Source organism: Haliotis cracherodii, unplaced genomic scaffold (genome assembly GCF_022045235.1).
Source record: "Haliotis cracherodii isolate W230 unplaced genomic scaffold, xgHalCrac1.p SCAF_5, whole genome shotgun sequence".
Taxonomy (NCBI): domain Eukaryota; kingdom Metazoa; phylum Mollusca; class Gastropoda; order Lepetellida; family Haliotidae; genus Haliotis; species Haliotis cracherodii.
In genome coordinates, this window is record NW_027266308.1 from 65935111 (window position 1) to 66007199 (window position 72089).

Consider the following 72089-nt stretch of genomic DNA (forward strand, 5'->3'; position numbering starts at 1 on the left):
GTTCCCCCAATATCAAATGGTCGGTCACTAATGCTTTAAGTACACCCCATGGCTATATAAATACATCCACAGAGCAAAGTTTATCTCAAGACTTTTCGTTAATCTGTTGTAATGGGTAATATTTCTTTGTGGCTCAGCAGGTCTTAATACTGAACTACTCTTTGTGACAGTAGAAACGCACCTCTATCACGTGTTCATTGTACCCGCCAGGAAGTTTGATCAGCAGTTTAAACCACATCTTTCTCCTTGCTCTGTCAGCCTCACGCGGTGCCATTTCACCCAAAATGGTAGTCTGTGGGACTCACCTTTGCTCGTCGAGACTCGGGTTCGATTCTCCATATGACTACAATATGCGAAGCCTGTTTCCGGTATCTCTTTCCATGATATTGCTGGAATATTGCTTAACGTGGTGTAAAACCCAACTCACCCACTCAGTAAAACAATCAACGCCTACGAAACACCGTGATATGACTAAATGTCTTTTGAAAACGTTGTCGAACAGTTAACTTGAGCATCAAATTCCGGCCACCCGCCCACCCGTTTGCACTGATCCGATTCCTCTCTATGTACTGGGGCGGTGGGGTAGTGTCCAAGTTAAAGCGTTCGTTCATTACGCCGAAGACCCGGGTTCCGTTCCCAATGTGTACAATGTGTGAAGCCCATTTCTTGTGATATTCGTGATATTGCTGGAATATTGCGAAAAGCAGCGTAAAACTATACTCACTCACTCACTACATACTGAACATATCAATATAATAGCCTGTACAATCATGGTTCTCATTCTCTCTGTATTTTGGGGTGGTGGGGTAGCCTTGTGGGTAAAGCATTAGTTCATGACGCCGGAGACCACAGTTCGACTATCCACATGGGTATATTGTGTAAAGCCCATTTCTGGTGTCCCAGCCTTCATATTGCTGGAATATTGCTAAAGGCGGACTGAAACCATACTCACTCACTTACTCACTAAGTATATTGACGATCACAAGCACATAGGCTGCTTGATGATTCTCTTGTTTTATTGACGGTACACAAGATACGTTACGATGTATCAAGCAACTGACCAAACATAGTGAGTTGGAAATCTGACGACAAATAATGAGACATTTTACATGGTTTCTACATGCATGAACGTGCACCCTTTATGGTCTATGCCAAGTATACAACGTGAAACTGACGTGGATGGTCCACGTTCAACCGACAGAATAGAATGTAGCTTTTGTTCATTTGGCGCCAAATGCCTCTTAATAACGTGCATGGCATTCACATATACTGAGATGATATCCCTTGCCACTGTGGTTCGGAGATACGCACATTTTAAATAAAAACTATAATTACCTGTCTGAAGCGTCATTTTCTGTACCGACCATAAGCCAAACAAGTCCAACTGACATATCGATTTCTTATGTAATAGGTTTTACATACACGTAACTAGTAAGATAATGTATTAGTTACCTTGTTTGATAAAGTAGAGGTGGCATATTTTCCGGTTGTTTAAAAAAGCATATCTTTCAAATGCAAAAATAAAATTTAACTACATCTATTTTTACAATGATAGCATTTCAAGCATGTTTACAATACGTTAGGATACATGCATAGCTCGTACGTTGATTTACAGTAAGATGTGCACATTTGTGGAAATGTCCTTGAACTATCAATTACAGGGGTCGGTTGGACCTTGAGACGGTGTGGGGATAGCAATACATTGTAAAATATGATGATTTTAAGACGGACATAACCACAATATATTCCGTAGCTATTAGTTACATATAGACATGAGCAACACGGATATTGTCCTATGATTCAAGAAAAAATACTTTACAACATCCACCAAACAATGCATTTCACAAGATGACTAACAGGAAATCCTGATTACCTTTTTTGATAGCAATCTATATTGGAGTAAGATTCACTGCTGCTCGAATACAACATGTTTACTATGCTGCTTGAATCAGACACAAGCTATATATACTCTCAAAAGATGAATAATTACACATCAACTATTAGGAACCTAAAACCGATTAAACTTATAATTTTACCCTACCGTGCCAGTGGTGCTCATCGGTTGTCTCTTGGTTCACGTTCACAGTATTCACATAACCTGATCGCGGTACTGTTGAAGGTATTTCGTGCTGAGTGCAGTGTAATCTTCAGGCATCTCTTGACGTAGGCATTACGCTTGCACGTATTGAGCTCACCAGCGCAACAGACAAAATGTCTCTTGAGTTTAACATGTCTATACATCAATGATTGCTCTTATTTGTGTTGTCTCTGTGTTGGCCCTGGTAACCCTACTGCTGGCAGTTATGTAATAAGCCGATTGCTATGTCACGTAGAGAGCAAGCAAAGCATTATTCACAGGACTTTCACAAACGGTTCTTAAATATATGTATGTGTGCATAAATCTAAATGTGAAACGGACGAAGCGGTTTCACTGGTCCTTTTTATTTCTAGCTCAGATGGGTAAACCAGTGGAAGGGAACTGGCTGTTTGACAATAATTGAACGATATCAGATGGGTTAGATTTCCTTGATTTAATTTCCCGCTGACTCGTATGCATAACGGACGAGCAAAGGGTGAGTGTAACTTGTGTCCATGGGAGTGCCTGCGTCCTGCCTAAATGTCCTGTCCCCAAATTTCACAAAGATATGTGGAAGTCCCGGATTTCAAAAAGTGCTGTCTCAGTAAAGTTCAGATGACATATGCTTTCATAAAATGAATCTCACCAATGATATGCTGTCTTTAATGACAACTTGATGTCATCCATGTGGAAATGGGACAGTAAATAATTATTTGTCCATAATATTTACGAGAAGTAATGTGTGCACCAAAACACGTACCGATAAACAACGTGATTTAACACTTTTTCAAAGAAACCGGACGAGAAAGATATGGATGGGTTTTTTTTATGAATAAGCTGACAACGTTCTAATTGTGAAGAGCAAAGAGAAAATACAGTAGAAAGAGGGTAAGATTGGGACTAAACAAAAGCATTAAATGAATTAACTTTGACACTTGCTGTTATAAATTGAGTAGAATGAAATCCCGATGGAACTCTTCAAAACTGCAACACCTAGATGTAACCACAACCCGTGAAGATCGGGGGTAGAACAGGTCTTCGGCAACCGATGCTTGCCATAAAATCCGACTATGCTTGTCTTTAGAGGCGACTTAAGGGACCGGGTGTTCATCCTCGCTGACGTGATTGATGCATATCATCGTATACCAGGATCAATTGCGTGGATCGGTGCTCGTGATATCGATTATTCACAGACCGTCGTCCTGCAGCTTGAATATTGCTGAATGCGGCGTTTAATACAACTAAACAAACATACCCGGTACCCTTTTCTTCAATATCGGCATCAATCCTAACTCACTCTCACTCTTACAGATCGCCTCCGTGGTCTAGACGTTAAAAGATGGTACTTGTTATACCCTGCCTGGCGCTCGGCATAAAGGGGCTGGGTGGGTTTGACTAGGCAGCGCTTCCTGGAAGAAGTCCCATTCGCTGCCTGGGATGCGTGTAGAGGGGGCAAGGCCCCTCAGCTGATGATGAGCCTAGCCAGCCTGACTGTGCCAGGATCACCCAAACCCTCTTTGGTGCATTTTATATTTTAATCTGTACATAATAATTATAAAAGCGACAAACCCTTTCCATATTCATAAGAAATATCTGCCAAATGCACAGTCGTTTCCGACTATATCACAATAAAATAGTGATGACACCAGGTGAGAAGGAGGAATGTCTTTATGAATGTCTTTATGCTTAATAAATGCGAATTTTGTGAAATAGTCTAAATATACTGAACAGCATTGAAAACGCACCACCATGAAAATGGATGTATTTTTATCCGGGCTAAAGTCATATGAAATTATATAATTGATTGAGTAATATACGACGTTCTGGACGAAGCATAAAGAACAGCTCGTCAAAACACATTCCTAATTTTTTTGTGAGCGAAATTGCTAAAACGCAACAAATTGCTTGCACATCATGGAAGCGTGTTTTGTTTCACGGGAAGCATGCAGAATAGGGCTATAAAAGACAGACTTTTAAAAGCCACATCACTTGTTGCTGCAGACGTAAAGGGTACTGACACAAGAAATGTCAAAATTAATAGCAGAGGAACGTGAACGTGCCTTGGGCATGCTTCAAGTTGGTACGTCAAGTAGAGTCGTTGCACAACGGTTTCAATGCCATCATTCAACAGTCCTCAGGCTACCGAGCAGATACCAGCAGACAAGAACCACCAGAGCTCGACCACGTCCGGGTCAACATCGTGTAACACCACGTCAGGATCGCCATATTGTTCGTCGGGATCTTCGTGATCGTACACTTCCGGCTACCAGGACTGCAGCAACCGTACAAGGCCGACGGAATTGACCAGTGCTGACACCGTACGTCGACGTCTCCGCTTAGCAGGGCTACGTGCTCGACGTCCATATGTTGGACCCATACTCACTGATCAAAATCGAAATGAACGTCTGCGTTGGGCCAAAAGACATCGTCACTGGAGAATGCGGCAGTGGCATGGTGTGTTGTTCTCTGATGAGTCCCGTTTTCATTTACGGAATGCTGACGGTCGACTGCGAGTGTGGCGTCGACGTGGAGAACGTTACCACAATGACTGCGTTGTACAAACAGATCAATGGGGGGGGGGGGGGGGGTATCATGGTGTGGGGCGGCATCAGTCCTAACCATAAAACAGAGCTCCATGTTTGTCGTGGAAGAGTTAATGCCCTTTACCACAGGAATAACATATTGGCAAATCACGTCATCCCATTCTTTCATCAGCACCAGGATATGCACACCTTCCAGCAAGATAATGCAAAAGCGCACACAGCATGTGTTTCAACACAGTACCGTGCGAACAATAATGTGCCTCTGGACAGCCCTGTCACCCGATCTATCTCTAATTGAACATCTATGGGATTACCTGGGTCAACGCCTCCCACGTCGTCCTCAAATACAGAACCTGAGAGAACTTGAAGATATACTACGTCAGGAGATGAATGCCCCAGAACACTATTCGCAGACTTATTCGATCAATGAGAAGACGTTGCATGGCCTGTGTTGCTGTCAATGGCGGACATACCAGATATTGACTTTTCATTTTAACCCTATGTGTCTGATGACGTAATTGTAATTACTGTGTGGTATTCCTGTTTCCTTTGTCGTCTTTCTTAATAATCCGTCTATGTCTGTTCTAATCAAAATCGATCATTGCTCAAGTTGTTTTTGTAATATTTCAAGATTTATTGCTGGTGCGTTTTCAATGCTGTTCAGTATATATAACCTATAGTTTGATTTGAGTGAATGAGTGAATTAAACATAGTCACATCTGCAATATTTCAGCCGTATCGTGACTATAAAATGTAATGCATTCAGACTATAAATTCCTGTCAACAAAGGACAGTAGATATAATCATAATCACAGAAATAGGTTTAAAGCTAGTTTAGAAACAATACAATTAGTGTGTAATCGTAGTATTTGAGACACATTTGAAGAAAAGCAAACACACATTATGAAACATAATTCTCGTAACAACTACAGCAAACATGTCCTATCACCGACATTCTATTATAGGTGGCATATTAACAGCTGTGAGGATAATGTAAAGCGAAGCAAATATTTTAAGAAATTGTTCTGACTTTACTTATTCAGTTGAGAAGATCTTGGTGGTTGTAAGTATTGTAAGCCTATGTTAAAGTATGGGAGACAAGATCATCTTAGCGCTGAGATCGCGTTGTGCAAGTTGGCCCAGGGAAGGTATCACAATATCAGCCTAATGTGATAAAAACAGAAATGACGTATGTCATAGTCTTTATAACGAGCACGGGTGTGGTGATGGCGGACCACGGATAGGGGTGAATCACACACACACACACACACACACACACACTTTCGCGAAGGATTGGGTTAAACAATTGATTTCAGTTGAAGCTGGGATCACGTTTTAAGTTTTAGATCTAAATCTTAGTCTTTGTCTTAGATTTTCCGCCGAAACGGATTCCACTGAGCGTAAAAAGCAAAAGAAACATGTGAAAAAGTATACATTATTCACACAATTGGCATAAAAAGGTATTAATTTTTTGACGCCACACAGCAGTACTTCTGCCATGCGACGGTGACCTGTCCAGTCACACGTTAGTGCATTTACTGATTTTGTTAAAACAAATAAAAACGATATGTGAATTTGGTACAACGACTGCTGTGTACAAGTGCTTCTTGAAGTGAAATTCGGTTTTACTGTCCAGGCCCAAACATTTCTCTTGTAGTTGCCCCAGCTAATGGACATGCTATTCAGCTTATGATGGAACTCGGGGACTTCAGTCCAACAGCATAAGCATCGACCCAGTTCAAGTAAATATAAAACGCCAATGTTAGCGAATAACCAGTCTTGATATTCCGCCACAACAGATTCCATTTCTCGTATATTTGGTGTATCTTGTGGTAACACATGAAATTGTGAAAATGTACATTCTTGCAAAGTTATCAAGTCTTCTCTCAGTCACCTATTAATAATTACCAACATTGAGTCGTTCATTCCAGTAGTTAGCGATTTAAAATCATTTAACAATCTTGATGTTGATGTTAGCAGACTGTATCCACAGGAGACGGAAACAAACTGCCAAGAAAAACAATCGCATGGTGAGACCATTGCTAAAAGAAAATCAGCCAACAACAAGGATTTTGGCAAATTCGCAGGGGTTGCAATCTTGTAACAAACCAGCTTCCAACGCCTCCTTGTGCACACAGGGTAGATCATTTCCAATTACCTGGTAGATATGTCAACAGGAATGTCAGTTGGATTTGACAGTATGTTCTATTCACAGATGCTTACGACGGTCGTCGACATGACCGATTTTCGAGCTGATCCTGATGAGATCCTTCTTCCGATTTTATACGATAAGGCGATACCAATGGACGATAATACCTTACAACATAATCGACATATCTAATACTTGAAGCCTATACATTTCTGCTGATATAATTAAGATGGGGTTACATATGCCAAGCCCCCATAAGGTCCTTCTTGTGCAGTAGCCTAGTGGTTAAAGCGTTCGCTCGTCACGCCGAAGACGCGGGTTCGATTCCCAACATTGGTACAATGTGTGAAGCCCATTTCTGGTGTCCCCCGCTGTGATATTGCTGGAATATTGCTAAAAGCGGCGTAAAACCATACTCACTCACTTACTCACTCCTTCTTGTGCAACACAGGGTCTAGAAGGTGTGTCTTGGTAGGATTGATCCTGAGATACGTTAACACGGCAAACTGACTCTTCAACACTCTCAGACAGTCCTTGCTCTCTTTGTTTACATCTCCGGTTATTAATGATTTCAATCATAAGGACCACGACTGCCATGGCCACACCCACCCCTGCGCCATAGAATGCGCTCTGCAAGGCTAAAAAGTCCATCCTCTTCGATTTTCTGCTTGGTGGCTCACATTGATGTTTGGGTTTCCATTGATTCCACCACATATGCAGGAGGCCACTTTCAAATATTTTCAATATTCTGCAAAAGTGAATGGAAAGTATACAACATTATCCTCCTCAACACGGATGCGCAAACGTCTATTTGGATACCGGATTAATATTGTTATATTGCCCTCAATCTATTTCTAGGATTTACGCAAATTGTAGCTTTATGGCGATTTAATTAAAACTTTTGAAAAAGGTGAAATATTTGAAATATTTACAAAACATCAAACTGATATTTATGCAAAAACGTATCTATGCGCCTCACGTTACATCATTTAATATGTGTACATCGCTGCAATGTTATGAATATGTGGAAGGCCTTACATCGTTCATTGACTGTATTTAGCCGATATAAGATTCAAATGAATGGATGGGTGCGAAAGAGCATGAAATGAGGCTATTGAAAGTAGTATTGCTGACACAGCTAATCCTTCAATAACAATATGTTGTAAAAGTTGAAGTATCATAGCATGGTAGGTCAGATTAATCTTGATCAGCATAAAAGATGCACTGACATCGTAAATACTTGGATAATGGCTTGTTTTGAGGATGTGTCTTTTATAGGTAAATGAGATGTTATTAGGGAGGAAACTACGAATGTTTCTGAAGTGTCCAAAAATCCTTAATATGAGGATAATTACAAAACAAAAAATGAAAAACTCCTGTACTTACTGTTTGGAGATTAGCTGGGTGTATATACTGTGCTTGGGTAGGCCAACTGCATATTTGCTGTAATGGAAGCTGTCCCTTATCATTTGTAAATCACACCGCCGTGGGTCGTCCCACATCTCCAAAGTAGACTCTTCCGCGAGGTAGACGTACTGGCTCTCGGCCGCTCGGCCCAGGTGCTCGTCGCCCTCTTTACTCAACCAATCAGGGTCGTTGGCCATGTTTACCTCCACATGGTGCCATATTTTCTGATAAACGGATATGTTGGATTCCTGAAAACAGGCCATGGGTTCTGTAAATATCATTAAATATTATCAATAATCTTATGCCTCCCTTTCACAGATCACTACGATTACAGTGCCGCCATTGCCTGTGAAAACTGTTTCCGTTGTGCTAGTAGTTCATGCAGCCACTATAGTAAATATAAATGTTAATGCAAGAGATTAACCAGTCTAGATTATACACCTAAACAGATTCCAAAATAGCTGTGAAAGTTATATGCATGGACAACCAAAAATCAGTGATGACACAAAAAGTGTTCTCGAAAGGGGTGAAGAGAAAGAGAAAGCATACTGAATACATCAGTTGCTAGAGTTTCAGATATGATAACATATGGCAATGTGTTTAGAGAGAAGTCAGTTTGTTTGGTAAATGTGTATGGCCTGCCTTAGTTTCACCTTAGGTTAAGTGTCGGGTGGCTCGTCACGCAAGAAGTCCGGTTTTGGGGTAAAGCCAAACTCACACATATTGCACATGTACTGACCTGAAAAAGAGTGACCCACGATGATCCTCCTAGAAACCCCCATCGGTATGTGTCCTGCTGCGCCATCCCTGCCAGGTTGGAGAAGGGAGGTTTCTCTCGTCCGTCGGTGAGGAAGGCTATGAGATTACCACTGTAGGTAGCCGCCATTATCACCGCGAACATCCACCAGCAGCTGAGCATTGTACGTCCGGACTCTGTGTTGGGGAGATATGCTCCTCCTGAAATAATAGTAATGGCTTTATTAAACATCAATGCACCTGTGTATAAATGTTCTGGTATCTGCATCGAACGTTGCAACAATATAATGAGCTGTCTTCTGATTCTGTCTCATCGGGTGATAATGCATAATTTATGTGGTATCTTTTCTGTTGCTTTATACACCAACGTCAAACGAGATAAACGGTTGCAAACAATTATAATGACAGGTATTCCTTCACGGAGATACCAAGTTTGCATTCTTGTGAAGAATCACAAAACAACGTAGGTTTTCAATTGAACATGTATATTGCAATAATAATTCATCGCTTATGAATTGCATTTTGGAAACTTTGCTGTTGAGACCATGTTGATTTACCGTTCGCCATTAGGGCTCCAAAATGATACCAGAATATATCCCCATAACGGGTCGGCATATCCGTGGGTCTGTCGTCTGTCCACGAATGGACATGTGTCACTTCTTCTATCAGGAAGAGGAAGACAGTGGAGAAGATGAGGGAGACGAGGATACAAATGAGAACCTCATAGCGGAACAGGGAGAGTAGGGTCAACCATTTGTTGGTATTGGGATCTTGTTTTCCGAATATAAGAGCTGAGTTGACGTAGAAGAATGGCAGTGTGACGTCGATGACTTTTGATCTGCTCTTAGTCACAGCCATCGGTGCCACGACCAAATCAACTTCCTGTAAGTGTGAAAACAACTACTTTTACTCCTGAATTAATAAACAAGCTTTAAATGTACACATTAAAGAGGGACAATGTGTCGGTTTCACAGTTGCTCATAATAACTTTAAATGAACTCCAAGTCTGACATCATTTGAAACGTTTTATCACGTTAACCCATAAACATTCATATGGTCTGACAAGCCTCCAGTGGTATAGCGTCCGCCGGAGAGCGGAAGGTCCGAAAGACGTTAAAAGATGGTACTTGTTGTTACCCTGTCTGGCGCTCGTTATTAAGGGGCTAAGACAAGGACTGGTAGGCTAGGAGTTAGAATACTGTGTGTGAGTGAGGTATTCATGTTAAACTGCGGCATGGTATCTCAGTGTGCTAGCACTATAATCGGCATCAGTCAGGACTTTGCACAAGCAATCACACACACACACACGTGCATGCACGTCACTATATAAGTGCAATAATCTTTGACGCGAAGTTAAACCCCATTTCACCTCAACTCACCTAACCACCATTTATATGAACTGCAGTTATTATGACGCCAACGTGATGTGATGTTACTCGTCTGGAAAACAATTGGTACACGCCCAAATTGAAAGGTAACGTTTTACTTCGTAAGGATCAGTAACGATGATAAGAGTATTGACGTATGACGTTGGACCTTATATTTATGCCAGCACACTTAACATACACTTAATGTTACTATGTATTATGACTGTTACCTCATTAGTAAGTAACTTCACCAGGCCCGTCCAACTGCCGTTCAGTACCCGACTCCACTCCCTATCTTCGGGCTCCACGAGGGTGTAGCTGACAAACACACGGATACTTCAGTAACAACCATTCAACAACGAATAGGAAACCTTGGATTTACCTTACATGCTGATACTAGTGTAATGATTAAGTAAAAACAATTTTACACCTCGTAATAGTACACACACACTCACAAAGAGACATTGAAAAAACATTAAACACTGAAAAATTAAACCTGAAGTTGAGTTGTTTGGCCAGTTCCTGCAACAGCTGGATGCAAAGGCCGCCGAACCTGACAGAACCATTCTCCACTCTCTTGATCACAAATGGCGCCCACTGTAGCAATACAAAGAAAATTGTGTTGACACACCTCGCCCGGGCCATTTCATGTTCTTGTCCTGTGATGAATTTCAATAACTGCCTGTTTCCTTTATAAACATTATGAACATGTTGCTGATCATGTTGCTAATGACACATATAATCATAAACACAATGCAATTAACAAAAATAGCTAAGCAGAATTAACATTTGAAACATTGATATTAAAAGTAAGTTTTCAGGGTCCACCTTCAGTACAATTTAAACTAACTGCAAACTCTTACAAATGTGCTCACTTCCGTTCGGTAATACAAAGCTACGATTCACTCCCCAGATGATTGACGTCTTCATATACAACCTATTAAATAGATTTTGCACTGACAGACGGTAATTTACGTCAAAGTAAATATGTAATATGTATGAAATTTGTATACTTCCTGGTTACCAAACCAATTTCCCTTAAGGCAGACCCTTCAAAGTTTTTATATGAGTTACAAGTCTAAAACACGAATGAGATTTTTTAATGCCGCGAACTCTGTTATCCTTGTTTGACGCGACGGAAGCAGTAAACTCGTCCACATCTGTTTACAAGTTTTGACACAATCAGTTTCAGGTTTACTGATGGTGTATGGTGTATATTGGTGCATATTTCATGCTGGCTTACACAGAAAACAGTAGTTGTGCTACACTCTTTCTGTGCCTGCCACACATGTGAGAAAAGCATATTGTTCCTGAATAGAAATAGACAACCCATTCTAATCCAGCGTACACCTATTCGCTTCCCTCATTGTTTTCACTCCAAAGAGTCATAGTAAATAATCATGGTAGAATTGAGATAAAGATGCTGTGTTTCAATTTAGATATCGGTTCCTTTAAATTTGGAAGTGAACGCTTATCGTGAGGTTTTAAATATTCAATTTAGCCCGACAATTCAGTCAGTAACTGACTGGCCTAAGAGAAGGGAATAAGGCTTTAAAGCAAGTCTTAAACAATTGTTCATAAACAGCCTTAAAGACATATACAGAACAGCATCAGGTGTTGATGCACAGGTGTATAAATCAACACATTAACAAACTGTGAAACAGATTATAATGGTATGTAAAGAGAACGGCAGAAAATCAATGATGTTCTCAATATGATCTTCAAGTGCATTGTTTACACTGAAGACCACAGAACAAAGCAACGAAATTATGAAGTGTATTCTAAATACCTCCAGAGTTCCGACAATCAACGTTCGGTTGTGAAATCCATAATTGCTGCCGTGATAGAGCTGATGCTTGAGCTCCATTGTTTCATCTCTCCCAATATAGCCGACGGTTTCAACATGTGTTCCAGTATGGGTTTTACTGAGAATTTGCATCTTGGCTTGAACGTGGCATTCACTTATGGATGTGTTCTGCAAAAATAGATTGTGTCCATTTGAGCTAACGAATGGTGTTTTACACCGTAATCTGATATCAGATATATGTTTTAGCTGATAGTTGGGGTTTTACAGTCATACAATAAACCTGTATTAGCTGTTCAAAGAGGGGTTCACTGGAAAATCAAAGGTGCCCACTGCATTGTATCCTGCGATAACGTTCACCTTATGAGTTGCACCATAATGGGCTGATGTCATGACGCTGTCGCTCCCTTATACTCCAACATATCCTTAGTAACAGTTTTCTGTCTTTACTATCACTCAATTTTAGTTTCTTTAGAATCTTACTCCCACATCAGAATTCTGATTTGTTCACGTTATCTCGATAAAGATAACCCGCCTGAGAGAAGAGGGTAATACATTTCACAGCGGTAAATAAATCACCATGAAGAAAACAGGCTGGACGTGCATTTCTCAGCAGAACAATAAATCTCTCACACCCCGCTACGAGGCAATCTACATACCTTATCAGTGAACCAGTGAAATTGGTGACTTTGAAATGTCAGAATTTTAAGATCTGATTGATTCATGTTATCTTGATAAAATACCAGGTAACCAATCTGAGAAGGCTATACAAATGACTTATGTACTTATTCCAGGACACACACGGAGTTGTGTTGAGGACCATCAAAGTGGTCAGAATGTTACATTTGAAATATGAGACCACTTTCCAATAGAAAGCAATATTCACATTCTCTAAAATAGACTTAACTATTCAAAAAATGAAAGTCAGGAAAACAATTATGAAATGGTCTACAGCAGGCGAGGATGGAAATACGAAGTAATTGAAGAATTTAGAGCAACATGTTGTACAAAGCCTATTGTCACAGAAATACATTCCACGTGGCATATATAGATCCTTCCTAAAACCATAACATCTGAAATATGCTGCAAAATTATAAAGTCTGAATATGTTCCTTAATCATACTGAACGGGATTTACCATTCCTCTTCATAAAAAAATAGCAATGACAAAACAGATTCTCGAACTGCAGAGGTATCACACTGACGTCTGCTATTGGAACACTCTTTGAAAAGTCCATTCTTAATAGAACAGAACTGTGGATTAAGGAAAACGACCTTTACGTTCCAGTTGTGCTAAAGTTTGACTTCCAGAGGACGAATGAGGCCTAAATGGCTGCATGGACACTTCTGGAGTGCATCAAACATTACGTCAACTGTAATTCACATCTTTACACAACGTTCGTGGATAACGTAAAGATTTCTGACCGGATATGGCAAGATGGTTGGTACGCAAAGTATAAACTCAAAGTTCTGGCGATAAAGCATGCATTCATACACTTTATCACGAGCATCTATTGTGTTTCAAGGGTGTTCGTCGGATTTCTTACATATCTAACGTGGTGTTGGGAAGAGAAGCATTATGTCTACATGGCTTTTTCTTGTTTTTCTTGATGACCTGATAAAAGTATTGAGATCTACCACATTTGGTGAAAACATGGCCCATGTGAACATACCTGGACATGACTCATGTCTCTATTCTAGTGAGCTTTACCACTAATGGCATGCAATCTCGTATTGACTCAATCCATGACTTTGCCTAAAAGTGGCGCCTCGTGAAAAGCTCCAACATAGCTGCTCCATGATATGCAGTAAGACACAAAGCAGACACTTAAATCCAATATGCAAACTTGGACAAACTATTGTAAAACAAGTAGAAGAAACAGGAATTTTTGTTCACATCAAATGGAAGCTCCGCATGCCGAGCCAAGTCAGCCTGTGAAAAATCTTCTGCAGCCATGAACTCTCTGTATATGTCTGGAAGCGGGTTATACTTTCAGTTGCTCTTTATGGATGTGAACTATTTATCAACCTCTCAAAATCAGACTGTACTAACCTCTAAAGAGTCCAAAGAGCTTTTGCTAGACGTGTACAAGGTTTACCCAAGAGATCACCGAGAACTTGTATAGGCACACTTGGACTATGGTCAATGAAGACATACATTGATAAATGTAAACTATTGTTTGCCGGACGATTAAATTCAAATCAATGAAACAATTCCAATGGAAACTTGGTAAATATTTTGCATGGAGCTCGCCAAACGACTTTGACTCAGAAATGTTTGACATTATTCAAAAGTACAACCTTAATGATATGATGAAAACCTATGTAGCATGGGGAGAATTAACTGACAAATATCCTTAACGTGAGACAGTGAAGCAGACGCTGTCATCTTACAAAAACCATACGTATCGATCTGCTCTGAGTACAATACCTGAACTGTTTGACTGCTCTCTTATCCATCCAGAATTGATTACACATATATTATGGTATACCGTAGCTGGACAATAACACTGTATTGTCTAAGCAATGTGTTTAAAGTCAGGCCACATATTCGCACAGCTTACCCCAGTTATGCAGTTTTGATAATAGAGCTTACAAATGGGGTTTTACACAGTTCTGAGGTATTGCCCGGAAATATAAGCCTGAATAGAACTTGGGACAGGTATTCATGTAGTGGATGATAAAAGCATAAACTGAGCTTTAATCACTCTGTTTAAACAGTAAATGAGGGTACTGTGGCCATCTGACCCCCATGTGAGTCACCCTATTGAAAACAGATACCTTCCGTATCCATTGCGTTTTGTCAGCTGCCTGGTCCGTCATAAGAATCTTTTCCAAGCTTGACAAATGCTTCGTGATAATCTTCAGGTTCTAAAAAAGAGACAGGAGCGAACACATCATATACGTAATATATGTAATATATATAAATATACGTAATATATGTAATTACAAGGTTATTGATTCTGATGAAAAATTCAATTTGTATTATTGATGTAAATTATTTTGACGGAAAATAAATATCCATATTGCAATGTTCCATAGACATATACAAATTAATTTCTTTTTCCATGAAATTCATTTCCCATTAATAACAATTTAGTAACATAATTGTTCTGTTGAAGGTTTGCGGTCCGAATGGTTAGTCCCTTACACTATACTAAACACCCACACCCCCCAGTTGCTTACCAGTGGTGAATAATACCTTGGGCACGGATTGAACTCCAGGAAAACAACATCATCAGTTTTGAATGGTTCACGATTGTGTGCAATGTCCATGACATTTCCAGTAGAAGGAACCACCAGCCACTGTGAGACCCCAGATCCCCTCGTCACTGATATGTTCGATTCCAGGAAGTGAGCCTGACAATAAACAGTCAAGTACATCATATAACCAAATCTGTACTCCGTTCCCATAACATATCTATTTCTATTCAATGTTCATGCAGTACAGAATTGATTATATCGTCTTCATTAAAATATTGCATGCCCTTACACCTAACTCAAATTCTTGTTCAAAATATCCGAAATACGTAACGAAATAGAATGCATTAATATTCCTTAGGACAGGTGTAATGCTTCAGGAACTATCCATTCCCTTGCACATTGTTGTGAAACTGGAATCTTTCCTGCAGTTGTTGTAAATGGCATAACCATATATGACTATATATAACCAATGATGAACATTTAACTGTTTCGGTTTCAGTTTCCCGGGAAAAACTCTTAGCATTAAGAAAGCTATGTAATGGTTATTGTGGGTCAAACTGAACTGTAAGCATTCCAGCAGTTTTCAGGCAATACCTGATTGAGGAGCTTCTGTGCACACTCAGATGGACACATCACAAGAAGGTTGAGGTCCTTCTCTGGAAGCAGCTGGTATATGCTGGAGAGGTCAATACTTTCTTGTGGCTTATTGGGATCATCTATCATATACAGCAGTAACTTGAGAGAAGCCAGTCTACCTCCAGACAGTGTAGTCAAAACTGTTAATAACGTAATTTGATTGGTATTATATCCGTTTGCTCATATGTTTAATAATGATTTTCTGATGGGATAGTCATTTAGAAGATTAAACATATCTTTGTCCGACTTCATATATTAAAACAGTTGTCAGTATGGTATTGTAATACTTGCAGTGTAAAATGGTTAATATTTTACATCGGACTGAGCGGTATTAGATATACCCCCAAATATCGTACTCCACACGGAGGTCTAATGCAACTGACCATGTCTGCAGATGGGGAATTTCATATGGAGGTAAAAGCTAACTGTCATAGTAACTATAGCACTACGATAGCTTTGTTCAATGGCAATTTAAATACTAATTTGTGTATTAAATCTGTAACTGACTCTTGTGGGTTAAGTTGTAGACCATATCCATAATTGCAAGAAATGTTACTTTAGGAGAATACTATATATTATCTGGCCATGCGCCTTTATCGTTGTCACAGGACTTTGGATAACATGGATTGTTGTATATCCTACCTTCATAGGATGAAGTTATAATAACGGACGTCTTCCACTTCACATGACCGAGTATCACGTTAATGCCTCGAATGACAACCTCCATGGAATCGGGTCTGACAAGGGCATTAAAGTAGGACTGCTTTGTGTTTGTGACGCTGAACACTGATTGAATATATAATGTATGGCTGGAAAGGAAGGCGGGGCAGACCACGGAACAGAGGCTGATGTTAAAGTCATCCCTGCAGCAGGAGGGACTGAAGTGACGCTGACAGGGAGACAGAGATGCTAGGACCACCACATCCCCATGTACTGATCTCACTGAAACTCATGAATACTGTATTGCCGTAACTGTGCAACAAGGAAAAATATACTGATATAACTACATACAGTATTTAAGTTGTCGAATGAGTCATATTTAAACTGAAGTTGTTTATCCTGTTGGATCTTTTTGTGCAGTCCTTAGAAAATAAAGTAAGAACGAACTGAGCGATATTCTAAATAAGTAGCAAATATTACCTGCCTTCGATGCAGCAAATTCTTCCCCAGCAGAGACCAGCCAGTTGGTCACATTTAACTGACTATTGACTGACACATTTCTATGGCACACCACAGGATGTGGGCATTTATCATGCTCCTTGATATTCAGCAAGATATCTGGTAAGAAAAGTATACCGAGTAGATGCTTGAACCTAGTAGAATCATAGACCATTTTACTCATTGAAAACACACAATTAACTGACGCGTTTCTGATATTCCGATAGATCTTTACTACATACCTTCTATTCATCACATTTGACAATGCTATTCAATAAGTAACAACTACTATAATCAACATGTCACTTAATAAATTGTACTAATGGTATTATTAAAACTAGAGGTTTAATTACGGTGAAAGGGTATCATCAGAATAAATCATTAATGTGGATTTGCAACGTGTCAATGTTTTGCCGAATGCTCACACAAATATATGTTTCTTGGGTGCGTGTGTACATTGGTACTTGATAAACATGTTATAACATTACATTATGTCATTACCACTTCGACAAATCTAAATATGCAATACGTGTGAATTAATATAGATATATTTGAAAAAAAAACAGTAGCATAATGAACTGAACTTACCCAGAGACTGTGTCCAAACCTGCGCGGATGTGTACATCACGAAGATGATCAGCTGCAAGGTACACGGCCCTGACATCGCACAGGCGTCTCTTTCCGAGGCTGTGTGTCTGGACAAACTCTGATAACTTCTTTCAAACTGGTCAATTCAAACTGGATGTCGGCTTTTATCCTCAGGCCATTATATGTGTGAAACCCGGATATACGAAAAACAACACCTGTCACAATACACTGTGTTGAGTCGATTAGCATACGTCGGTCTGAATTCCGATTGCTGTTGCAAAGTACGTCATCGACCTATCAACGCCTGTCTTGATTAATACTCATCTCCTGGGCATCGAAAGTCAATGTAACTGCTATTGCTTGCATGGACCCATTTGACAAACATCAAAGCCGACATGATTTCCTGTCAAAATAAAAACACGTTCATGTACACAACTAATGTAAAAGTCCATGCCTTGTGTAATGCACAGACTATAAACATATACCTGATCGCATATTGCAACCTCCAAGTGATGTTCTTCTGTCTGATACCTTCAGGTTGACATCCATTGACAAACCTAATCGACATGTGCAGCGTCCGTTTTCATATCGTATCCGTTTGGAGTGTTAGCACTAGTAACGCTCGTTACCTTACAGCTAGTAAGGTATGACGTGATGACGTGAGTAACCGAGTGTAGACATAGAAATGAACACTGGTGGCGTTGACCATATCACTGTGTCTTGTATTCTTATGTATTAAATCTGGTCCGTCGAGTTGTGAAGACCCCACAGACTTATTGACAAAGTCCTTATCGAAATGACCAAAGGCTCCCTGATCAACTCACAGTCAAATTAAGCGTCATAAGAAAATGTTTTGTTGCTCATATTGAAGGCAAGCGAACTTGCAAAGTTCTTGACAGTTGTAAGCAGCAATCTAATGTGTTCATGGGGCGTGGTTGCTCGGAGATCGCATGGTCAGAAAGGGGGAAAACTAAAGGTTTTAGAAAGTCATAAAAGAAATCAGCCGTGCAATCCAAAAGTACCATGTACAGGATGTTTTTAATAATATTCAAGAAAATATTTAGTAATTCATCCCAAGGTCACGACCCTCATCAATGGGTGGGTATTTGGAAGGATTCTTGTGATGAGGCCGTGAATGAGGCTATGTGTATTACATTGTTGAAATTAACTGACCAGGAACATTGTCGAGGCATTGACATTATAACAGAGAGCAACATTGTTGCTTTGAATTTCGAGACCAATCATGTGTTTATGCCGAAGTAGTTTATAAGAAGGGATGATATGTGTAGCCAGCCACTCGAATAAGCTTGATGAAAATAATGTTGAAATCCATGGTCACGCACATGACAGAATTTATGTGAACAAATATTGATCTGAACATCGTTTAGAAGTATGTGAGGCTGTCCGTATTTTATCTCCATTTCGACTGACACAATATAAAATTTCATTTCATGTCTCAATCTTTCTTGCCCTGTGGAATAATGCGCGCCGATCTAATAAAAGAAATACTACTAGATCTACCATCGCACCTTCATAAAAGAACCAGGTCAACTTTATCTTTCTTCAGTTGTTTATCAAAAATTCGTTTTCGAATCAAAGCGACTAGACCTACATCATAAATTAATTCATAGTCTAGATTCTAGTACCAAGAGTTTAAACTCTTTTTTTTAAATGTCATAGAATAACTTACACAATTATTGAAAGACATTTAAAAAAAAAGTAATATATCTTATTACGTCCGCCCGCTCTCTTGTTAGTTGAGGCTTGAGGGGAGAAACACATACAAAAATATATGGATGGCCTTATGCAAATGACACTTGGCATGCCAATCAACAGGGAATCTTGGTCACTGCATGGGACCCGTCAATTTTAACGGATCGGGTAACTTCGGCATGAGGAACTTTCGGACAAGTGTGACTTTGCCAAAACACATTGCTATTGGGCAATATAAACATGTGACGGAAACGACAAAAACTACTTTCTTAACTTGAAAATATTTTGGACCATTACCAGGGTTTACACGGTCGTTGACATCCAGATTTCAGATGAAGGCAAGACGAACACAAGGAAAAAAACACTGTTGACGTATATATTGTGAGAAATACTATTCATAAACTGCAGATATACCGTACACCACATGATTACGATTGGTGCCGTGATACATTTTATGTTTTTTTTTGTTCAATCACGCTGCTCATCATGACAAACGTATTTCGTTCTCGTCCAGAGAATAGGGCAGAAATATATAATTTGTGTGTTGGACTGTGTTGGATAAATCGTGGACATTCCACAGGATCATTTTATGAAGATGTGAAGACGACATGGCAGGTAGGTTTTGAAACCTAAGACCTAAGCGTTTGTTGAAAAGTCTTGGAATCGTTTGATGGATATTTATTACCATTATAATTTACGTCCTTGTTGTCAAACCGCCAACATGGGTGTGCGTTTACATGACGTCATCCGTGTACGCATTAACCAATGAAATGCCTGTTATCATGACGTCATATTGATTTGTCAGATCACTCTATAAGATCCGCCCACTCAAGAGTGCGGTAGTTCCTACCGCAGACACCCCTTTGAGGAGGAGTGAAAGACTTAGTTTACTATGTGATTGGTAGCGGTCCAGGGTTAAATCATGGTCGGTTATACACTTACAAGATACGTTACGATGTAACTGGCCATACATGGTGAGTTGGAAATCTGACGACAAATAATGACACATTTACATGGTTTCTACATGCATGAACGTGCACCCTTCATGGTCTATTCAAAGCATACAACGTAAAACTGTCGTTGATGGTCCACGTTTAACCGACTGAGTAGAATGTAGCTATTGTTCATTTGGCGCCAGAAATCAGTGTACTCCTTCCGGAACGCTGCCTCTTAATAACTTGCATGGCATTCACATATGCATGACCATATACTGAAATAATATCCCTTGCCACTGTGGTTCGGAGATACGTACAATTAAAATAAAAAACTATAAATACCTGCCTGGATCATAATTTTCTGTAACCGACCATAAGCCAAACAGGTAAAACTGACATATGGATTTCTTATTTATCAGGTTTTACAGACATATATTTTACATATTTGGTGTTAGACACATTCTAACTGGTAAGGTAATGTATAAGTTAACTTTTTTGACAACGTAAACGTGAGATATTTTCCGGTTGTTTGAAAAGCATTTCTTTGAAATGCAAATATAAAGTTTAACTACAATCCATTTTTACAATGATTGCATTTCAGGTATGTTCACAATACGTTAGGATACATACATATTGATTTATAGTAAGATGTACACATTTGTGGAAATGTCCTTGAACGATCAATTACAGGTGTCGGTTTGGTCTTGAGGATGTGTGGGGGTAGCAAAACCTTGTATAAGATGATGATTTCAAGACTTACATAACCACAATATATGCTGTAGCTCTTAGTTAGATATAGACATTAGCAACACAGGGATATATATATATAACGTTTCAACATCCACCATACAATGCATTTCACGAGATGAATAACAGGAAATCCTGATCACCTATTTTGATAGCAAGGTATATTGGAGTAAGATTTACTGCTGCTAGAATACAACATATTTACTATGCTGCTTGAATCAGACAGAAGCCATATAGACTCTCAACAGATGAATTATAACACATCAACTATGAGGAACCTAAAAACGATTTAACTGTTTATTTAGTTTTCTTCAGGTATCTCCAGAAGTAAGCATTACGCTTGCACGTATTGAGTTCACCAGTGCAATAGACTGTCCCTTTAGTTTAACATGTCTATACTTTTGAATGATTGCTCTTATTTGTGTTGCCCCTGCGTTGGCCCTGGTAACCATACTGCTGGCAGTTATGTTCACCTTGACCGATTTCTATGCCAGGTTGAGAGCAAATATTACATCATCCTTCATACTGTTTACAGGCAACGCCTTATTAACTGCACGTTACTGCTTTTGGCAAATCTTTCTTAAATATTTGTATTTGTGCATAAATCTAAATATGAAACAGATGAAGCAGTTTCATTGGTCGCTATTATTTCTAGCTCACATGTGTAAACCAGTTGTCTGACAATAATTGAACAATATCAGATAAGACAGATTTCTTTACTTAATTCCCTTGATTTGATTTTGCAATGACTCGTATGCATAACGGAACAGAAGAGCAAGGAGCTGAGTGTAACTAACATGTATCATAAGCATGGTAGTGCATACGTCCTGCCTAAATGTCGTATAACCAAAGATATGTGGAAGTCCAGGGTTTCAAATATTGCATATGCTTTCAAAAAATAAATCTCTCCAATGATGTGATGTTTTAATGACAACTTGATGTCATCAATGTGGAAATGTGACAGTAAACCATTTTTTGTCCTGATATTACTAAGAAGTAATTTTTGCTCCAAAATGCATACCCATAAACGACAGGATTTAACACTTAGAGTAAGTATTTCAAAGAAAACAGACGAGAAAATGTATGAAGTTTTATGAATATGCTGACAAAGTTCCAACTGTGAAGAACAACGAGAGCAAACATTTGAAACAGATAAAGATTGGGACGAAAGAAAAGCACTGAACGAGTTTACTTTCTCACTTGCTGTTATGAATTGTGGACAATGAAATCCCGTTTGAACTCTTTAAAATTGCAACAAATAGATGTCTTCACATGTAACTGCTGCTATTAATAACTGGCCAATGCCCAGAACAGTGATGATACTTCCTATTTTTAAGAAGGGGAATTTATAATGCTCCCGCTCATTTTCGTCCTCTTCACATATCAGATAATAATGTTATTAATACTTTAATAAATCAATGTTTGTCCAACAAACGTGGAAGATTATATTGTGACTTTATGGATGTTAAAGATTCTTTTAACTCTGTAGAAATTATTTCTTCTTGAAATCACTTAATCTCTCTATGTTGTAAGTGTTTCATTGGATGTTGGATGTGCAAACTTCTGAAGTTTGGCAGGGATCTCAAACGTCTTCCGTTATGTTTTCATTCGTAATTAATGCAATGTAGAGATTTAAGAAGTGATTGGTTGGTTGGTTGGTTGGTTGGTTTGTTGTTTGTTTGTTGTTTAACGCCGCACTCAGCAATATTTCAGCTATATGACGGCGATCGGTAAATAATCGAGTCTGGACCAGACAATCCAGTGATTGATATCATAAGCATGGATCCACGCAATTGGGATCAATGACATGTATCAACCAAGTCAGCGAGCCTGACCACCCGATCCCGTTGGTCGCCTTTTACAACAAGCATAGCCGCCTTTTACGGCAAGCATGGGTTGCTGAAGATCTAGCTACCCCGGAATCTTCACGGGACTCTAAGATGTGAAGGAGCACATGAAGTAACGGACCCGTGAAGATCCGGGTTAGAATAGATCTTCAGCAGGGCATGCTTGCCGAAAAATGCATCAAAATGTGAATATGAAATGTAGATTTTGCAATGAATGTAATGAGACTGTCCAACACATTGTCTGTGTATTTCCAGCTTTGGCACAAACACAGTATCTTTAGCAACATGACGGAGTGGCTCGATCCTTTTATTACCGTCCTCGCAATGCTTGTGGCTTTGACACAGAGGTCCATCCATGGTACGACCCAGAATATGTAGAGGGCGTCATGGAAAATGATAAATACAAAATTCATTGGAATAGGCCTGTATACAGTCTCAGAGTGATCCCGGCCAACAAACCTTATCTTGTCATTTTTTATATATCCAATGCAATCATTTGTATTATTGAATTTTCTGCCCCTTTTGACACTAATGTGATTGACAAGATTCAGGAAAAACATGGCAAATATGCAGACCCTGCTTTGAAATGTCACGCTTGCATCACAAGTACCAAGTTGTCCGAATCCACATTGTTCTCGGTGCCTTAGGTTTGGTACATCCCAATCTGTTGACTGACATTGGGAGTGTCCCCGGGTTTGCTACCTGTAATACAGCCCTGTAATACAGACAATCTAGGTAATGCAGAAGGCTGCAATGTTTGGGAGTCTTCACATTCTCCGAAAAGTTCTGTTTGGGTTTGACTAGGCAGCACTTCCTGGGATAAGTCCCATTCGCTGACTGGGCTGCATATGGAGGGGGCAAAGGCCATGAGCTGACGATGAGCCCAAACCCTCTTGCTGCATTTTTTATTTTATTCATCATCATAATAATAATAATATCCTACTCTTGGCAGTAAATGAAAGCGACAAAACCCTTTCCATGTTCATAAGAAATATCTGCTAACAGCAGAGTCGTTTCCGACTATATCAGGAACATGTATTGATAAATCACTATTGAACAGTGATGATACCAGCAGTTTGCGAAAAGGTAAGAAATCTGTAAACCGAGAAGGCGGTATGTCTTTTTGAGAATGCTTAATACATGCAAAATTGTGAAATAATCTAAATACATAACCTTTGTTTGATTTGAGTGATTGAGTGAAATATGGAGTCACATCGGCAGTATTTCAACCGTATTAACACTAATGCATTTAGACTGTATAAAAACTTGTCAACAAAGGACAGTAAAATAACTATCACAGAAGTATGTTTAAAACGTGTATGGAAACAAAACGATATAACTAATCATAATATACACTATGAAAAAACAAGTTTGAAATGAATGAAAAAAGTATCCAACTGGCTAGATCCCTACCATACCATTAGTGAGTAATCGTTGTATTTGAGACACACTGGAAGAAAACCAAACAAACATTATGAAACATAATTCTATTTTTGGTGGCATATTAACAGCTGTCAGGATAATGTAAAGCGAAGCAAATATCTGAAGAAATTGTTCTGACTTTACTTACCCTGATGAGACGATCTTGGTGTTTGTGGAGATTTTAGGAAAACCACTGCAAACTGCTGTAAAGGAAATCTGTTGTTTCACTGACTGTAAGTCGGAGCTCTTGCCATAGTACGAGGTAGGTTCTCTTGCCAATGGAACTCATAGCGGTCTGTATAACGCCAAACAAATGCGACAAAACATCGACGCCGTCCGAATCCGGGTCTCCATTATTCTCTATTCCCTGCCATATGGTCTGATTATCAATGCGGTTGCAGTCCTAGAAATAGACCTTTGAGAAGCGGATGTACATGTATTGACGGACGATTTCCGTTCCTACTCGCCCAGCAACACTTCGTCAATAGGGATAATTATCCATCGACCAAAGCAATTCAACCATCGAACATCGAACATCTATCAATGTGGCCTCACCGACACAGTGATGAAAAACAGTATTTTTGTCAGTTTGTATTATATTAATGAACGTCGTTTAATACCAAACGACATCTCCAAGATAATTGCACTGATATAGCGATGTGTATGTGTGTGTGTGTGTGTTTAAATGGCTGCTTAAAGCTTGTACTAGTGCGGACTAATGCAATTTTATAGTACTAGCCTACTGAGATACCATCCATCCCGCAGTTTAACATAAATACCTAACTCAGACACAGTGCACTCACTCTGAGCCGACCAGTCCTTGTTTTAGTACCTTAATACCGAGCGCCAGGTAAGGTACAACAAGCACCATCTTTTAAATGCAAGAGAATAAACCAGTCTTGATTATTTGCCGATAACCTACCCGATCTCGATAAATAAAAACCCAGAACTTCACAGATGCTTTCGATGATCGTCGACATGACCAATTTGCGAGCTCCTCCTATTGTTCAGAATCATGGACAATAGGCAGAGTACATAAACAATCGCTCACGTTCAATAACAAGTCATTAGTAGCGTGTGTGACCATCAAATGCCTCAATACACGCAAAAACTCTTCGACGCATATAAAAAGTCAGTCGTCTGATGAGGTCATGTGGGATTTGACGCCATTCTTCTTGGAGGGCCAAGATCAGTTCTTGCCGGTTGAGCTGTCAAGTTTCCGTTAACGATGACCACCGATGTCCTCACCTGCCCACAGATCCCTCCCCACACCATGACACTCCCTCCACCATATGGTGCGACCTCCTGCACGCAACACGCCGCCGTTCGTTCACCCCTTCGGCGGTATACACGTTGTCTTCCATCAGCCCTAAACATACAGAATCGATTTTCGTCAGTGAAGACAACACTCTGCCAGTCACATCGTTGCCAACTTCGTACAGTCCGGGCTCAATTGCAGACGACGATGTTGCGCTGTCAATAGCTGTCCTCTGTATGGTCTAAAAGCCCTGATTCCATGAGCCCTGAGTCTCCTGGCCACTGTCTGTCGACTAACCCTGTGACCTAAGGCATTTGTCGCCGATGACGTCACTGTCAGGAAGCGATTTCGGAGGTGCACGGTACGTAAATACTGGTCATCATGGGGCGCGGTCACCCTGGGTCTGCCTGTTCTTGGCCTGTCAGCGGTCCGCCCTGTCTGTCTGTGACGTTGCATCAAGTTGGTAACGGCAACACGGGAGCAACCGAAGGTTCCTGCAATATGGGCGTGTTCGGCTCCCATCTGTACCATACCCAAGGCTCGTTAACGTTGTTCGACTGTGAGTCATGGCATTTCTTTTGTGTTTTTTTTATCATTGTGGATGTCTGACTTGCCGTTGCAATCGTTTTATACCCTTACCCGCACGTGCATTTGCAGTTGTATGTGGTGCACGTGTTTTTCACTTTTTCGCGTGTCATCTCGCAAACATGTAACAGACGATTAACATTTTCTGCATACACTATTGTTGTATTTAGGTTATGTGTTTTAGATAGACTTCATCGGAAAGAAAATTATACTTTGTCTGAAATGTATATTTTCAGTTGGTAAAGTTTCTTTTGGACGTCAGTTTATATGATAATGGACGTATTTAGATATACATTACTGAAGTCATCCCCATAACTCCACAAAATGTCAATGTTCCAGATGTTTACTGTTTTTAACTGGCTTCTCGGTTGTTGACTTCCCATAATATCGTTGACATGGTACATATATTCTACCCTGTGTAAACACATTAGCATGAGTATATATTAACTCTCACACATGTACTCGGTATTCACCTGAATAGGAGGCAAACTTCAGGCCTGAATAGCCGTTACAAACAATAAAGAAGTAATCCATGAAATATCTTCATGTTCTTCCAACTTTTGACATATAACTTGCATGTTATTGTCTAATTACACAATATGTGTTTCTGATTACTTGAGTTTGTGTTTTTCTGAGAACGACCTTCCTGTAGAATTTGTCTTTGCACACAAACAAAAATAAAATATACTTTGGACACCGTGAGCATTTCTGTTATGAGGTAATTCTTTACGTCCTGCAATTCCAAGCTCAGTTTTCCAGCGCCCGGATTGAATACAGACAACGCGCCATACTGATCCAGGTGAGTTAACCATGTTATTTTTTCCATATTTTTCCTTGATGACTATCTACCAGACGTTTGTAATTTATGCCTCTCTTCACAACGCCAAAGTGATAAACAAGTAGTATTTAATATATATATATTGTATGAAACTGCCTGGCACAAGCAAGTATACCCTTGAGAATTGGAGTTGACCAAACATTTAATACGCTACTAGGCTGAAAACACTGCAAACTTAAGGTCTAAATCACAACTATGGTACCTATATCAAATACATCACCACTGAATAACCATGTGTTGTTTGTCAGTTTTAGCCGCCATCAAACATGGGCATATGCTTGCTATTGTCCTGCAGTTTATATCTTTTCATAACTCTCTTTTACCAACCCTGTTCATCTGGAGTCGTCTTCCATGCTAGTATTTACAGCATGGTGCACAGTGCCTTTATGATATAATCGGAATCGTACAACTGACGCTACTTTCAGCAGATATTTCTTATGAATATGGAAAGGGTTTTGTCGTTGTTATTTATAATAAAATCTGAAAAATACCGAAACGTTGAATTGAAAGAACACGAAGTATGAAATCCATGAACCAATCATGTTGACATTGCTACAACGGTTTCAACGTCACTTAGAGATAGTGTGTATTCATTGCTTAACAATTCCATGACACTCAATCCCTTAAACAATATTCGGAATAAAGAGCTCCGGAATACGGAGTGTTTCGAACAAAACATTTCGTTTTTATAATAATTTATCTGTTCTATTTATCATTCTTTGCATATTTCACTTGTAGAATGTTGCAGTCCACTGTTTACTATTGTTTTAAAAAAACCTTTCAGCTGTGACATCATGACTCATCCCAAATCTTACATTTCTAACTCGTTTAAACATTACAATGTAGGTGACCTCTGAGGCTCCAATGCGCATAACGATATATACAAAGATACAAGAGAGAATATGTCTGTGCAGCGATGAAGGCACCAGAAGGTGGCTTCTATACATTCGCCTGATGACAGTGCCTGTTGTCGGTCTTTGAACTGGTATATGATCTGTTGTGTTTTGTGCTTAAATATTATTGTTGTGTGTGTTCTTACAACATAATTAAGACAAATTTAATATTTACAAAAGATTTTGAAATATACGATTATATTCATCGATGTGGACAGACAAGACATGTAATGCGGGTCATTCAGTATAATGGTCTCTCTGAACCTGTTTATGGATCGCTTTTTCTCAAATACTCAAAGTACTTAAAAAATTCAGAACTTTGCTGAATTTAGGCCGTTTATTTATTGCAGGATATTACAGCGATGGCCCACCTCCCTGAGGAAGGTGGGCTATGTTGAAAGAATGACAAAGACGCAACAGTGGATTTAATGGCCGAGGGTGTGGAGGTTCTAAAGGGCTACCCCAATTTAGCAATGGAATAAATAGTATTTATGTGGCGACTTGAGTCGCCAAACATATTTGTTAATATATAATTAATGGTTAAGGCCCAAATGGCGGAAATGTCACAACCCGACCACAGCTGCGGGTCTAAATGGGAGCGAACGCCGCCAGGCCAAATTTAATTGTTAATATATACTTAATGCTACGGCCCAAATGACGGAAACGACGCAACCCGACCACAGCTGCGGGTCTAAATGGGAGCGAACGCCGCCAGGCCAAATTTAATTGTTAATATATACTTAATGCTACGGCCCAAATGACGGAAACGACGCAACCCGACCAACGCTGCGGGTCTAAATGGGAGCGAACGCCGCCAGGCCCAGCTATGTGGCAACTTGCGTTGCCAAATATAATTGTTACTAGATTCCCGAGTGAAAACCCGGGAAAGACTGGGTTCCAACTGGTAAGAAGGTAACCCAGTCTGGGTTCCCGCTGGAAAGCAGGTAACCGGAAACCCTAATTAGTATATATATCAATATAAATTATGATGATATAGGAGGTAGCCCAGAAGAACCACGCCACTCCACGACTTGTTTTATTCACATTGTCAAGATATGTACAATATTAGAGAGATATATAATTAGATATGTACAATTTGTTGTGCCTGGTACCTGTCATAGACAATAAAATTGATGTACAATGGAAATGAGATAGATGGAGGCAAACAGGGCGGGCGGGTGGGAAAGCGGAGAGCGACAATGCGATGTACCACGGATTGACAGCTGTGCGAAAGTGAAGAGTAGAGACGGTTACGTAATGAAAAAACAGTGATTACGTCACCACGAGATGGTTACGTAACTTCCGAGGACACGCGCGTGCGATGACGTAGCAGGAAGTAAGTAAAATTGTAAACATAAGATGATATACCTGCAATAAAAACATTTAGTCGCTAGTACTAAATGTAATTATTGCAGGATATTACAGCGATGGCCCACCTCCCTGAGGAAGGTGGGCTATGTTGAAAGAATGACAAAGACGCAACAGTGGATTTAATGGCCGAGGGTGTGGAGGTTCTAAAGGGCTACCCCAATTTAGCAATGGAATAAATAGTATTTATGTGGCGACTTGAGTCGCCAAACATATTTGTTAATATATAATTAATGGTTAAGGCCCAAATGGCGGAAATGTCACAACCCGACCACAGCTGCGGGTCTAAATGGGAGCGAACGCCGCCAGGCCAAATTTAATTGTTAATATATACTTAATGCTACGGCCCAAATGACGGAAACGACGCAACCCGACCACAGCTGCGGGTCTAAATGGGAGCGAACGCCGCCAGGCCAAATTTAATTGTTAATATATACTTAATGCTACGGCCCAAATGACGGAAACGACGCAACCCGACCAACGCTGCGGGTCTAAATGGGAGCGAACGCCGCCAGGCCCAGCTATGTGGCAACTTGCGTTGCCAAATATAATTGTTACTAGATTCCCGAGTGAAAACCCGGGAAAGACTGGGTTCCAACTGGTAAGAAGGTAACCCAGTCTGGGTTCCCGCTGGAAAGCAGGTAACCGGAAACCCTAATTAGTATATCAATATAAATTATGATGATATAGGAGGTAGCCCAGAAGAACCACGCCACTTAGCACCAAAGTGCTACCCCACACCCCACGGCCGCGGATGATGATACGCGTGCCCGCCATGATTGCCTCATAAGAAAGATGTCTTACCTTTATATTTACTTACTTGAAAATTTGGACCAAGGCATGATCGATATCCTTTACGAAAGCTACTATCCCTTTACAACTAAGGTGGATTCCCTCCCACTGGAACCAGGACCGGTCAGTGGCCACTATTCTAGGATGGGGGATAAATGAGAACTTAGGAAGGTCGCGGAGACGATTGGCTAACCGCCTATTGAGCTTAGATCTACTCTTTTCCACCTTACGTGGGTCGCGTGCGGAATGCCAATACCTTCGTTGTAGGATACCAGAAAAACAGACATGGGTGTTTGGTAGGTGTGCCTGGATCCGCATGATTGACGTCTCCATATCTATGAGGAGCTGGCTGGTCTTCGTGGAGCCCAAGTCATTGGATCCCAAGTGTATTACGACAGCTGAAGGACTGCGCCGCGTTGCCTCCACCTGAGCGTCGATCACCCTGTCCAGGTCGTTCCACCGCAGTCCGCCCCTTGCCAACCACAAAATCTTTTTGTGGGGCACCAGCTCCGGGCGCTGTGGGGACAGCTGTTGCCTCGCCCTTGTCATAAAGCTTGAGCCCACCATCCAGACTGGAACAAATGTACTATAGTAGCATTTGGCAGTTATTAGTTATTTGCCTTTAGTTCTTGTTAACTAACATGAATAATTATGTCACAGGAAGACGTATATACGACTGATAGCATTCTGACTTCCACCTGCCATATTGCTGGATGAGATGTGGTGGTACCCCATTGATAGCTGCCGTTGTTGCTGCCCCGATTCGGAAAGAGTGGGAAGAATAACTTTCAGTACCTATTGAGCTGAGGGCCAAGGCCTTTTTTAGGACCGCTTGGAACTGATACCTGGTTAGCGGTGAATGGTCAAAGTGGATAAATGCTTGGGCGGGGCCAGATGGGCGTACCTTTAAGTATGCCTTAAGGGCAGCCACTGGGCAGGGTGATTTACCTGGTGTCGGCTCTATACCCACTGAATTGCCGTACCCATGTTGGTCACCTTTGGAGTGTGGAAGGTGGATCGTAGCTTTCTCCGGTTCGCCTGATATACTTACGTTATTGATGGAGCAGCCTGGCTGTGACATCTTAGTTTGAACTAGTTCACTTACTCTAAAGAAGCCAAAGAAGGCTATACAATAGACAGCTCTGAAAAGGCATACCTCGTATGACGAAGAACAAACCTGTGTGAGATTGTTGATGACCACCTTCAACAGATCCAGAGTAATAGGTTTCCTTGTGTCCTGGCGCCCTCTTGACTTGTACATACCTGTTATTAGTTTAGTAACCAGGAAATGATTGGTACAGTCTTCCATACCTTTAAATTTATGGTTGGCGGATATACCAGCGATATATGTTTTTACTGTGTTGGGAGAATGGTTGGTGACTGACAAATGAGCAATAAAGTTTACGACCTGATCTAGGGGGACTGGCCACGTTTCTGGAAGCTGATGCACCAATCTGAACTGCTTCAGCGCGTTGATGCCTGTCCTGTAAGTCGACCAGGTATTTTCAGACAGTGACTGTAGTAGAAGCCTGTCAACTTCTTGCTTCAGATGTGCCATATGTTGTCTGGAACCGGCGTTGGCGCAGGTTCTGCTTCCGGTGCTACTGCCCGGAAACGATTGAACTGAAACCTCGAGAGTGCATCGGCTATAACATTGGAATTAGTTGCAATGTATTTTGACTTAAACAAAATGTTATAGTTAAGACAAAGGAGGATGAGGCGGCGGAGAAGATTCATCACCCGAGGGGCTTTGGTTGATTGCTTGTTGATGATTGCCACCACTGCCTGGTTGTCACAGTAGAACAGTATTTTCTTGTTCATCAGCTGTGTTCCCCATAGTTGAATGGCGCAGACGATGGGAAACAGCTCCAGAAAGGTCATGTCAAGTGTTGTCCCATCCTTAACCCAATGGTCAGGCCATCTACCGCAGAACCATCTGCCCTGAAGGTAGGCCCCAAAACCTATGCTCCCTGCTGCATCTGCGTAAAGCTGAAGGTGAGAGTTGTCCACCCACAGCTTGTCCTGAAATACTGATACACCATTAAAGTTCGTGAGAAATGTAAGCCACATTTGAAGATCCTGTTTTACCCATTCTGTGATTCGAATATGATGGAAAGGTTGCTTACCTTGGCAGAGGAGGTCGATGAGTCTTCGACAGAATGCTCTACCCATTGGGATGGCCCTACACACAAAATTGAGCTTACCAATGAGTGACTGTAATTCTTTCTTTGTTGCCTTAGAGTTTGATGTGGCGAGTATGTGCTGAATTTGGGCTGTGATTTCACTGATCTTACCTTCCGGTATTCTCACCTGCATAGCTAGCGTGTCTATTTCGAGGCCCAGAAATGTAAGTTGAGACACTGGACCTACTGTTTTATCCTGGGCGATGGGAATACCAAGATGAGTTAGCATTTCTAATGCAGACTGCAAATAGGATTGGCATTGTGTTGTGCCCTGCTGTCCCCCCGTCAGAAAGTCATCAAGGTAATGCATAATCGGTATTGCTGGGATACGCTGACTTATGCACCATTGGAGAAATGAGCTGAAGGTCTCAAAAATAGCACATGATATCGAGCATCCAAATGGTAAGCATTTATCAAAGTAAAATTTACCTTCGAATTGGATACCCAGCAGTTCGAAATCATCCGGGTGCACTGGTATAATTCTGAATGCTGACTTGATGTCGAACTTTGCAAGCAGTGCTCCCTTTCCCAAGTGTTGCACCATCTGTACAGCTTCGTCGAACTTGGCATAAGAGACTGAACATGCTTGCGGATCTATGTGGTCATTAATTGACCCTCCTTTTGGATAAGACAGATGATGAATTAGACGGAAATCATCGACTTTCTCACCTTGGCATTGTTGTGATTCTGCCTGTTTCTTTGGGATTAGACCTACAGGGGATACTTGCAAGTTAACAAAGGGGATAGTGCTAAACGGTCCTGCCATTCTGTTAAGATCCAGTTCTTTTTTAAGCTTTTGTCTAACTATGTCCCTCCTATCTTTATGGGTTGCGGATTGTAAATTACCTGCTAGCCGACTATGGCGTGTCCCTTGGAACTCGAGTTGGAAACCAACTGTAAAACCATCGAGCAAATATTGCGCATCCTCTGCGTTTAACTGAGAATAACGACACAACCATGGTGTTAACTTATCTAGTTTGACGGGAGTAGGAGCCAAAGACCTTACCTCTAGTTCCTCTGGTTGACTGCCTTGGGCCATTAAAGCGTGGGCTTGAGCCATTAAAGCGTGAGCTTGAGCTATTGATTGAGAGTGGGGGTCGTGTGACCCCCTGTCCTCGAAAGCAGGTCGACGCCCCGTGAGCTGTTTCGCCGCACTTACTGCATATGTGGGAGTACGCGCAGCTGTACTTTTTACACCCATGAGGTTTGTTGAATGCGTAGCATAGGTTAAGTACAGGGTCTGAAACACTTGAAGCAGTCAGCTGACCGAATGTACCACCTACCTGTTGACGCCCCGACTGCGGGATCATGTATTTTAGCCATAGCTCACCGTCAAGTTTGTCCCATTGTCGTAGAGGGTCTCTAGCCATCCTGTGTCGGAATTGCTGGTCGTATAGACACCAGGCATCCGGTCCACATCTAAGTGCCGCTGAACGGATTGTTTCCATGTACGATAATAGGCTTTGCACTATCCGTAGGCTGAAATGTTTGGCAAGGTATATGTTCATGTAAATATGGAAAGCGGATGTCCAGCTTCCCAGTGTTATTTTCCTCGTTGGCGCTTTGACAGGTTTAAATAGTACCTTACCTGCAGTATCTGTGACCATAGTTAGCGCTTCGCTGTCCTCGGTGCCCGCGTCGTTGGGTAGAAGTGTCCCGATGTCCACATACTCACCTCGCCATACCTTTTCCCTGGTTTGTTGTTTAACGTGTGCATCGATAAACTCTGAGTTGAAGACGAGGGATTCCCCCGACGGACGATTTTCATTGGCTAACGTGTTCGGTAGTGACACGTCACCGTGAGCCTCGATCTGAAAAGGCGGGTTAACCCCACCTGGACCGCACGCATCGAGAGAAAGCGCGGGAATGTCAGCACTGTCGGTGCTACGTTGTTGGCCCAAGTTATTGGCCCCCGATTGCCCCAAGAGCGCCCAGATTTGTTGCAGCTGCTGCGCTACTGATGCGGTTTGATTATTATGCAAAACGTGATCAGTTTGTTTGGGCACGGGCGCAGTGGAAGCCAAAATACCAGATGGTATTGACACACGATTATTTATGGAATATTGTAACTCACCGTCCGCTGTAGCGCTTGGCTCGATGGTGATCCCGTTCACCTCTCTTGGGGGTGGGGTGACAACTCGTGCCTGTTTGGCCCCCCTGGCCAAGCGATGGTTGATGTCGGCTCTTCTTTTCGCGGGCATGATCTATCAGCGGTTTTGATAGGAGTATGACTAAACGTCAGCGAAGCTATAAGATAGGTCTATCGGCGGTTGCGAGAAAGGTATGACTAAACGTCAGCGAATGTAGTATTGAAAGATGAGATAAAACGTAGAAAGCGGAGAGCGACAATGCGATGTACCACGGATTGACAGCTGTGCGAAAGTGAAGAGTAGAGACGGTTACGTAATGAAAAAACAGTGATTACGTCACCACGAGATGGTTACGTAACTTCCGAGGACACGCGCGTGCGATGACGTAGCAGGAAGTAAGTAAAATTGTAAACATAAGATGATATACCTGCAATAAAAACATTTAGTCGCTAGTACTAAATGTAATTATGGCGTTGCTGCTCTTTTCCACAACAACAACAATGTTGTCCTCAGCATCCATGAAGCGTCTTCCAGGTAGGGCAGATTTCATTTGCCGGGCAGGAAATAGTCACGGGGGGCTAAGTCTGGGCTGTTCAGTTAAATCACCCACCCTACAGCCTAGACTTAGCCCCCAGTGACTTTTTCCTGTTCCGGCAAATGAAATCTCCCTTACCTGGAAGACGCTTCCAGGATGACGAGGACATAAAGGCTGTCACAGAGGCGTGGTTAGGGGGGCAATCTGCGGATTTCTATAAAAGTGGTATTAAAAGCTTGAAGGACAAATGGAATAAGTATATTGAGGTGAATGGAGATTATATTGAAAAATAAAAGTGCAAAAGATATTCTGCGACTTGGTCTTATATTGAAGTTGCAAAACTTATTGAACGTCCCTCATATTACATGAACCATAGAGTGGCTGATAAATGTGCAGTTGATTGTCTGAAGATAGCATTAACGTTGTCTCCTCCCTTTTGAAGCTGTTTGTCTAAGCGCCAGACTAAATTTGCCTCTGGTAAATATCTCCCGTACGAAATATAAGGATTATTAATGATTAATTGAATCAAATATAAGTTGTAAGGTATATACACGTAGATTGGCACGTAGATATTTGAATAATAAATACTTCCTGGGTGCAAATGGTGGCGTATTGACTAAAGGGCGACAGTGTGTTAACAGTATCGAGATCAATACTTAAAGGGGGAGGGGTATTGAGATTAGAACTATTTAAAACTGTGAGCCTGATTTTTTCAAAGAAAAACATGTTGCAACAGTGTTATTGTTGTGGCAGGGGGCATGGGTGGCCCAGTCGTCTAAGGTGCCGCGATTCGGTGTGCAGAGTTGCGTCCCTTGGGCACGTCAATTACGTATGATTGTGGGTTCGAATCCCGGTTCGCCCCAATCATGTCTCAGGTTTGTCTGCACCATACCCGTGCTCGTGGGTTTCACCGAAGTGGTAAACATCTGAGACCTGCATCACTTCGGGCTTTCCTCCCACATTTAGCTGACACGCCGTGATATAACTGGAATACTGTTAAAAGTGGCGTTAAACCCAACTCACTCACTCACTATTGTTGTGGCAGGCAAATTCAAGACAACTGTCTGTGGAAGGAATTTCAAAATAATTGATTTGGTTCAAGTGGTGATGATATTTCTGTCTGCACTATGATTGATGTCGAGTGGTAATGATTTTATTCCTCACTCTATATTGGCTATTGTAATTCTTGATCCATGTTTAGAACTGAATGCGAAGCAACGATTAAATGAAGACAGGATTGATTTTTGCATTTGTTTAACTTTTTTCAGTACCACGTGTGATAATGGAGGAGCTCAGTTTGTTGAGTTGATTTGTAGATCTCTTTCGAGATATCTATCTTACAGCCCAAAAAATCACAACCAAGCCCCTTCTCACTAAAGATGATGCCTGACATCTTAAATACAATTTGTTGTCATATTTCCAATAAAAATGCTTTAAACATATCAGGAACAACGCTCGCTGGCATTGCATGATGTGAAAATGTTAATGAAAATATATTGTAATCATATGAAAAAGAAATGGGTTATCAAGGACCATATTATGAAGCAGTCTCGATGAAGAAATTTCCGAACTAAATGAGAGTGCGGTGCTACAAATATTTGATTTAGAAGTTCTTCAAGGTGAGGCCAGTCTAAGAAAGAATATTCTTTGTTTCTAATATAATGACGGGGTAGGGAGATGAGAGTTGTTTCTTTATTTCTGAAGAAGGATACACATCGGTAAAAGTATACTTAATTCTACTTGTCTTCGTGCCCACATTTGGCCGCACATCCTTCGCATCGATATGAAGAGACGGGGCGCGAGGCCATGGTAACCACCGCTCGGTTCCGCTGCATATCTGGTGAAGTACGACTATTTCTAAATAATTGAACTAATATGTCGTGAGTAATAACAAATGTGTGAGCCTCATCTTTTGTCTTTTAACAAGCTTTATGTCAATGGCCCATTCGTGGTGCAAACCTACTGTGTAATTACACTGATGTGCTGACTGGACTGTTATTTGATTGGCAGTAGCTGTAGATGTTGATTAGATACGTAGATAGTAATATCTGTGTACAACATTGTTCTCTATTGAATTATCATGTGAAGGGACTAATGTGGATGTGGTAGAGTTAGAGACGTCCTGTCGCCCTTGTCACAAGTCCAAGACTTGTGTTCATAGTCACATTGTATCTACAGACGAAAACCAATTCTCTTCATTTTACCCGTCCTTTCACCTCACACCTGAGCCAAGGTATACGCATGATTGAATGGCCGGCTACTTTCCTGACTTTAGCCCTAGATTTGGGCACCACCATGGTACCCTTTTCATGAACACCTGGTATCATTCATTTAATTTTCACATCTAATTTGCCCTTTACGCCAAATGGAATCTGTTTCGGCAGAAATGAAAGATTAGTTACTCTGTTGCACAGAGATGGGAGATTTAACACTTACACACGTTTATTAGTAACTTTCAATAGTTATGTTCTTCATTTTAATACCCTTGTTTCACAATATACATGTAGCACTACCCCACAAATCTGTCATACATAGATATCGTGCAGTTTTCAATCTTGTACTGACTTAATCTGATGTCACAGAGAGAACTTATACCCGTTTTCTAGTGATGCTATTATTACTTTATTCCTATTCAATGATACCCAGTTCTCCGTGACGATCCATTACAAGTTAGATTAACAGAATGTGTTTTATCGCCACAGTCAGCCAAAGACCAATGTTGTGCCCTTTGATGACACACTTCTACCAGTTAGAACATCGTGGCTCCTCATTAAATCCGCTCTGTAGATATTCCTGGTGACGAAATATATTCTTACAATATAATCATTTGGGTGATTGGCTACGTAAAGAGAATGACTCTCACACACACACATATGCACACACACATGCACACACACACTGTTGCAAAACGAATATATTTCTGCAGCCGGATCTCAGCTGTTCTTCCCAGCAGATGTCATTCCAATTAAACGTTTTTGAACCTTCATCCAAAAAACATGTACACGTTTTTAGTTGCTTCGAAAAAAACAGTAAATATTCTATCCAGTCACTGAATCTTCTGTTTGAATGATCACTTGATTGTCTGGTTCTTTACAGGCTGACATCGCATGGCAAGAGTACTGGTGTGCGGTGTCAGGCAATAAATACTAGCTTTCTCATGCAAATTGTGTGAATGGTGGGTGCTACCGGTTGGGCAGGACGTTTACCCTTTTCGCGAACACCTGGTGGCATCACTGATTTTCTGTGATGCCACCAGTAACGACGTTTTCTCCTTTGGCCAAATGGAATCTGTTTCGGCGGATTGACGTTTTATGTTTACAGACGCCACCCTGTGTCACATGATCGTGGGACTTTGCTAAATGCTATCATAATATGGTGAACGTTACGAGGTGAAGGAGGTCAGAAACATGATCAAAGTTCATTCGGCACACTGAAGGCCCTGATTAGATTCGCCACATGTGTAATTATGTATAAAAATCCCATCACCAACGCCAAGATGCCTCATGTTATACCCTCTAATCATGACGGCAACTACTCCGTTTGATAATATCAATACATCAGATATGCCAGATCTTATCACTGCAGTTCCCACAGCTGGGATTACAATATTCATTATATTGATAAGGATATTGATGACTACCCTTCGGATCACTTTGACCTACCAAGGTCAAGCAGGGTTTATCTTTTTCATAATGAGTATGGCAAAACGCTTGCTGAACTATGTAGAACATTTGGTATTCATGTTATGGATGGTAGACTGTTTGAAGAGAAGCAAGGTCTGTTTACATGTGTGACCCACAATGGAACAAGTCTTGTTGGTTATATGATTGCCTCCTCCTCCTCACTTTTCCCATATATCTCAAACTTGGGCATTGGTACATATGATGAATCTAACCACTGTCCATTATATTGCTCTTTTAACATCCAGTCTCCTTATGAATAATTTGACAACAGGGACCAGGTAAATAATAACAGCAAGTTTGGCACAGATAGACAATCAAGCTGGATTAAATATGTTTGGAATGAATACACAAGATATCTCTTCCTTACAAGGTTTACTTTATTATATGACACTTTGCATCACAATTTAATTGATGGTATTGGTCATGACATATAAAGAACAGTTTTAGATCTCACAAGATTCTATCAACAAGCAGCTGAACATACTAAGAAAGCTGACAACTATGCAGCTCTTAGAGCTCACAGGGACCAAGGGCAGGCTTTTAGTAATTTTAGATCATTTCGCAATAAGTTCAAAACTGAGTTTAACAAGAAAAAAATGCCTTTTTTGATTCCCAGAAAGAATTACTTGTGGCTCCAAGAAACAATCCTAAATAATTCTGGCAAATTCTGAATCAAGGCAAGTCTCTAGCTGTATTGATAATCTTACAAACAATAAATCTCCAGGACCAGATGGAATCTCAACTGAATTCTTGAAAGCATCAAAACCATACACACTTTCTCTCTTTACATTTACATTTAATAAAATATTCCAGGATAGATTTTTTCCTTATATCTGGGGGAAAAGTATTATTTGTCTTCAAATCTGGTGTGAAGGCTGATACAAACAATTACAGAGGCATATCGCTAATAGACTCTATGTGTAAGATATTCACTTCTATTTTTAACAATCGGTTGACTTTTTTTCCGATATGTATACATGGATAATGCCAACTACAATCACTCATAAAGGATATTATCTATCATACTGTAATATTCTGACTTAATTGATGTCTGGGAGTATTGCTATTGTACATTTACGCCAAATATCTACTCTGCTTTCGTTGCTCCCAATTACATTTCGCTGCGCTATTGTAGTTGTAATATCCGTGTGTAAACAATCAATAACCATTCAGAAATTACCCTTTATGCCAGCGTGATACAGTATCACACAACATGTCAAGAAAGTTCAATTAAGAGAAACCCATACAAATGGCTACACTCGTCCTCACCAGTATATCTAGTAAGGTGAGCTTCTGTACCTCTTATAACATACTTTGCTATACAGGATTTCAGCAACAAGCACACACCCGGCCAGGACAACTCCCGCCCCAACTACATAGGAGAGGATCTGTAAGTCCTGTAGGTGAAATCTGTGTGGTCCTCTCTCCTGTATCCCACACTGGTTCTTAGACTTCCAACGATCATACCAGTAGCGTGGAAGACCTCTTTCATACATGTGGAACACCCTGCAAGAAGATAAAAGAGTGTGTGTAGTGTTACGCTGGGTTAATAATGAATGCGCTTAAACCATTGATCCGTTTAGGACATCTTACCTGACGCAAAACCTGGGGGAAAACTAAACATTCTGAATTAACCACATTCCCCACAATGCACTTTTCCTATCATACCCGACTTTGGCTCTTGTTGTAATGAAATGAGATCTTCGGCTGTAGGTGGTAGCTTTGCATATATTCATAGACCATTTTGCAAGATTCCCTATCAAAGTAAGACACGAGTGTCAAAACCATCTAGGCCCCAGCAAATGGGGTATCTCTCAGGTATTACGGAATCTGCTGTTAGTTGGCCCGAATACCAAATTCGCCCTGATTTACAACTCAAAAATTCGAAAACATTCGTTTCAATCCTGTATTGGTATTCTAGTGTTTTTACTCCATCAAATAACATCTGTTGTCAGCCGAAGCCATTATTCGAACAAGTGTTTCAGTTGACAGATCGATCAATTACCAACTTATTTGATTACGCCTAAAACAACAATCAGAGAACAAGACTATGTCAGCATTGACTTTCAGTGATCCATTCATACAACTTAATTGCTTTTTCGACTTTTACGCCCAAAAGAATCAGTCAGATAACTGAGATTGGTTATTATCCGGCGTCGACGTTCATATTTTCATGTTCTGATACAAACAAATGTTTGAGTCTATCCGACGTTTGTAAGAACCCCGGAAATAATACCAGTCTCGATAACCCCACGGCACAGATTCCATTGGGTGGCAAAATATACACTCTTCAAAATAAAAGAAACGCACAGTTAGTATGTAGTTCACTGAACCTGACTACACAAAAAATCCGGTATATAAGTTGGATATATGTTATTGATGTTGGCGGTCTGATATTCGACAAACGATGCGTCAAAACGCAGCCATTGTCGATTTGCAATGTCTTAAATGGCATTGTTTTCACACTTGTTCAAAAATGTCATGGAAGAAAACAGTAAAGCAAAATGCATGTGCAAATTATGACATTCATAACTCGTGGTAGTGGCTATTAAAAGGCAAGCATTAGCAAATAATTTGTCATTCAATTGTCAACATTTTTCAAGTCCGAAAATGTCTCGAGTCAGCGCTGCCGATCGGAACATCGCCATAGGACGTATCCAAAGAGGCACGCCACTTCCACGTCCACCACAGCACCAGGTAGTCAGTTCAATTCCACTGCAGACCGTCCGGGAACGGTCCGACCAAGAGTTACCACCCATGCACATTATCGCTAAATTCGACTGTTCCACCTACGTTATCGCATAGCCACAGCTACGGAGACTGCATGACGCATCCCTGGTTTGAGGAGGATATCGGACATGACTGTAAGGAACCATCTTCGCGAGGCTAGAATCCGACCCAGAAGACCAGTTATCGTCCCTGTTTTGCAACAGGTCCATCGACAACGACCCTTGCGTTGGTGCCATACCTTACAGCCTTTGAATTTGAGAAACTGGAGACGAGTGTGGTTTAGCGATGAATCACGATTTCTTCTTAATCAGCGAGATGTAAGACAACGTGTTTATCGTCGTCGAAATGAGCATTTTGCCCAACATTGTGTACGTGAATTCGACAAATTCGCTGGCGGTAGTGTCATGGCGTGGGGTGCCATATCCTACACCACGAGATCTGACTTGGTTGTGGTTAAGGGAAATTTGACAGCAAATCGCTACAATCATTCTTTCATTCATTGACCGCCAGAGGGAGGTGTTTCAACAAGACACATCTCCACCGCACATGTCACTATAGACTACCTTCATAATGGCAACATCAACGACTTGCCCTGGCCGTCGAGATCTCCAGATCTCCACCCAATCGGACACCTCTGGGATGAACTCAATCGATGTGTCCATCAACGTCAGAACACGCAGCAGACACTCCCACAGCTGGCCAACGCGTTACAAGCAGAATGGCGCAGAATTCCGCAGGACAGAATTCGTACACTTATCCAGTCAGTGCCGAGGAGATGCAGAGCCGTGATTGCTGCCCGGAGCGGTCACACGAGATACTGAGTTCAGAGCTACCTTGTGGCCGTATGTGACATGACAATGAACAGTTTTCAATGCCGTTGTACAAAGACAGTATGTGACTACAGAGCTCCAAAATTCATTATTTGTATCTATGATATTAAATTAAATATATCGACTTTATTAGGTACAGTTAATTAAATAAAAATCTTCCCTGTGCGTTTCTGTTTTTGAAGAGTGTATGAATGGATCACTTACAACCAGTAATGGCACTAGGTGTTTGCGAAAAAGGGTAAGCACGTCCTGCCCAACCGGTAATACTCAACACTCAAACCATGAAAATGAATGGAGTCCTGATTAAATGTGAAATCGTGAATGTCTAAATATGGAACCAACACTTTGATTTGAATGTGAAGATATCAAAATTGCTTTAAACTCGTTGTTTCTTAGACATGATTGCTCTGCGTTATTTAGGGTCCAACTTGATCCCTAGAGAAGTTTTGATACAGCTTTTGTTAGGTAAGTGCGCCACGTGGGCGTTTTGAGGCATTTTACGACACCATCCGTGTCTCATCTAACTGTCAGGTGGAGATAGATTCCCATCTCCAAATACCGAATTCCCGCCAGCTTCCAACACCCTTCTTGATTCATGAACCGAGGAATTTCTAGGGTCTGTTAGTTCTTTTTCTTAGTGCGGTGTGAGTAAATACTCACTCATTCACATGTCCAGCTGACTTATACCAATCATCTGAATCAATTATGTCATCACTTTGATGTCATATTCAGATGTGCCAAGAGAAAATGATTTCAAATAAATAAATGTTTTGACAAAACAAAAATATGGACAAATATCAGAAAAACAATATTATGCTGCGTCTTTACTTACTCATTTGAGAAGACCTTGGTGTTTGTACTGTTTTTAGGAAGACCCACTGCAAACTGCTGTAAGTAAAACTGTTGTTTCACGAACTGTATGTCACAACTCTTGGCTTGCCATGTTTCATGGTAGGTTTCCTCACCAATGAACGCATAGCGGCCTTCCAGTATTCCACGCAAGTGCTCGTCAATATCGACGCTGTCTGAATCCGGTTCTTCGTCACTGTTGCTCTGTATACCCTGCCATATAGCTTGATAATCGCTGCGGTTCGAGTCCTGGAATTAGACCGTATTTTAATTCTCCACGTTCAAACGTATGAATCATTTTCAGTTAAGGTGACATTAAATACTTTTTCTTCCTAAAACCATACTGCCATTAGAATTTGTATAATTATATTTATATAGTTTTATTTTCTTTGTGTGTGGTTGTTCAGCATCACTGTCAAGGCGCCGCTGTCATGGAAGGGATGGCTGTGTGAAAAGCAAGGCTTTTTACTTTTTTGCTATCCTAGGATGGGATCTGTTTAGGTTATGAGCTGATCGTATTCACATCACTGCTTCTCAACCGTCTTTATTTTATACAGATAGAAATTTCAAATATTAGTTGTAGCATACCTTAACATCGCGTAATATAGTAAATAATTCCACATATAAGATACCCGCTATATTTTAAGTTATCTTTTCTGAAGAAGACAAAACTTACATACATATACTATCAACGTTTGGTTTGTCCCTAAGACCTGAAGATGTGTCCATTCCTCTTTCACTTGCACTGGATTCAAAAGCTATATAACAAACTACATTACTGGAGATGCGTTTTGCAACCATTGCTGTAGCAAAAATGAGCTATGACATCCTTACTAAAGGTGACATGAAAGCCATTGTCCACTGTGACGTCATGACTAGTATGACGTCACGGCACATCTGGGGCGCGTTGCAAGCCACGAATCGCTTAGAGAAAGCAAATTAATTGCTCATCCCGGGGTCTGCAACAGTTTGAAGCGCTTGAAATGGCGGCACAGATGCCGCTTAGTTGCCCTGATGTAATGAATAACGTAATAGAAGAGGCTCGGTGACGAGCTGATGACATTTATGACTATTTTGAAGATGTGGAGCAGACTGAGGATGATGGGGTGTTACCTGCCTTAGCTCATTTCCTCGTTGATCCAGTCAAGACTTCCTTGTCCCTCGATCAAAGTCAGCCGCCATATTGGTTTAGGAACGAAGCGACCCCAGCCAGCGATTGTTTCGCTTACAAGCGGCTGAAAGTTGCGCACTGTTGTAAGGCGAATCGCTGTACATCGCTTGCAAGCGATTGACGCTTTGCAACGCAAACCTTGTCTCTACGCAAACAGCAGTTTTCACATGCTGAGGGAAGGGGTTTCTTCCTGTTCAGAAGTGTTATCTGTTATGTCTCGAGGCGTTCTATCCCGTTTCTAGTATAGTCGATACGTTTGTGGTTGCTTGTAGTAGTACGGACTAAGGCCCAGGTTATAGTGACAGTGACACAACAAGCCGCAATTTTAACTCCGAGATGACCAGTTTTTGTTTTTTTCCAAATGCCTAGCGTCAGGCAGGGTAACAACCAGTATCTTTTGACGGCCGGGGATCGAAACCCCAACCTTCCGCTCTCCGGACAGACTCTCTATCCACTGAGGCGGGCAAACACAAAAGAATATTTTTTATTATACTCAATAGTTTCTTTATATTCACAGAAAGTATTCGAGACAAGTGGAATTAATACCACAATGTTTCTAAAACCTTTGCTTTTTCCATGCTTTAAACCACTGTCCCTCATGAAAAAGTTATTGCAAGAGGCGACGAACGGGATCGCGTGGTCAAGCTCGCTGACTTGGTTTGATAAATGTCATCGTTTCCCAATTGCGTGGGACCCGTGAAGATCCGTGGCAGAATAGGTCTTCAGCAACAAATGCTTGCCGTAAAAGGCGACTAACAGGATCGGGTGGTCATATGGTTGATGCATGTCATAGATCCCAATTGCGTGGATCGATGCTCATGATATCAATCACTGCATTGTCTGGTCCAGACTCGTCTATTTACAGATCGCCGTCATATAGCTGGAATATTGCTGAGTGCGGCGTAAAACAACAAACCAACCAACCCAATTGCGTGGATCGATGCTCATGATATCAATCACTGGATTGTCTGGTCCAGACTCGATTATTGACAGACCGCCATCATATAGCTGGAATATTGCTGAGTGTGGCGTTTAACAACAAACGATCCAACCAACCAACATGACAAAGTTAAGGGAAAACTTCTTTCCGTGATCCAAGCCACACTTGTCATAAGACGTAATGATGATAGATATAAACTGAAGTACAAAAGAAAGTACACACCCCTAAAATATCATATATTACGCATATGGTTGAAAAAGTTGTTACATTTTTGGCGCTATCGTAATGTAATGAACAAAACCATTGAGAGCATATCGCAGAAACGTAACCTTGACATTATGATAGGCAACAAAAGCACACATTGTGAAAATGGCAATTTTCTCCATTTGCACGTGCAATGTGCGTAGAAACAGTATAAAAGGCAGTGGATTCTATCGTTCATTACACATTCAACGAAAAAAACACAAGACAAATGCCACGTTTAACAGCAGCGGAGCGAGAGAGAGCCGTGGGAATGTCCAAAGTGGGGGCGTCGAACAGTCACATCGCAAGGACCCTTGGCTGCACCAGGCAAACCATTATCAGACTCCTTCGTCGTGTCAACCAGACTGGCCAGACATCCGACCGCCCAAGAAGAGGAAGACCGAGAGTGACGACCCTTGCAGAAGACCGGTACATACGCACATTACACCTGCGCAACAGGTTCCTCACCATGGCATCAACAGCGTCGACAGCGTTAGGTCACCACATCAGCAGGAACACAGTCATGAGACGACTACGAGCTGCCGGTATCCGGGCTTATCGACCATTCCGTGGGATGACCTTGACCGCTCAACACCGTATCAGCCGTCTTCGCTGGGCAAGAAGAGTCAGACGCTGGCAACGTCGTGACTGGTCACGAGTCCTCTTTACCGATGAAAGTCGATTCAACCTCTACCATGCTGACGGTAGAGTGAGAGTCTACCGACGTAGAGGCGAGCGACTGGCTGGAGCATGTGTCCAACAAGTTCATCCTTTTGGCGGAGGCAGCGTTATGGTTTGGGGAGGCATTTGCGGCGAACAGAAGACGGATTTGGTCATTCTCCACCAGACCCTGACAGCCCAGAGGTACAGGGACCAAGTGTTACAGCCGGTGGTGACAGCTTAGTTAGTTTCCAACCACACTGACAAGTCAGTTTACAGTTTACTAGTAACATGTTTCTGTGGACCAAGGAAATGTATCTTGCCAGATACTAAAAAAGTTCTACTCATAAGTAATAAAATAATGTCAGTTTTGATATGCAATTCTCCCTTCAAAGACATTTAACATTTGATATACATAAACTGTCTGTTGAAACTATGATGATGCTAATATACAAGTCGCACAAAACAACTAATTCCTATACTGGTACCTAGCCAAACATACATATTTTTTATACGCGTATGCACATGCTTGTACATATATACCTCTACTGGCACATCACACATACAAACAATCATTAGATGGATGTAATGGTTCAAAAATATTTTACATACACAAACAAGTGAACAGATTCTGTAATAGCATGGTTAATATTGGGAGATGTTTAAGCATTTCCATTTTCACAGAATCGAAGGCATATCCTTTGAGGATCAGCTTGTAGTGATTTAAATTCACATAAAAATGATTCATGTGAAATGACCTATCCCGCATGTGTGGCACCTGTTATAAAAATACCATTCATTACTTATATGTGTGTGACAAATTATGCTATTATTAGAAATAATAGGTATTATTATTATACAGCATGGATATTAGTGATTTAAATTCACATAAAAATGATTCATGTGAAATGACCTATCCCGCATGTGTGGCACCTGTTATAAAAATACCATTCATTACTTATTTGTGTGTCCAAATTATGCTATTATTAGAAATAATAGGTATTATTATTATACAGCATGGATATAAGAAAGCTTTATATGGAATTGTTGAAAATTATGTACAGGAAAACATTGAAATAAATCAATCAATACGTGCATTTATCTCAGAATAGATTTAATCAATATGGACTTCTCCTTCATTATCTAATTATAATCAGATGATTACATTATTGCTCAACTGATAGTTTGCAATAGTATAGAATTAGTATTATATTATTAATTATTTTGTATTTGAGCATCATTTAGATAAGCCAATGAAAAAAATATATGTTTAAAACACATGTAGTAGAACATATTGCAATAGTTAAGACCCGAAAAGAAGTTATGTGTAGGATCCTCAAAATGGTATCCACAAGAGCAGGTTGTAGAATCATGTTGGTGTTTGTTGTTTAACTCTGCACTCAGCCATATTCCAGCTAAATGACGGTGGTCTGTAAATAATCAAGTCTGGACCAGACTATCCAGTGATTGACATCATGAGCATCCATCCACACAATTGGGATACAATGACATGGATCAACCAAGTCAGCGAGCCTGATCAGCCGATCCATTAAGTTATCTCTTACAACTAGCATAGGTTGATCATGTTGATGGGGACTAACTTCAACCTGGAATCCCCATGTGAGTATGTATGCGGCTGTTAGCTTTGTTTGATGTTTAACGCCACACTCAGCAATATCGCAGCTATGTGGCAGGAATCAAACCTGCATGGGTCTTCAGCACGAAGTGTGAACGCTTCAACCACTAGGCTACCCCACCACCCAAAATTCCCCCATGATAAAGTTGTCATCATGGTTATTGTTCAGCTAGTTCAAGTGAAAATGTTCATACCCTTAAAATGTTTTATCTTCCACATCACGATGATCTCTGATGCAAAACTTCCCTGTCATTAAAGCTGTTCTTGATTCTTCACATCTGGAAAAATATGTTGAGGCTATTAATCATCTCACAGAGTAAAGGGAGTATATGAAATAAGACAGTGAGTCACATTAGCATACAAATTATCCAGTTAAAGTAAACATATTTCTTCATTATATACATAAGCAAATACTAACATATGATAGACAGGCTACTTGTTATATAAAAATATAATTATATCCTGATACATTTACTTACATGTTGGCTATGAAAGTTAATGTGTCACATGTGACAGGCTTACATGTGGTAAATTACTTTAATACGTGATCATTGTAATATTCACATATTCCTTACCTTAATGTGTCACTTCAGCTGCCAGCATTACCTCAGCTGCAATCTCAATATTTGGCCAATTTTGACGAAATGACCGATCGTTTTCAGTGTATAAGCTGGGCCTCGTCTTTAATATAACTTGGCGCAAGTTGACGACGCGCATAGAGAGCCGGGAACCAGCTTATGTCGTGTTAAACTGGTTCCGGGCTCCCTATGCGCATCGCCAACTTGCGCCAAACAATATTGTGATATTAGAGACGGGGGCCCAGCTTTGTGTTAACCCGGAACAATCCAATTTACCAATATTCCCCTGCGGTCCAGGGCGCCATTTTAGAACATGGACGTAAACAAACCTCGTGTATCGATATACACTGTCATGCTTGATTACGATAAGCTTACCTCGTGTATCGATACATTGTTCTCATTCACCTCCACCACGGAAATGCCGGCCGAAGTTCCTCTGAGCCATCCACAACGCGGAAGTCAACAGTATTTGGAAAGGCGATTGGCAGCAAATGCGGATGCCAGGTACGTAGCAGGGCTTCGTGACCTTATGATTTCCGTGCAGAGATCTTATGGAACGGATTGATTTTGATATTTTCCTGCTCTACATACTTTACCGTAAACGCCAAGGGTCCTTTTTTTAGTATTATGGTCAACTGTTTGTTATGACGACAAGGATTTGCATAAGGGGCGTAATGGATTTGTGGTCAAAACAAGATGATCCAAATTAGATCCGCTTTTTATAGATAATGAAGAAATGTACAAAGATCTAGGAACGATTATTAACTCTAAACTTTTGTGGGATGCTAATACAGACTATAATTTACAATAATGGCCACCAAAGACTTTACTTTTTTTACGCTTAACATATTTTTATAATTACACTGTTATGTCCTTGTTTTGTATAAGCTTCATAACTAAATAATTCAATATTTCATGGAATGACTCTGACCTTGGCGAGGATCTTTTTTGCAACAAGTGATTCCCTATGTAAAGTGTATGTTGAATGACCCAATAATTGTTTGACAGTTGTTAAATATGGGATTATGTTTTATCTCTGAATGTTTGGGATGAAATATTTTAATAAGGACAGTTCTAAGTTGGAAACTCAACTGGGGCCTTTTCAATTGAATTCAATGTACAGCATGTACAGTTTGGATAATTCTGTAATGTGAATGCTACTTATTTTTGCAGAATGTCTGGATGAATGAATGAGTCAGTCATCTGCACAGCATCAATGGAAAAAGGGAAGCAATGAGGAACAAGAGAAGAGTAGCAGTGAGTGGTAAATATTTGAAATTATTCTGTTTGGTTCATCATGTTCATGTAGCTATTCTGCAAATATTTTTTCAGTTTGCTTGTTCTTTATCACCTGTTGGCATGGATGGCCTAATTATCAAAGGCACCACAACTTGCTGTGCATAGTTGCATCTCTTGGGCTTGACAGAAACCAATGGTCGTGGGTTTGAATCGAGGGTAGCATCATACACTTGCTTGTGGGTTTCATCAAAGTGGTAAACATGTAAGACCTGCATCACTTCGGGCTCTCTTCCCATTTCACTCATTTAACACCACATCCAACAATAGTTCAGCTAAATGACAAGGATTATAAATAATCAAATCTCAAATCCCAACTAGGCAAACCAGTGAGTAATGTTATGAGCTCGATCCAGACGCACCGATGATGACTGTTATGGACAACATCCCACGTTATTGGGTACGATTACGAGCGATCAATGAGCCCACTTGCTACCTCATCTATTACTTTGGCTTGTATGGGAAGCATTTTTAAGAGATGTCAGTTAATGATTGTTTCAACTCATCAGCATGGAACAATATATATCTCAAATGTTTGGTATATAACAAAACTCAAAGATGATAAATTAAGTGAATTTGCTGCCTTTTATCTGTAAGTACATGTTGCAACAATTCTTTTCTATTGCTACAATCTTTATACATAATTTTGCAGAAACTGAAGTCCAGCTTGAGATACCCGGATGACTGGTTGACAGTCTGGAAGGACCCTTCCAGATATCAGAAGTGATAGGCAGACAGTGATGAGGAGAATCCTGTTATTTCAATGGGGGCCTACCAAGAAGTTATATCCCAATTGACACTGGGACACACTCACAAAGGCTGGTCTGGCTAATGTGAGAAGACCAACCAATGCCAAGTCGGAGTGGGACCCTTCAAGGACGTTGAAGAAATTATTGTCTTTGGCCATGTGGTAATCACTTGAAAGGAATGATGTTTGCGACTACTTGTCTATAAATGTGGACCCAAACACCAAATAGAATGTTCACAATTCTACTATCACAATGCAACAGGGATAGAGCCGATCTGGCCTCCCCTCATCCTGGTTCCTGTTTTTCCATGGCAATATAGAAGGGAAAGGATATTTGAGGGCAAGTAACTCTGAACTGGTGAGCATGGTCTGCTTATGCTTTCAAGCGAACAGTTATCCCACTCTGTTATGAGTATTGAAGAATAGGAGGAAATTGCATACTGCATCAGGAACCATCATGTGAACAATGTTCAGTGTGTGATATAGGCATATAAATAAAAGAAATTGATAATTTGTTTGTTGTTTATGTTTCTTTAGCCAGGTGTGTAAATGGGGATTTTCCAATATTTTGCCTCAGTTTGATAGCCACAGTTATCGGATGAAACCATGCATTGCTTGGACATCTTTGGAATAACACATTGATCTGCTATGTCAAAGGTCAATGTCATAGCCAGACAAAAAAATTGTTAATGGCCAAACTCTTCCTTAGGGCAGGGATAGAAGTTGGCAACAGGTCATACACTTACTTTTTACCCCCCCCCCCCCCCCGGCATATAATACGGGGTGATATAGCGATCAGCCAGTCTGTCTGTCCATCCGTAATCATTTCCTTTTCCAGGGGAAGGATTCCCAAACCATTCAGTGTATTTGATCGAAACTTGGCAAATCTATCAGGCACATACTGAAGTGGTGCCTTTTGGGATTTTGGGATTTTTCTAAAAAAAAAAATAATTTTTTTTTTATGGAATGACGTTGGACATAGACTCAATTGGGGATGGGGTTCGTTTCCGGGGGGCAGAATTCAAAAACCATTCAGTGTATTTGATCGAAACTTGGCAAAGCTATCAGGCACATACTGAAGTGTTGCCTTTTGATATTTTGGGATTTTTCTAATTTTTATTTTTTTAAATTTTTATGGAATGAAGTTGGACATAGACTCAATTGGGGATGAGGTTCGTTTCTGGGGCAGAATTCGAAAACCATTCAATGTATTTGATCAAAACTTGGCATTCATATGGATGCGACCATGGTGGATCTTTTGTGGATAAACAATGTATGCTTCTTAAAGAACTTTAAACTGTTGACTCATTACATACAGAAATGCACATTTACTAGTGGTTACTTTACAGACATCTGCCGGGGGGTTATGTCATCTTTCTGATGACTCTTGTTCTCTAATGTGCCTTTTCCTGCAGAAGTCTAAATAACTCTTACTCATATAGTTGTATATCATTGTCATATGTTTGTCAATGTTATACTGAATGAAGCAATTTACAATTGTTTTTGAAATAGTCGCAACTGATATTGAAGGTCAGATTAGCTTTCAATGTCTTTCAGTAAAAATGTTCACAGTAACTGAGGAACAGCTCTCTGTAGTGTGATGAAATCTGGTACATGTCACCCTCAGAGTGAGGCATATTGTGTTTCAAACTTAAATGAAGCTGGTATGCTCGTAACAAGTACTTGTACCTTTACAAATAATCATATTATCATCTCACTAGGACCAAAGGCCCAAGTGAGCACACAGTCGATGAGTTTATACTTTCACTCAGAACAATCTGGAAGTCTGAACATGAAATTTAAGGATATCATCATACACGTATTAGAACTGATGTTTGTTCATTAAACAGCTTAACATCTAAAAAGATTGAAAAAATTGTCTTCTCCAAAAGTACATGCCCATAGATCTCAACTTTAAGGGGATATTTACAACTAAAATGACACAGAATGTTACTACAGCTATCTGATATGCCCAGGCTAACATCATTTACCAGGATTGCATCCGGATACCTGCCGGATTCCTTCAGCAATGTTCAATTTTCATGGCTAGTTTCCAATATATATTTAGGTGTTTCACACTTAATTGAACAAAATGCACCCCCAAATTGTGACACGTTTTTGGAAACTCAGAATGAGGTATCCGGTGCCGGATCCTTGGTATCCGGTGCCGGATCCTTGGACACCCAGATTGAGGTATCCGGTGAGGTATCCGCTGCCGGATACCCGGATTCCAGGTGGCATACTTTCAGGTGAGGTGTCCATGCCGGATACCACGGATCTGGTATCCGGCTTGGTATCTGCCACCGGATACCCGGACGCGTTTAGGGTAAGTGTCCGGTGGTATCCGGCAGGTATCCGGATACCGGAAACTGCATTTTTTTTGCTGTGCTGTATCAAATACTCTCAATAATTAATTAATAATACAAATCTGAAGGTATTCAAATGACATATTTAGTACATTTACTACCCCAAAAAAATAAGGGAGCTAAAAATGACAGTGAAGATGTAATGGTGATATCGGGCCTGGAGATCAATATCTGGTGTGAGTAGTATAGGCAATGGTGATTCTACCACAACTCCACTGGAACCAGATTTATACCACAATACCCTGACGGCGGAGGTAATTTTTTATGAAAAACCAGCGATGCGCGCCAAGAATAGTCATGAGACTAAGCTAAATTGTAATGAAAAGGGCTCTGGCTCACCACCACCTGAACCATTTTTGAACCCTATCAATGCTTCTATGATATCATTTTTTTTATAGGTTATGGTGATTCTGACGCAAATCCAGTGGACCCAGATTTATATCCCAATACCTATACTACAGAGGTATTTTTTTATGCAAGAACGACGATGCGATTCAATGATTGTCATTATACTAAACTAAATTGAAATGAGAATATTCTTTATTATGATTACTCACACGCATACCATTATTTTAAACAAAGTGATATTCAACATATTTACGAAGTTCTTAATTCATTTTTCTAGGAGTCCAGACTGTATACTCTTCATCGCCATTTGAAAGAAACAATTGATAATGGTATTTTGATGGTTTGAGATAAATGCTTTGATAGCTTTTTCAAGATCTTCCTTTTTTGGCTTGTAATTCTCCATTATTATAGACGTATGTACGACTTATGTAGCATTCGTCTAAATGAATGTGCAATCCAACGATGTATCCAGGAAACAATCTATTCTTAATCTCCAACCAGTTTTTTGGTTTTGGTACTGAATAATTGACGCGTTTGTAGTCTCCCCTGATCTATTAATTTCTTTCTCGTCCTCACTAATCCCACTGGTCTTACAAGAATTTGATCGAATCTCCTGCTTCATTGCATGGTATTTGGTGAGTTCTGACAACACTAAACGAAACTCCTTCTCGGATATCTTACAATCAGCCAATGCAGTTGAAATATGATCCTCAATGCTATTCAACTTCCTTTCGCCGAGTATACGAAGACTGTAATGTTTTAATGGTTTCTTTTGTAACTTGCGAGAAATATATTTTATTGCTATTCCAGCCAGTCCAGAGACTCCGGCCGCTACTTCCCTGCCAAGTACGGTAGGTGCGGCGATTATATTTGATAATAAACCAACACAGGCTACACCAAGTCCCATGCTAGCTGTTACAAGCGCAGTGTCATCTCCATCGAGGGCATTCACACCTCTATGATACGTTTTATATAATCCAAATCTCAACTCCCTCTCCTTCTCTATTCGATGTTTTACGTCACTTATTTGATGTAAATGAAATCCATCAACGTCAAATATTGTAGTAAGTGAAAGGGCCACCCCACCAACCCAACTTGGACACCCTAGGCCTCAAGGGTTGCAACAGGCGATACTCCTGGATAAATAATTATACTACAATTATTCTACAACGTTGACGTTCGTGTTTTTTTAAACATTTAATTAATAGACCCAGCATTATATAGGCAGCATTTTCTGGCACATCCCCAAACAAGACTTCAATGATAAGTGTAGCACTATTGGGTAAAGTAGACAAGTTACCTAATATATCAATGAATTCAGTAGCCAAATTTAAGATAACAGCTTTTGATGGACGACCCAACAACATATAGCCTGGGCTATCTGGCAGGGGAGTGACTAACACACTCTTTGGTTTTGAGGGGATATAAGCCCCAAGTACGATCCACTATTTATTGTCTTAGTTAAATGATGTCCCTTGCCCGTCATCACATATGGCGGGGGAATGACGATATTTATTAGCCATTCGATTTTTGCTTCGATTAGCCATTCGATTTTTGCTTCGACCATAAACCAGTTATTATCATCGTTGCAAAAAAGATTCTATGAAGTGTTTTTATGGTAAATACTAAGATTGACATCATTTAAATCTCCTAGATTAGGTGCTGGTCCTGTGTATACAACTTTTTTCCACTTCTTTGCATTATCTTGTAAGTGTAAAGCATATAACTTGCCATCAGTACTGGGTTTATCAAATCCTTCTATGTCTCCAAGATCGGAAAGCACAATTGTATTACATTGTCTAAGGTTATGCGTTCCAGGACGAATATCCCATATGTAAAGGTTGATGTTTTAAATCTAATACAGAAATTTTGAGATCTGTAATTATACGCCGCTTTAACTCTTTATATTGTAATATTGAGAAAGATTCTGTTCTGCCGCTATTGTATTTTGCATCTTTGACTAGAATAGCTCTTAACAGAGTTGAAGGACTCTCGAGTTGAATATTATCCGTTGTACTGATCTGATCAAGATGGTTGCATAAACTCTTTATAGGGAACTATATTGGGTAATTTAACTCCATGCACTGTTGTATCGAATGTCATTAACGCAAACAAACACAGGTGAAACAGGAATAGTAAAACCACAGTCATCTTCAAAACCACATGTTTCAAAGCCACAAGTTGTAAAACCATATATTGCCGCTCAAAATCAACACCATATCGTTGAAAACACAGCACTTATAGTAGGTCGAGTCACGTATGGTTGACTCATGATTTGGATAAATAGTCTTTAGCAGATACGTGCAACATCCAGGCAATTGCTACGTTCACTGCCCACAAGTTTTGACTAAGCCAAGTGGCGGTCTTGGCTAATAAATTCAAGAGCCAGGATATAATACTCCCTCTAATACCAGGAAGTGGAGACGCGGCTTTCCCAGCGAGCTTTCCTAGTGCTTCTCGTAATGCCTATAAATGCTTTTTTATTCACTCTTTTACACCATTCGACTTGGGAGGTGTAGGTGTACCAACACCGCCTCCGGTTAACATGAGAGTCAAGGTTGATATACTTAACCACATTGCAGTTAAAATACTGGTTATGGTTATCCCCTGTTCTCTGAACAATGTTTTATTTTTTTCAGCCAGCATAGTATCATCATTGAAGACTTGATCAATTGTTTCTGGAATTCGACTGATTTGTGAACGAGGTTTTGAGTATTGATGATAGCGATGTATACTACTGTTACATGGATCTGTGGAGAACGATGAAATAACGGGAAAACTTACAGTATCAATGTATTACTAAGAAAAATTCAATGAGACTGTGTGGGGTGCTGCTACTGGTGGTAATAGAATCGCAGAAGATAAGGCTGTTGCTGATGCATTGGGTAAGCGATTCTATATTCCGCTCGACTTTGAATTACAAGATAGTCACATGCCCTTCTAACAAGCATCCCTAGGCGATAGGTTAGAATACGAACTCACTTTGAATGACTACGGTAGAGTAATCAAAGCTGCCGATGATGTTCGCTATTCCATTGACAATATCTCACTCGAGTATGATATGATAACAGATCCTGAATTAGCCAGGTAAAAATTCGTAACCAGTATAATGGTTTAGCGTGCTTCGACACCGACAGATTTCCAGGAACAAAAGCGATACAACATGGAATATCAATCTACACCTCCCCGCTAGATCGTTGAAGGGTATTTTAATGTTGTTCAAGGACCCTTTTGACACATTTTCCAGATATACTGAGGCATTCTATAATCCCAAGATTATAAAAGTAGAATTGACTATCGAGGGCGTGCCTAATCAACTATATAGTTAAGTCATGCGCGCATATCAACAGTGGGATGAGATTAAAAAACTCCCTTCTATTAAACGAACCCCAGACGTTAACACGGTCGCAAAAGATCTGTCTCTCAGGGATGTTTCCCTGGCTTACCATACCTTGAAGTATGCACTATGGCTTGACATGCGAACCACAGATGATGACTACACGGTAGTGGCCGGAGAATAGAAAATGCTAGTGAGGGTGTTACTGTACAGATAACAAAGATCACCAAAACGGCTGGTAAATCAAACATATATTTGTACGTTATAATGTATGCGCAACTTCATATACAGAATGGAAGATTTGTGCAAGAGATTTATTAATAATCTTTTACCTAAAGAACTGCACTGAACTATTATCTGCGGGCAAATGGGTTGCAGAAAAACAGCTTTTATTCTAGATATTACAGTCATTATCAGAATGTGGACCATATTATTATTCTGTGTCCGACTATAAACGTTGATAAAACATACCTATCAAGAGCTTCGGAATTGAAAAACTCCGGGGTGCACAAAGTTGATCCAACTGATCGATTACAAGACTGTTGACAAGTATGCCATGAAAAATACAAAGGAGAATCAACCCTTTTCATAATAGCCGACTGCAGTGCGAGTAAAGAACTTACTAAAAGAAAGATATGCTTTCATATTTAGCATTCTCCTGTCAGAATATTGAGCATAGCGTTTTGGTCCTTACTAAAAAATGCAACTCTGTTCTGAAAGATCTCAGAGAGCAGACCAAAGGGGTTGCCCTGTTTCATTGCAAAGACTGAGATTCATTTGTGAAAATGATGTTATTTCTACCAAGCTCGAGCGAGATAAAGTCAGAAAACTGTTAGCAGAAACGAAGCACTGTAAACTTGTACATAAAAATAGACCAACCAGCTGCTTATGCAATTGATTAGCAAATATATAGCAAAGATAGCAAAATATTGCAACTGCTTAGCTCAATATAGCAACTGCATAGCAAAAAATAGCAACTGCTTAGCAAAATATAGTAAAATATAATAAAATAAGGCAAAAATATAGCAAAATATAGCAAATGTGGTTAACTGAACATTAGTGGTGATTAAGTAATAATGTGGTTTGAAATCCTTTTTCTCTTGCCACAGTATATTATTTCGGGCTGTCATATTTCATTATCTTAGAATTAACTGTCAGCTAGTGTATTACATTATGGAATGCCACGAACTTATCAAACAACTGCTCCAAGATGAGCCTGAACTTGTAGTTACAGATCAACATAGAGAAAGACTCGCGGCTTTGGTAGCCAGTGGAAAATTATACCACTGAAAAAATCGATAACATGACCGACAAAGAAATTAAAAAACTGCACGCACAAGTCTATTTTGGGAGCTACCATGCCTAAAACAATAGGTTCTGCTATGGTACAAATACACACAGCTGTAACTAGTACGTTTCTTCCCATCCTGCCAGAAAATCATCTGTATTCTCGCGAATCTCTAGAGAGAGACCCATTTATTGAACATGCTTTAAGCGCAGTAAGCTGTGAGTTTTATCATAGATACGGAATGTTCATAGCGCCCCTTACCACCGCTTTAATAACGACTAAGTATTGTCAATTCAAACATACGTGCACACCTAATAATATAACTGGAGGTTGAAATAACACAAGTGATTGCAGAAACGCCACAAGTGAATGAGAAAACACTGATTGCACAAGTGAATGCGGAAACAAGTGAGAGTGACTAAGAATCCTCGAAAGGTCGCAGCCGGTAAAAGGGGAGAGCTAGTGAGGAAAGCAAAGGCCCACACTGAACATAGTGCACACCCGATTAAAACTTGGGCACCCTATGCAATAGGCGTTATGGCAGTGGTATGGTATGAGAACACACCATCAGTCGAGGTTGAATTAGAGTTAAGAAGTCATGTAATGTTATAAAAGCATGACTACTCCAGTTACAGACAGTAAAATGTTGGTAAACTCAGTGTATTATTCAGCTGTGGTCAGTGGCTTGGCCATTGGATAAGCACGTATATTTAAAATGATTACACTATATTTCAACAGTTATGATATTGGTATGATGGTCCTAGATGTAGGCCTAGCTATGGCTACTAAAGATATGCTAATCAAACAAGGGATTATCCCAGAAGACATAATGAAGTAATTTAACATTTGAATATCTATGATCATAAAAATGGCATCAATTGTGATGATGGTCAGTGTAGCTATTGTTAATGCTCTATCTTTTTCGGGATATTTTTTTTATTTTCTACTATGAGAGAATCAAATGCTAAAGAAATTGAAGAGGAGCAGAAACTGCATAATTAAGCATTAGAACAACTCGAAACATCCCACTCACAATGGTCCAGAAGAAGGACCCAGAGATTATATTTTATTATTGATGAACTTCATAAACAAAACCATTCAATTCAAATGTTTAAGGATGTTGAATCTGCCATGCACGAATACTTCCTTGTTTAGGGAAAGACACTTGATCCAACTGACAAAAGGCCAACAATCACTCAGTTTTATACACCGTCAGATGAACAAAAATACAGAGAGATAGCATTTATAGTGTTGGGTTTGCCCACCGTGGCTATTTTTAGCTACACTATTACACATAAGCCATGAGCAGACAACATTCTATTAATAGCACTGAGTCAGCTAGAAGCTATTGATAGCCATGATGGTTTGGCTGAGTCTTATCAGCTATGACTTGGCAACACACTATTAATAGCCATGACGCCTAGGCAGGGCAGAGACTCAGCTGACTTGCATTTAGACAAATGATATGACAGGTGTATAACAACCATAAATCTGTGTAGATTTACACTGATGGGAAAGCCCATTACATGTGGCAGAAGATGTGTGAAAGACTTTTTGTGGAATTCATGCTAACTGCATTAGACAGGGAAATATAAACTATACATGCTCTGTATGGGAGTCAAAGGTCGTTAGTGCTTATGCTTCTAAGAAACACAGCTTGGATAAGATCAGGAATCAGATTATTTATGCTAGGAAGAGGGATTACATCAACGAGAGGAATAGGTCCGGGGAGAATATGTGTTTAGATATATGAAAAATATCCATTTGGACATTTGACTCAAATTCCATATAATCATTACATCACAATCAGAGAGTTGAAGGCTTTGTCAAAACAATGTGGTCTGCGTGGTTATTCTCTAATAAAGAAAAGCTGAATTGTTTACCTTACTCAGTTTGGAATACCACAAACCCCAGACTGTTAGAGAACTCAAAGCTCAAGCAACAAAAATGTGAGCTGAGAGGTTATTCTCAAATGAGAAAAGCTGAATTGATTGCTTGACTGAATGTTGTTGAACCAGTTGTTGGTAAATATCAAAGGGTGAGGTGAAATGGGGTTTAACGTCGCGTCCAAGATTATTGCACTTATATAGCGACATGCATGTATGTGTGTCTGTTTGTGTGGCTGCTTGTACTAGTACGGACTGATGCCGATTTATAGTGCTAGCTCACTGAGATACAATGCCTCAGTTTAACATGAATATCCCACCCAGACACAGTATACTGACTCCGAGCCGACCAGTCCTTGTTTTAGCCTCTTAATGCCGAGCGCCAGACAGGGTAACAACAAGTACCATCTTTTAAAATCTTTTGGTATGACGCGGCTGGGGATTGAAACCCCGGACCTTCCGCTCTCCTCGCAGACGCTCTACTACTAGACCACCGATGCGTTCAATAAATATCTAAGAGGATAGAAGATGGATATTAATTCGAACATGGATGTTAATGATGTTAAACCCATTGTAGCAAGCAAAACTAATGAGGAGTTAGCTGGTATTTTATACTATTTAAATCATCTAACGGTTAAAATGTCATTGATAGCGCTGAATTTCCCCGAACCTTATTTCTGGAACAACCAAGCTGTTATAACCAATTCTGAGCCTATAAGTGCATCACTAGATATATCAATTCAGCGGATATAAGAAACTTTAGAATGCTTGACTAATAGAGGTTCGGGTTGGGGTGTGGACAGAATTGATACTTTATATTTAGATATAGCAAATTATATGCCTTTGAAAGGCGAATCTTATGTAGATTTACCCTCATATTATAAGAAGAAAAAAGCCATAATTTATGTAAAAAATAAAGGCGATGACTGTTTCAGAATGATGAAAACATCTGTTTTGTTCCCCACAGATTCTAAAATTGCAAATAGACCTTTGAGCTATTCCCAAAATGACAGACTCAACCTTGATGGTATAGACGAACCTACAACAAAAGTGATAAGGCGGAAAACAAAATAATATAGCTATCAATGTTTTTGGACATTCTCCTGAAGGAATTGTTGTACACAGAATAACATATTCCCAGAATCAATTCATTTCTGATCGAAAAAGATGGGAAATATCATTATACGTGGATAAAGAGTTTAAGCAGGTTATTATGGGATCAAACAAAACATGCAGGAAAGAACTAATTCTGCGAAAGATGTCTGCATGGGTACAGCAGACAAGATCTCTTAGAAGCTCAAAAAGAAGACTGCAGAGGTGTTGGGCATACTGCTATCAGGATCGATATATTAAAATTTGAGCATTATTGTAATCAAATGCCAGTGTCATACATAATTTACGCTGACTTCGAAGCACTTATCAAACCAATAGAAAATACCGAGCACAGTACTGAATGTAGGTTTACATATAAAACTCAAGAACATACTCCTTGTGGGTTTGGATATATGGCTGTAGGTATGATGGGAAAACAAATGCGCCCGTGATTTACAGAGGTCACGATGCAGTTGAAAAGTTCCTAGAATATCTAAGAATTGAAGAGAGAAGAATCAGGGAAGATTTAGGGCGTAAGAAACCCATGTGTATGACGAGTGATGATTGGAGGGCCTATAAGAAGTCATCGAGTTGTCATGTTTGTAATAAACCCCTGAATGGGTATTCCGTAAGAGATCATTGCCACGTCACAGGTAATTATCGGGACCTGCGCACAACCAGTGTAAGTTGAAACTAAAAATGAATTCTCAAACAATACCCATCCCACTGGGTTTCATAACCTTAGAGGATATGATTCGCATCTCATTATGCAAACTCAAAGACTGACGGGGGCTTAACGTGCATTCCTAATAATATGGAAAAATATATATCATTCTCGTTGACTAAAACTATACATTATACAAGGATGGGAAAGCGAGAACAAAACAAAGTAATGGACTTAGATTCATAGACAGTTTCTGTTATATTCCCTGGACAATTTAGCAAATGTGAACAATCTTGATGACTTTGCAATAACAAATCAATATACCGATCGGTGTGAGCATTTGTTGCTGCAAAAAGGTGCATTTCCTTACGAATATATGGATGATTGGTCTAGATTTGACGAAACTTCATTACCACCCCTTGAATCATTCTATAGTAACTTAACAGAATCTAAAATAACCGATGCCAATTATGAACACGCGTTGTGGGATAAATTAGTTTGTAAGAATTTATGCGATTATCATGATCTGTTCTTAAAAACCGATGTACTGTTACTCGCCGATATATTCGAGATATTTAGAAAGACATGGTTAAAACAATAAGGCTTGGATCCGCCATGGTACATGGACTGTCGTCGCATGCATTGTTGAAGAAGAACGTTGTAGAACTAAAATTACTCACGGATTATGATATGAACTTGTTTGTTGAGAAAGGATTAAGAGGTGGTATATCGATGATGGCGAAAAGATATTCTTAGGCTAACAATAAATTATTGGAAGGATATGAATCGAGTAAACCCGATACTGACATATTATATCTCAACGCCAACAATTTGTACGGATGGGCTATGAGCCAACCTTTACCCAACGGGGGCTTTGAATGGGTAAACAATATCGATGTGAATAATATCCCCACAGATTCTGATGAAGGCTACATACTAGAACTTGACTTAGAATATCCAACAGAGTTACACAAAGACCATAACAGTTATCCACCAGCTCCCGAAAGAATAATGGTTAATAGAGATTAGATGTCCGAATATCAACACTCCTTGATGGGTAATACTAGGTTAGCTAACGTAGAAAAGCTCATACCAAATTTGATGGATAAGACAAAAAATATAGTTCACTACAGAAATCTCCAGTTATATCTATCGTTAGGCATGAAAATATAGAAAAATACACAGAGTTCTTAAGTTTGATCAAAGACCTTGGATGGAGCACTATATAAGACTGAACACAGATTTAAGAAAGATGGCTACCAGCGATTTTGAAAAGAATCTATATAAGCTCATGAATAACTCCGTATTTGGTAAAACAATTGAGAATCTGAGTAAGCGTGTTGATGTTAAATTGGTCAGATCTAATGAGGAAGAAAGAAGGAAACTTATAGCCAGCTGGGCTTTTTATAGAAGTAAGATATTTGATAACGACTTAGCAGCACTATATATGCAGAAGAGTGATATATAATTCAACAGACCAGTGTACGTTGGCATGAGTATTTTTGACTTGTCGAACCCTTAATGTATGACTTTTATTTCAATGAACTTCAACGATAGATATCTACCTGATTCTTTGTTGATGGAAATACAAACCGAGGATGTGTATAAAGATATGGCAGAAAAAATAGATATGTACGATACGAGCGATTACCCATAAGATAATCCACTGCACTGCATGGTAAATAAAAAGGTATTAGGTAAAATGAAGGATGAATGTGCTGGAACTCCTATTGCAGAGTATGTTGGATTAAGACCTAAGATGTATTCTATGAAGAAGTCTGATAATGGGGAGATAAGAAAAGCTAAAGGCGTTAAGAAGTATGTGGTAAAAAAGCATATCAAACACAAACAGTATAAAGAAACATTATTCAATGGCAGAACATTCAAACACAAGAGGAAGACTTTAAGAAGTTTCAGTCACAGGATACATGGATTAAGAATGAACAAGACATCATTATCCCCCTTAGATACAAAGAGATTGATTGATAAGGATGGTGTAACTACCTATGCATATGGTTATGGTGGTAATACTATATCTCTAGGAACTATGAGCAACTCTTCTCATACAAATCCCCTGCCTGGTGCATCTTTAAGATATTAAAGAATATGCTTTCATAACCAACTGAGTAATGTTACATATCTTAAGAGACCTAATGGGATCGGTTGCACGACCTTGGCGTCCTTTAAGTTCACTGGGCTGGTATTAATATCTTACGCTTACTCTATTCGGAAGTTTTGCATTGGATGGTTTCTTCCCGATTAATCTTGATACTTCATTATTCAGTGCTGATGCAACAGATGATAATCATGTCACCCATTCCATTGATCCTAATCGATCCGATTTCATTTCAGTCCCATACTGATATGCCAAAAAAAGTTCTGCTTCGGTTAAATCTTTCAACAATAACTTGACTACAGTGGGCCTCTTTTTCACCATGCCTTATTTCGGCTTTGTGCTTTGTTAATAGTTTAGTTACTGATCCCATAAACTCGCCACCAAGATCTACTTGAAACATCTCAGGCCATTTTAGTGGTCCGCGTTTACATACTCAACAACAAAAGTTTCGGTGACATCAATATTTTAGTGTATTTTTCATAAAAGTTTGGTTTTCAGTATTGTAGTGCATGTATGGAATCAAGTCACAAAAACACAACTGCTACAGAAAAGCATGCAAAAGTTGACTTTTATGCAAGCCCATGGCATTTCACTATCCAAGAATGGGTATAAAAACATGTGTGTTGTGCATTGTTTAGCATCGTGCTGACAACAACCACTCAGAAAAACAACAAAATTACGCAATTATTCAACATTACAAAATGCCATGCCTGTCCGAAAATGAGCGTCTGCGAGCAATTGGTATGCTTGAAGCAGGATCGAGTCAATGTGATGTTGCAAGACAATTTAACCTCCACAGAAACACCATTTTATGTTATGGCAACGTTGGCAACAAATGAATGCAGTCAGAGACTATCCTCTGAGTGTCAGGCCACATGTAACCAATAATCGACAAGACAACTGGATTCGAAGAACACACCTACGAAATCGATTCCAGCCAGTAACAGTGACTGCAAGAAGCATGCTTGGCCTTCGACGAATATCTTCGCCTCCTTTGATGTGAAGGGATTGTCGCAACAAGACCCGCCTGACGTCCCATTTTGACAGGAAACCACCGTCAAGCACGTCTACAGTGGTGCAGACAACGTCTACAACAGACAGTTCTATTCACTGACCAGTCTCGTTTTCACCTCAGACACAGCGATGGACGACGTCGAAGTGAACGTTACGTCAATAATTGTGTCATGGAAGAAGATCGGTTCGGGGGCGGCAGCGTAATGGTATGGTATGACGGGATTACAGCAAGACAGAGGACTGTTTGATAGTGTTAGATGGAAATCTCAATGAACAGCGATACCGCGACGAGATCATCGGCCCTGTTGTTCTACCGTTTTTGCGTTGTCATGGCCCAGGCACTACCTTTCAACATGACAACGCCCGGCCTCATATTGCTCGACTCGTTCAGGATTCTTATTCTTATTCAATGTTACAGGAACTTTTGTTGTTCAGTATATATGCATGTCAGTGCATTAGCTACTTCTGTTTAATTTGTGAGGTTAATGGCTCAGCATCTTTGTACCATCTAGCCGTTAAAACATATATATGTTTAGCGACTCACCTTATCATGAGGAAGAAACAAGAGTTCATCCTGATGAACTTTATTCGTTGTTAAAATATCAAACTTCTTCCTCGGTATATGACGTGGGGCAGGTAACTATATTTGCCACATCGCTTGTTTCTTTAATCAATCCTTGGCTACATCATTAGATACCTTAGCCGCAGTGGATAATTTTTGTATTGCTCCTATACCTTTCCAATATCCTCGCGGGCTATAGTAAATTGTATCCATTATTTATTAATATTGACATTTCTTTTAATACGAATCATGACCATCATTGAACCGCATCGCGTTTTTTGCATAAAAAATACCCCTGTGGTATAGGTATTGGGGTATAAATCTGGCTCCACTGGAGTTGCAACTGAATCACCATTACCTATAAAAATTTGTATCGTAGAAGCATTGATAGGATTCGAAAATGGTTCAGGTGGTGGTGAGCCAGAGCCCTTTTCATTACAATTTAGCTTAGTCTCATGATGACTCTTGGCGCGCATCGCTGGTTTTGCATAAAAGAATACCTCTGTAGTAAAGGTTTTGGGGTATAAATCTGGCTCCAGTGGAGTTGCGGTAGAATCACCATTGCCTATACTACTGGTGTGTCCCCCATGTTGGGCGATACATGCTACACACCTTGATGGCATAGTGTAGAATAAGGCGTTATGGATGCTCTTGGTATTGCTGCCATTGTGCCTGAAGAGCTACCCCAAGCTGGGCTATGTTTGAGGGTGCTCGGTCGCTGGCGTACACTCCCCGCCCGGTCTATTGGGGACATGTCGGGGAACGTAGGGTGCCAGGCCAATGTCCGTATGCCTTTTCGTCGGATATAATCGGCAACACCCTGGGCACGATGTGGTCTGGCACTGTCATCTTGCAGTTCAAAATTCCAGCCGAATGGAACGGCAGGCGCAAACTTTCGTCAGCACATCGTTTGCCAGTCTTCCATGACGTGCAATTCCATTGTTGTTATATGTTGCATTCACATGCAACGCCATGATGTTGTAAATGTACACCTCAGCTATAGCAGTTCCCTTATGTTTTGTCGATAGGATGTATATAAAGATATATATATATATATATTAAAGTTTAACTCACCAAGAGATAATGCATTACCAAATGTTGTAACCAGTAACAGAAGCATCATCACTGCGCTGTTCCAGTAAACCATATTGACCCCTTTCTCAACAGTATGTAACACACACTCATGCAGATACCCCGCACTGTAAAACGTATACAGCGATGGTAATTGTAATGGTGTTTGTCTGAAGCAACAAAGTATCCACATCATTTCCATTTAGAAGGCTTTAACGATTTTCTTATGTTTCAATTAAATTGGAAATGTACCAAGTAAATATTTCCTTTAGCGTCAGATAAAACATTTATAGTACTGAAACGTTCTTTATAAAAACGACATAGAATAATATGGTGTATTTGATGCACAAAAAGACACGTGTGTATACCAAATTAGGAAAGTGTTTTGCCGCTATTTATTAATAACAAAATCAGTTTTCTGGAAGCTCTTATTAGAAACATTCAAAGTATTTAATTACCCATTATTGTCAGAAAGAACTATTCACGACAATTCATTCCTGAATGATGTTCTAGGAAGGGAATGAAAATGACAAGACTCAGGCAGTTACCATTAATTATATTATAGTGATCCCAGTTTTGAGTCTTCACAACTATTGCTGGTTGATGGCGATATATAACCCAAATATTTATTGTGTTGTTGAATAAAGGTTTATTCTTTTATATGTTCTGAAACTAGTTCTGCAGTATCTCATTCTTTCCAGATAAATCAGTTCCAATCCATACAGCAATGACCAATTCATTTTTGGTTTTAATTTTGTATGGAAGTTGGCATCACTCTGTCAAATATTTATGATTTTACTACTTTTGCATTACTTTTTCCAGAGTATACAAACATTTTGTGGCAAAATACAGGTTCTTTGTACAGAAACCTTGATAAAACGACAAGATAGAAGAAAAGTTAAAATAAAATTGATTGATTTCGAGTGGTGATCATGCCTCAACTGTTTCAATAGGCTTTTTCAGTGGCATTTAGAAGTTGGTGTGATGAAGTAAGACAAATTCTATGGATGGACAACTTCTTTAGTACAATTAGTGTGACGTTTAGTTTCCCCTAAATAGGAGTCGCCACAGTCATACGGTATTCCAGAGAGGCAGGACAATCCAGAACATCCTCAGTGCCAATGGCAAGCCCCCTACATGAAAGAAACAAAATCCAGCTGGTGCCGTATATCACATACAATATGACTGTGGCGACTCCTATGTAGGGGAAACATCCAGGCCCCTACCCATTAGAATAAAAGAACACAAGTACAAAAAAATGACTCAAAGTCAGCCATCTCCGACCACACCCAAACCCCCTCCGACCACATCCAGTGGAACAACATCAAGATCCTTGCCAACAATCAAACAGACTACAAAATCAGGAAACTCCTGGAAGCCATCTACATCAATAGGATCCAGCCAGCAATGAACAGAGATCAAGGCTATTACATTCCGCCTGCTTACCATCACCTAATTGCTAAATCCCTATGTCCATCTAATTAATCCACTGGCTTCCAATCATCTCTGCTTCAGTCTGCTTGCTGACTCTGTGTCCATTAGTCATCCACTGGCTTCCAATTATCTTAATCGGCTCTCTGTGTCCATCAATCAAATTACTGTATGAACATTGATGTAAAAATGTATATATACCTATGTTGTTTAGCACTTTCTATCACTTGCTTGATAAAGGTGTTAGGATCTACACCGAAACGTCGCACTAATTGTAATAAAGAAGTTGTCCATCCATAGAACTTGTCTTACTGTTTCAATAGGGTTTGAAAGTGGTGCCAATGGTCAACGTGATTAAACGGTATTATGGATGTTTGCATGTCATACACCATATCTCTAGAGGCCCAGGTGTTTGAAATGTACTGGACATACTTGAGTCTTATCGATAGTGTACATGCACATTGTAACTAGATAGATATCCCCACCTGGTACCAAGCCCCATGGCCGAGTCTGACGTAGAGAGGAGTGATTTGGGGGTTGCAACCCGCCAGGAATTGAGGTGAGGTGAAATGTGGCTTAACGTCGTGTCCAAGATTATTGCACTTACATAGCGACGTGCATGCACGTGTGTATGTGGCTGCTTGTACTAGTCTGAACTGATGCCGATTTATAGTGCTAGCCAGATGAGATACCATGCCGCAGTTTAGCATGAATACCCCACTTAGACACAGTATACTGACTCCGAGCCGACCAGTCCTTGTTTTAGCCCCTCCAGTCTTTTGGTATGACGCAGCTTGGATCAAACCCCGGACCTTCCGCTCTCTGGACGGAGCATGGTAGTTGGTTGGGCATAGAGGAATGCGTGCAGTCTGTCTGTCTGTTGTTTCCGGAACATGACTCGGAAACAGTTCAGTAGTTTAATACAGAATTTCTTCTTACCATTCAAACATCCTGATGCAAAATGCAGTTACGTTCACAGGCTGTAATCTACCCCAGTAAGCAGATGGGCATTTTTATAGCATGGTTTTATTCTCTGTAACGATAAATAAGACAATGCAATAATTGGATAGAGATAAGACAACTATATATAAACATACATTTGAGCATAAAAAATGAAAGGAATGGTATAAAACATTAGCCAATTACTGTGCTCGAACATATGACTACTCTAGCATATGTCTCACATTGCCTTGAAGAGCAACATAATCTCCTAACCTCCATGTGTTGATGTAAGTCTCTGTGCAGGGCAGCAGCTATTGTTACCATCAGACCACAATTAGTGAAACCTGGTGATTAGTGCAACGACAAAGGATCAGCAAGCTTTCATTATATTTCGGATATGTTTCATCAGTTATTCTCACAACTTAATGTACTTAAAACAACCCTGATGAATCATGTTTTACAGAAGTCATCCAGTAGAATGCTTGTACAAACTTAGTATATTGAAGGGGCAGGAATGGCCATCGTAGATTTGGTTTACTTTGAATTGACAATTGAAGACGAACTTTAATTTGCTTGAACACAAACGCGACTATTGATTGCAAGATTATCATGCCTATTTGACATTCATAAGCATGAAACAAGCATGTAACGAGCATTCATGGTTCATAACCCTACAGTCGGCTGGACTTTGAAAACCTGCATATAAATAACCTATTCAACTTGTCTTAACCATGAATTAAGACATCCTTCTCATCAACAATATGTTGACTCAGTTTGTGTTAAAGATACATCGTTCTTGCATTGTTATAGTATTGTCAGACCCGAATAGTTACAACACTGAGACTTATATTTAACACTGCTAGCTTGAACAGGAACTGAGGTGATCGGACCACAATTTTTCATAAGTATGATTAAACTTAGATTAAGAGATATTTCTTTTGAAGAGTGGCAAGCAAAATTAAGAGAAAGAACAAGATTCGATAGTTACAGTAAATACATATTTTCATTAAATGTTGAGAGTATTTAATGCATAGAAAATATTTATCTCTTTTAAGAACTGGAGATGCAAAATCTACATACATGTTGGAAGATGGAAAAATATTGCAAAATGTAAAAGAATCTGTCAGATTTGTAATTATGATGAGTTAGAGGATGAATTCCACATAAAAATGAAATGTCCATGTTTTCATGATTTGAGAAACCTTTTTGTTCCAAAGAAATATTTAAGCAAACGTACATCCAAATGTTATGTTAATCTAACGAATGATTATGATCCAGATCCAGCTATAGTAGAAAACTTGTTAAAATCCCTTAAAGCTTCACTTGTAAGGAGAAAATGTTATAATTAATTACTGAACACTCTGTTATCATTGAATATATGATAGAGCGCAATCACCTTTGATGTATGTTTTGTATATTTGTATACTTTGTAGGTGGGCCTCAAGTACAAATATAGATTGATTGATGGAATATCCTGACTATTTTGATGCTGCTGTGCACAAATCATTTTTTTATATCAGCAGTTATCACAGCTGTTGGAAAGCATAAACACACATCATCATATTTGAGGTTGTTGAAATGACAGAAGAAAACATAATACCAGAATCCAACGGCGCCACAATAATTATTGGCCGTTTCAACCTTTTAGGTTATGTTTTGAAGGCTTGAGCATGACCCTGTGTCCTTTAAAGTTATGGTACTGTTCCAACGCACACAACGCTTGTCTACATTTGCTCAACACGTTCGTAGTCTAGCACATGAAGTACAACCTACCATACAGTGGTCTTTGGTCAAAGATGCACCTGAAAATCCTCAGTGCCATCTCTTGCAAAGACATGAATGTATATGAGAACACAACAAATGAACTATTTTCAACCTGCATGTGAATGAAGTTGTGGTCGGCCAAGTCCTAAATGCTGCGAATAGTACTATCCATGAGGAATATAACCATTTTATGCAATACTTGTCTGATAAATCAAAAGAACATAGATAGGACACCGCCCTCAAAAGTACATAAAAACAAAGGGTAAAAGAATACCAGTCCAAAGGTTACAACTACATTGTTCGATCGAAATTGCCTTCCCTCTCTGGCTTCAGATGGACTGAACGTATTTTCACCTCATTTGTGGACATTGGGGACAAAACAAGAACGGACGCTAACTGTCCGTGTATATTTTCATGTTTTCATGTGGACGACACAGCAAGAATGTTCAACTATTCAGAATTTGATGCAAAGCGTGGTGGCTCTAAGGTTTGTTCCTGGGCACACAAGTAGCCCAAATACCACAGACGGTGGTCTCATGGAACAAGGAAGAAGGTGGAACGTTGTCTTCTTCCGACTGAATATGGGCGTCTAATACGCAAAGCCAGGTTGACAAATAAACTTGAAACAATCTAGCCATCCAAATCAGTCCACAAGATCTATGACCATTTCAGCAAGCATGTGATGAGTGAGTGAGTGAGTTGGGTTTAACGCCGCTTTGAACATTATTCCAGTTATATTACGGCGTGTCAACTTAATGTGGGAGGAAAGCCCGAAGTGATGCAGGTCTCAGACCTTTACCACTTTGGTGAAACCCACGAGCACGGGTATGGTGATGACAAACCTAGAAACATATATGGGGCGAACTGGGATTCGAACCTACAATCATAGGTTTCTGGCGTGCCCAAGGGACGCAACTCTGCACAGCGAATCGCGGCGCCTTAGACGACTGGGCCACTCGTGCCCCCAAACATATGATGAAGTCTAATTTCACCGACCAAAATGAAAATAAAGTATTGATTTAGTCATTGGATTTCAAATGTAATATATCTTTCAACGGGCATACAGAAACCAGTTCCACACCAGAAACAATATGGATGAAGCAAAATCTGAAACTGAACCTCAGTTCAATTAAGAATTGAACGTCAGTTTGGATTGGTTCATTGAAGTGTGAACGTAAACTCGCTGGTTAAACTGTGTGAACCTCCGAACTTTTAAATCGTTCTCACTTCAATGAACCCATCCAAACTGACGTTCAATTCTTATAATTTCATACTTTGTAGTTTACTAGTCTCGCTGAATAATATTGTAACAATGTTTACTTAAATTTGAAATCCTCTGTGTTCGCCAAAGAACATTGCAACAATGTTATTTGGCCGGTATTTGCTGGCTCTCGGTGTTTGGATAATTGCAAACCAATTCGGACGATGTGGAATGGATTGATGGGGTTTAATCAGAGTGCTCTGAAACTTGTGTGTTTTGTGTAAATTTTCAACGTCAAGGTGTCTTATATTGGGAGTTTGGGATTGTCGTGTGTGCTGTAATACTTTGCTTAGCTGGTGTCTCTTGTCACCTGCGATGGACCTACTGTATGACCAGATGCCAGGTTCATTTCTGTGACCCGTCATTCCTCATGTGCCGCCGCTTCTTGACCTAGAATGTACGGAGAAGGTCTGCCAACTCATAAACCGGAATAGTAATTACGTCTACGGATATTTCTCGTCTCCGATGACTAATCGGTAAAACAGGATTGGAAGTTGTTGTTTCTTTCCCTACCTTTTTATGTTTTATGGTTTCTCAAAATCTTAGATTCTTTTTCCCGATATACGATAGTGAATCGTGTTTTAGTTTTGGACTGATCAGGAGTAATGGCTTTGATCTGTGTCAGTGGCCACATCTGAGCAGGGTACGGCATTGTTTTCATTGGTGCTTGATTCCTGTCATTTCCGAAA

General features: G+C 40.1%; 2 protein-coding genes and 1 long non-coding RNA gene across 3 annotated transcripts; 1 reads left to right on the plus strand and 2 right to left on the minus strand.

Annotated features, from left to right (window-relative positions):
- Nucleotides 1-6568: 6568 nt before the first annotated feature.
- On the minus strand, nucleotides 6569-17764 carry LOC139443836 (glutamate receptor ionotropic, kainate 3-like). The gene is made up of 14 exons (XM_071224739.1): nucleotides 17689-17764; nucleotides 17083-17220; nucleotides 16585-16884; nucleotides 15901-16082; nucleotides 15289-15462; nucleotides 14884-14973; nucleotides 12089-12274; nucleotides 10796-10896; nucleotides 10530-10617; nucleotides 9490-9814; nucleotides 8916-9133; nucleotides 8156-8424; nucleotides 7198-7517; nucleotides 6569-6627 (listed from the first exon to the last, which is right to left on the minus strand). Exons 1-14 carry the CDS (start codon nucleotides 17762-17764, stop codon nucleotides 6569-6571), a joined length of 2526 nt encoding a protein of 841 aa, XP_071080840.1.
- Nucleotides 17765-30387: 12623 nt separating this feature from the next.
- On the minus strand, nucleotides 30388-31525 carry LOC139443362 (integrase/recombinase xerD homolog). The gene has a single exon (XM_071224349.1). It carries the CDS (start codon nucleotides 31393-31395, stop codon nucleotides 30736-30738), a length of 660 nt encoding a protein of 219 aa, XP_071080450.1. The 5' UTR covers nucleotides 31396-31525; the 3' UTR covers nucleotides 30388-30735.
- A 16991-nt stretch (nucleotides 31526-48516) lies between these two features.
- On the plus strand, nucleotides 48517-50499 carry LOC139443885 (uncharacterized). Its single transcript, XR_011651735.1, has 3 exons — nucleotides 48517-48718; nucleotides 49388-49478; nucleotides 50163-50499. It is a non-coding gene; the product is annotated as an uncharacterized lncRNA (long non-coding RNA).
- The last annotated feature ends 21590 nt before the right edge of the window (nucleotides 50500-72089 follow it).

Coding starts and splice junctions, on each gene's coding strand:
- LOC139443362 (XM_071224349.1), bottom strand. CDS start 31,395: ATGGAAGACTGTACCAATCATTTCCTGGTTACTAAACTAATAACAGGT.
- LOC139443836 (XM_071224739.1), bottom strand. CDS start 17,764: ATGTCAGGGCCGTGTACCTTGCAGCTGATCATCTTCGTGATGTACACA. Junction 15,463..15,900: donor CACAGAAGCTCCTCAATCAG/GTATTGCCTGAA, acceptor GTTTATTGTCAG/GCTCACTTCCTGGAATCGAA. Junction 6,628..7,197: donor TGTTGCACAAGAAGGAGTGA/GTAAGTGAGTGA, acceptor TTTTCTTGGCAG/TTTGTTTCCGTCTCCTGTGG.